The following is a 72,089-nucleotide window of genomic DNA, read 5'->3' as shown; positions in this document are numbered from 1 at the left end:
GGACTACAAGTACGATATACACAGATGTACGGAAGCCCTAAGCGGCCATGTATTATTATTATTATTTTTTCTGTTGTTTTCTCGTGATCTGGACGTAATTTTTCTGTGTGCTAGGCATCCATCCATGTCAATGTTTTTTTTATTTTATTTTATTTTATTTTATTTTTTTTTAGTTACATGTCTGAAATAAGGTCTGTGGTTAACACAAGCTCAAGATATGTTCACGTTTTATACTACGACATAAAACACATCAGTAATACCCCACTCAGGATTTTAGACGGTTGCTAACAAGTGGCTAAATGGGATTACAGAGGCTCTCGCGGACATTAAACGTCATCACGCCTCACAGAAAATCTCATCTACTACAGCCACGATGTGTTTATACTCAATGGCGATTGCATCTAGGCTTCAAAATCTCGGGGGGTGTGGGGGGACATCCTATCGGCATTTTGTCGAGGGAACCAGGGTGATGCTGACTTCCGGGGTGGCCTACAAAAATACAAAAATAATTTATGCAGGAACCCTGCCTTGGGCCCGATGACCCCTGGGACAGGCACCAGGTTTCCCTGTGACCCTGAAGGAAGGATAAGTGATATAGAAGGTGGATGGATGGATTCCTGCAGGACTGATAATTTCCACATTAGTGTCCGACACTTGAGAAGGGGACACACACCCCTCTCTCTTAATGCAGAGATAAATTATTACATTATGATGGAGAAGATGCCAATGTGCATGTAACTCCAGTCCCATTCACAAAGTGCCTGATTTTCTCAGGATAAAATTACATTGTGAGAAAACAGCTTTTGGTTATGTCAAGATCACGAGTAAATTAAGTCGTGATCACGAGAAAATAACTTTTGTTATGTTGAGATCACAAGAAAACAACAAAGAAAAAAATGAATAATGCATGGCAGCTTATGGCTTCGGTACAGATGCTAAGGGCTTTAAGTAAATACTCCCTGCGTGATAGTGTCATACTAAGAACACAGAGTATTGAGTTATAGCCGATGCTAAGCGTCACACTAGAAGCTCTTTTCATTAATGTTTGTTTATTAAACATCTCCTTACAGAAATGTTCACCATAAACAACACCTAGAAGTTATTTTGTCCTCCATACAAGTCCTTTGGAATGAGCTGTTAGTATAGAAATGTGTATTAATAATGTATTAATATACACATTTGATTTGAATTACAGAAGTATAGAATACAATAGAAGAGGTTAGAAGAGAACAGAAGAAAGGAGATCAGTACAGAATAGAGTAAAATAGAATAAAACAATAGACGAGAAGAGATTAGTATAGAATGGAATAGAAACAATAGTATAGATAAGGAGTGTATTAATATACACCTTTGATTTGAAAACGAGAATAGAAGAGGTTAGAATAGAAGAGAAGGGAGGACAGTAGTATAGAATAGAAGAGAAGAGAAGAAAATAGATTAGTATAGAATAGAATAAAATGGAATAGAAACAATAGCGTAGTAAATGAGTGCATTATTATACAACTTTCATTTTAATTACAGTAGGCATTACTGTTGTTACACCTCTGACTAACCAGATTCACAAATGTGAAATTTTTTTTTTGTGAATATTGCTGGGGCATAATGACCTATAACACACATTGTGTGAAATTCATATTGAGTCGTTAATTCCTCTTTAATAACTGCTTTATTCTGGTCAGGGTTGCAGTGAATCCGGTGCCTACTCTGGGAACACTGGGCACAAGGTGAGAAGATTCACCTTGGATGAGACATCAGTCCATTACAGGGGATCATGCACACACACATTTACACATATATTCACACCTAGGGACAATTTAGTGAAACCAATCTGTAACAAGGAGAACATGCTAAACTCTGCAGAGACAGAAAGAGATCGGGAACTGCGCCACCTAAAATTAATAATAGTTGTAAATATTTTTAGAATATAACCAGACTACAGTAAGGCAAAAATACAATAGAATAGAACAGAATAGAAAAGAAGAGATTATAACAGACTAGAATAGAATAAAATGGTACAGAACAGAATAGATTAATATGGAACAGAATAGAATAAATTAAAACTGAATAGAACAGAGGAAATGAGATTAGAACAGAATAGTATTTAATATAGCAGAATGGAATAAAATAAGACAAAATAAAAAGATGATAGAATAGAATAGTATAGAATGGAAGTAAATCGAATACAATGGAACAGAACAGAATAGAATAAAATAGAAAGAATATGTTAGAACAGTACAGTATAGAAATATAACAGAAGATAATAGAATAGAAAAGACTTTAGTATAGAATAGAATAGAACTGAGCAGAATAGAAGAGATTAGAATAGAATAGAATAGAATGGTATACAACAGAAGAGATTAGTCCATCCATCCATCCATCCATCTTCTACCGCTTACTCCTTTTCAGGGTCACGGGGAACCTGGAGCCTATCCCAGGGAGCAGAAGAGATTAGTATAGAATAGAATAAAGTTAAACAGAATAGAACAGAATAGATTAGTATAGATTTGAATAAAATAGAATAGAACTGAAGAGATAAACTAAAATGGAATAAAATAGAATAGAACTAAAGTGTCCTTGGGCAAGGCACTGAAACCCAAAGCAGCCTAGCACCTTGCATGTTGTGTGAGTGTGTGTGCGTGTGTGAATGGGTGAATAAAGCGCTTTGTAGACATGCTAAGGTTAAAATGTGCTATATCAGTGCAGACCATTAACCATTAGTCTAGAATTGAATAGAATAAATAGAATAGAACTGATTAGAATAGAACAAAAGAGATGAGTACAGAACAAAATAGAGTAGAGTAGCTGTTTTGCTATTTCTGCTGTGTTTGGTCAAGCGTGTGAAGGTGAGGTTTCATGATATGTTTGTAGAGCGTTCGCAGACTAGAGACAGTGTGAGAGTGGTGGATACACAGGCTGTGCTACAAGGCAGCTGTATCTCTGATCATGTTCCTTGCACTACCTGTGATGAGTGGAACAATCCTTCAGTTCTACACTGCTTCGCTCTATCCATGACACAGCAGTATAGTCTAATGTCTAAATGTTTTGTAATCCTGAGGTAATTATGAATGTGTATAATGCCAGTTTTAGTTGGCCTGGCTACTGGTTACTGGCAACCTGAAAATGCTGATCATGACATATGGATGACTCACTCTATGATGCAACATAGTTAAAGGGAGGGAGATTTACAGACTATCTCAGGTAGCATTTGATTCCAAATGTCTGTATGCAGCCACTTTAAAGGTTTTTGTGATATTTGCCATCAATGCAGATGTCACGTTTCAGTCTCGGGTCAAAAGTGGCCCAATTGTTCGGGTGCATATCATATGTGTGATGTGGAAAAAGTTGAGTGTGGACCAAGAATCATCTGCTATCTGATTCTGTTGTATTTTCAAGTAAATAAAATAACCCATGGGTAGCTCAATGCTGTGATGGAATGGCATCCCATTCTAGGTGTATTCCCACCTCGCTCCCAGTGTTCCTGGGATAGTCTCAGGAGCCACCTCAACCCTGAGCAGGAAAAACCGTTACTGAATATGAGTAAATAAGGGTGGCACGTTGGCGCTGTTGGTACACAGCTCCAGGATCTATGGCTGTATCCAGGTTTTGGGTGGAGATCTCTGACCGTCTATGTGGCGTTTCTCATGCGTTTCCTCCATGTTCTCTGGTTTTCCTCCCAGCATAATAATAATTGGATTGAATTGGCTATGGGTCTTCAATCTTATCCGCAAAGGTCCATTGTAGCTACGGGCTTCCATTCCATCCAAACAGATGGCACCAAGATGTACTGATTAAACCAGTGGAATCAGGTGTGAAGTCCTGCTTGGATGGAACGACAACCTGCAGCCACACCGGCCCTTTGCAGATAATATTGACGACCCCTAGACTAAACGGCCCCTGAGTGTCTGAATGTGTGTGATGGACTGGCATCCTATTCAGGGTGTGTCCCCATATTGGGCTTGGATTTGTATCCACCCTGACCATAGACCAGGATAACGCTGATATACTGAAGATAAATGAGTGATGAACAAACAACCTGTTTATCTTTGTCAGATACAAACTGATCTGTAATAAATATTATAGAGGTTTAAAAACAAAAAACAAAACAAAAACGAGGGGTCAAAAATATTTTAATTGGGCATAGAGCCAGCTTTCCATTCCGGGCATGCTGATTTACATCAGTCGGTGGCAACAGCAGGAAGGAAACATCTGTAAGATCATTTTTCTGAGCTGTGTAAGCTATTCGTTTAAACACCTCCCCCCCTTTTTTTTACGTAAAGTGGCAATGGCCAATCTGCTCTCGTGTGGAGATGCTGATCACTGAACCGCTCCCAGTGCTTATTAGTGCTCTCTCTCTGCCGGATCGCATTGTGCTCTGCTGATTCAGTGCCTTAAGCATCTCTCCTCCACCACCGGCACAAACCGCAACGCCTGAACACTTCACCCAAACCACGACAATGGACAAAATCGCTGTCGGTAAGTCTGCTCTTTCTACATCATATTCTGATTATATTCACGTTATTAAACCATCATTTGATTTGGATTCCAGTGGAAGGACAGAAACCCTGACAAATCTTATTCAACTAGCCTAGACAACAACAGCACGGATTTACACTGACATATTTAATGCAGTCGCCTTAATGTTGTTTTTAAAAGCCAGGGCAATGTGATTTAATACTTTTTTTTTTTATTATTTTATTAACGTATTATGTTCATGAACATCGTTAAGCTATTTTTTTCCCCCAAAAACAAACAAACAAACAAAATTTGTTTTGGGATAAAAGCCTAGATCAGATCTTTAACTGTAAAATGGCATTATCCTGAATATTCAGTTTTGATCCGTTCCTGCGTGTAGAATGGCGCACCTGCCACAGCTCCCTCCCCAGCATAATGCAGAAAGACCCCACCCAAGACACCCGGCATCTTCTCCTCTACAACTGCTCCTGCAAAATCCTGAACAAAACACAGCTTTATATCAAACATCCCAGCACGTTTTTAGATCCTTTTCACACTCTAACCGACCGCGCATCTTATTCTTTGTATATAGGCTATTCATAATGCGTTGTGACAGATTGAGTGCGTCTGTGGTATCCGCCTGGCATTGTGTATGCTCGATGGCCTTTCCTAGCTTTATGTCTTGCACACTGGGCAAAGGCTGTTAATCAGATCATACGCCCGACTAAGAGCATAGATACTGAGAAATATACAGAGGAGTTCTTCAATGAGGAGGCATGGATTCATAGATGAAAACAGATGTTGAACAGTTATTGGAATGCAGTAGATGTAGGAAATGGGTTTTATGTTTATGTGCTGTATATAGCCTACCTTTTTGGCTACTGAATTATTTCAAGACTAGCACACATTTGTGAATAACAACGGTTACATCTGTAATTATTGAAATTGACAACAGCATCATATCGGCGAAATATCATTATTTGTGTAAAGAAGCTCAGCCATCAATGGGCTGAGCATCAGGCTTTACTGAAAGATTGGCTGTAAATGGGTGTGACTGTTTTATGACCCAGACAGCAGCAGCACAGGCCCAAACACCAAAATATGTTGTCTTTCATCATTTTTAATATAGATTCAGGTCTGATATATATATTTAATATATAATATCTAAATATTATATATATATATATATATATATATATATATATATATATATATATATATATATAGACTTGGGAATATCAGGACTGTCTGTATTGTACACTGAGGAAAATTGTCAAGGAGTAGCAGCAGGCCAAGCGGACCACAGATTGGGAGGCTGGCCAGCCCTGCAGCAATGGAACACTGCACATGGTGGCCTTTGCTACTCCATGCAAATCATTATCTACGCTCTGTGAACACTAGTGGACATCCATGCACAGGGGACCATGTGTCTGCTCCTTGTTGGCCTTGTCTGCTGGGATTGGTCATAAAGGAAAAGACCAGCTTTAGGGTGGGATGGCTGAAGTCAGATAAGAAACCACAGACTATCTCCACCTAACTCTTGTCTAGTGTTTTAGCTTTGTTCAGTTCCCCTAGATAATGGAGTTTGGAGGATGTGCCTGCAATCTGTAAAACTCCACAGATGACAGGAAATGACCATCATCATTAGTCTCTCTTGCATATTTCATGAGACTGTGAGCTCCGGCCTCAAAATGTTCATAATCCGTTTGTAGCCAAGTCACCTGTGCTTTAAGGCTTTGGAAAGACTTAATGTGCACTTGGTAAAGGAATACCCACTTTGTGCTTGGTAAAAGTTTCACATTTCATTTTGAAATTAACCGAATTAACTGGACTAACTGGAAGGTATCAGGTGGTGTGTGGGAACATCACTGAAATAGTGCTGTATTAAACTAAACGCTGTACTTTTAGCAAATTTTAATATACAAGTTATAGTTGTAACGATGAACACCTCCTGACAAATAAACTCATTAATATAAAATTAACGTTATTTAATAATCCAAAATTGGTGCTCAGAATCACACACATGAGTAAAACACTTGTTTGATATATATATATATATATATATATATATATATATATATATATATATATATATATATATGTATACATATAATTTTGACACTTTGCGCTTATGGATGCTTATTTAATTGCTCTTTTCTCACAGCATACAAAGAAAAGATGAAGGAGCTATCCATGTTCTCACTCATATGCTCCTGTTTTAACCCAAGGCTACAGAAAAACCTGGACGCCAAGACAGACTGTAAGATATACTTTAGTCTTATGTATATTGGCTTACATGCTTAGATTTATATTCACTCATTTACAGTACTTAACTTAATTTGAATTACATAATTCATATTTAATCATACTTAATTGATTTTAACTGGATGCCTGGATGAAGAGGAATTCAGTGGGGCTTTATTATTATTATTATTATTATTATTATTATTATTATTATTATTATTATTATTATTACTTCTGGAAACCAGTTAAGACACAATTAAGACTTTAAACCACAGAGAGTTTCAGTCGTTTCACATGTGATTGTCATGCAGTCATGGAGGTGAAGCCCATAAACAAACGGGCCTCGGGTCAGGCTTTCGAGGTGATCCTGAAGCCCCCTTCTCCAGTGTCAGATGTGGCTCACAGTATCGCATCCCCTCCCAAGAAGAGGGACATCTCTCTGGAAGACATTCAGAAGAAACTGGAGGCCGCTGAAGACCGCAGGAAAGTGAGTGTTTGCGTGCGGTATTAATACTGACATGTTAGCATTTATTTCTTGACATGAATATTGATAGAGAGATTAGAGAGATTACTTGAGAGATTAGTTTATGCTGTGCATTCTGGTGTGGAATCAGGACCCAGATTGCTTTGTGATGTTAAACAAATACATATAGAAGGAAGTGCGATAAATTAGCTAAACCTTATGTTATTTATTAATTTCATGTTCTCACTAGCTTATCGCCTGTTTGCATTGCTTATAGCTTGCTTGCTTACAGTTGGCTTTTCTCCCCAGTCTCAAGAGGCCCAGGTGCTGAGAGCTCTGGCTGAGAAACGAGAGCACGAGCGAGACGTGCTCTTCAAAGCCATGGAAGAGAACAACAACTTCAGCAGGATGGCCGAGGAGAAGCTCATTTTTAAAATGGAGCAAAACTCCGAGAACCGCAGGGCTCACATGGCGGCCATGTTGGAGCGCCTGCATGAGAAGGTAGAACATGACATTGACACCATGTGACCAGTTAGCCAGGGTTTTGCTCTTTTAGTTCCAAATAGTTGAACATGTTGGCTTGATGCTTCACTCTTCTCAGAATATACATACTGTTATATTTTGAAGTCACTGATTGACATGTTACTCTAAATTGCCCTAAGGTGTGGAAGAGTGTGTGAACGTGTTAAATGTAGAAAGCTGTTACTCATGTGTGTGAATCAAGGAATGCCAAGGACATAAAATGATTAAATTTGTAGTCTTGGGATCATATGCATACGGGTACATTATTTGGAATGAGCAGATAATGTGTTTGAAATGGACAAAAATATTGAAAGAAAAAAAAGGGTGTACTATTTATTTATTTATTTATTTATTTATTTATTAGAAAGCTTGCCAGTAAGATTCACATCTGGTTGAGACTAGAGGTGTGCATCAGGACCCGCAAAACGAAACTAAAAAGTCAAGCGAGCGGGAGGTTTTCTATTGCCATGTAGCCAAGCGGACAGATATGAAGCTCCCAGGAGAAAGAAAGCCCACATTCTTTTTAAACGAACATTTACAGCATTCATTCATCCTTAGTAACATGGTCGGGGTCATGGTGATTTAAATGAGTAGCTAGTACTTAGTGTATATTTTAGGAAATAGAACAAACTAAATTTGTTATGGAGGAGCCTCTCCCAGGGAACTTGGGGCACAAAGCAGGGGTACAGGGTACCAACCCATCGCAGGGCACAATTGCACACACATTCAGACACTATGGACAATCAGCCTACAACGCATGTCTTTGGACTGGGGAGGAAACCAGAGTACCCGGAGGAAACCCCCGAAGCATGCGAACTCCATGCACACAGGGTGGAGGCGGAATTCGAACCCCCAACCCTGGACATGTGAGGCAAACATGCTAACCACTTAGCCACTGTCCCATGCACACCTCTAGTTAAAAACAAACAAACAAATGAACAAACAAGCAAAACATATTTGGTGTAGGACACGCCCACTTCAGATTTAAATCCCAATACAGATACAGATATTTGGATCACTAAACAGATATAAATACAGATATTATAGAATGTACCATTGGTGTGATATTTTTTTGCTCTCATGACGTGATTTTGTTCTTCTCTCAGGAGCAACGTGCTGCTGTGGTCCGCAGAAACAAGGAGCTGAGAGAAGAGCTCACAGCGTGAAGGCATCTTTTCCTCACTTTTCCTCACTCCGCTCATCAGCTCACTTATCCTCCTCTTACACACACACCCACACACACCCACACCCACACACAGTCAGTACTATCTAGCAAGTAACATTCTCCTTTACCGTTTAAATGGTCTTGCTTGATTTCATAGATTATGACAAATTATTTTGTAAATACATCATATAACTTTTAGATGAAACAAAAACACACGTCAAATGTATCCAACTTATCATGACAGTGTTAATTTATTTATCTAATTATGTTTGATTAGAGATATCATTTTTTTATTCATTTGGACGATTCGGGAATTCTGGACTAAATGATGTTTAGTCTCATTGTGAAGAATGCAAACAGAGACACACTGGGACACTCCCAGCATACACACACACACACACACACACACACACACTCACACACACACACGAAAAAATATACAACAAACCGTACAGTGTATTTACGCTTATATACAATATATTCATGAAATTACACTTCTTCCATCTACTGAATGACACAACCTTGTTCAAGCTTAACACACTGTCCATCTGCAGCATCACATCGACACTCTCCAACTTCTGGACTTAATATAAAAGTGCAAAATGTTTAGTCTCTTTACATGCCCTTTTTTATATTACTCATAAGAGCATGTTTTTCTCACTCTGACTTCTCCAGCTAACGTTGGCACTGGCTATCATTTTCTGAACATGAACGCACTCAACTGAGCTTTTTTTTTTTCCAGCAGAACAAATGTCATCATTATTGCGCCATATATTCTGCTATTAATGTAAAACCTTTGCTGGTTGAATTTCATCCTCCTAACTTCAGCCATTGAGGAGGAATCATTTGTGTGAATCTGATTGAGTGTTTGTGTGTTTGTTTGTGTGTGTGTGTGTGTGTGTGTGTGTGTGTGTCCATATTATGGTGGCTAAGCGTCTGTGACCGTTTTTTTTGGAAGCAACATGTGAGATGGAAACAGAATATGCATAGAATTTTTTTCCTTGTTTTTTTTTTTTAAAAACTTATTTATTTATTTGATTATTTATTTATTTATTTATTTTCATGGTTTCCTCTCAAAATATGCCTGCCTGCATCTTCTGCTGCGTAAACTGTGTTTTCCCCTCATTTCTCTGTGTGCAAAATTTGGTGAATAAAGATTTGGGGTTCTGTGAACATGCTGTGAAATGTCATCTCTGTGGGTAGAACTTTGGCAGGCAGTAAACACAATCTAGTTGACTTATGCATTCAAAATATCAGCTGTTATGTACAGATATGAGCAAAATCTGCTCCTGAAGTATATGTTGACTTGAATGAATGAGTCTTTATTTGTCACATATACAGTAGAGCACAGTGAAATTGTTTTCTTCGCACACCCCAGCCAGTCAGGAAGCTGGGGTCAAAGCACAGGGTCGGCCATGATGCGGCACCCCTGGAGCAGAGAGGGCTAAGGGCCTTGCTCAAGGGCCCAACAGTGGCAGCTTGGTAGTGCTGGGGCTTGAACCCCTGACCTTCCGATCAGTAACCCAGAGCCTTAACCACCAAGCCCCCTCTTGAGCCCTGTGAGGCATATCATTTAAAATAATAAAGTATTGGAACACGGCAGCACGGATTGCATTCAGTACAGTAGCACACACTGACACTGTGTTATATAATCGCTACAGTTGTTAATCCCTGAAGTTTACAGAACCTGCTGGTGAGTCCAGTCCTCACTCTAATAAGTACTTCACTATTAGTGCCATTCTAATATTGAATAATTAATTACATTAAGAGGAATAGGGGGCTTAGTACTTTTGCCTCGCTCCTCCAGCATTGGGGTTTCAATCCCCGCCTCCATCCTGTATACATGGAGTTTGCATATTCTCCCTGTGCTTTGGGGGTTTCTCCCGGTACTCCGGTTTCGTCCCTGAGTTCAAAGACATGCACCGTAGGCTGATTGTCATCTCTAAAATTGTTCATATTGTGTGATTGTGCTCAGCGATGGGTTGGCACCCCGTCCATGGTGTTCCCTGGCTTGTGCCCCCATCCAGAAAGTGGATGGACGGATGTACTTCCACAATCAAACAACAGATTGTGGCCTGGGCCGGATTATCCAATGGGCATTTTGGGCATGGGGCCAGGGGCCCATGTGCACTTGGGGTCCAAGCGAGGGTAAGAAAAACATTTAAAAAATTTTTTTTTTTCTTTTCTTTTTTCTTACATTGCCGAAAACGCAGGACAATGTCTGGTTGGGCCACACATGATTAAAAAAGACATTGTGCCCAGGGGCCTCTGAATTAATCTGGGTCTGATTGTGGCAATAACTGTAATCTCTAAGACCATGTATACCGACCACTGTTCAGTTCTCGATTCTGATAGGTCAGAAGGTGTTGATTAATTTTCTATAACAGCAGGTATATAACGAAGGTTTATATTAATACTCTTGTTCTAATATGTTGTTTCTGTGGTAACAATTTACACAAGGACTTTATGACAGAGATATGTGTTAATTGTTAATATGGTGAAGTTTTCTGTGAGGACTTGTTAGCATTTTTGGAAGGAACCTCCAATGTTAGTGCTTTGGAATGAGTTTTTGTTGCGATTGTTGTGGCCAAAAATACTTGATTTTGCTGCGACTTTTTTTCAAAATTTGTGATACAACTTGTGGACGTTTTGTGTTTTTTTGTGGAAAACTACTTTAATTGGGGAAATTGCAATTGCACAATTTTTTTTTGCATGATCTTTCGCGGTGATGTTTGTTGGTAAATGAGACCTTTTAGCTGTACTAAAGACGGCTTTGACTGAATGTGCGTTGTGATGACGTCACATGATCTGCGGAAAATCTGCGGTAATTTAGAAAAATATTGAAGAATATTGCGGAGTTTCCATGATTTTGTGCTCATTTCTGCAATCGCAAAATCGATGATCAGAACTAAAGCTGTAACTTTCATTTTTAAACTTTGCATTTACCTGACAAGCTACAATTTTTATCAATAGAGACAAAAAAAAAAGAAGAAAGGCCAGTGAGGACACGACTCCTATAAAGTTTATAGTTGCTATTATGTAAGTGATAACAGAAACTTTTTTTCATGGCTGTTCCACAACGTTAAATTATAACTGAATAAAATGTATTGTCAAGGTGTACTTTAATTAATGAAAAATTGTAATAGTTGTCAGATTTGTTGGTATAATAAGAGGAATAAGAGGAATAAAACATTTTGGGACAAAATTAACTACTGGCAGCTTTAAATAGAACACCACCAAAGTGCTGAAATAATAATGGCTGAGTGTCTAATAATGAAATCATAAAGCAGAAAATAGATTTTAGGTGGCCCTTTTGCAGTATTTGTTGAAACAAATGAACCCTAGTTCATCACTGATGGCCACAGGCAGGTTCACTTCAGGAAGAATCGGAATGCTGTTTATTTCACCTACAATAAAATGTACCAGATATGTTAACATGCTGCTGTTTTATTCAATTAGTGTGTTTTATATTAAATTATCTGTAGTTAAGCATTAACGTTGTAAATAGTCAGCATTTTCAAGGAGCAAGTTTTTGAATTGTAATGTAACATAATCTTTCATTAAACATGAGCCTTGTTTCTACACCATCCTTTTTGAAAACAAGCAAGAAGGGTAGAAATGTTAGTCTCCCGCATGCCCGTATACTTCTATAGCCAGCCAGCTATGACAGAACAAGAAAGATTCTTAGCACCAAACCCCTTTCTCTATTTGCTACAGTTACTTTACACTTCTGCAAGGTTGTGGAGGATTTGGAGAGGCCTCACCTCACTTGAGCCTGAACTCTGTTGCATGCAATCTATCTATTATGCTGGACAATGAGCCAGCTAATGGTGACCATTTGTTTACAGCTGATGCCTGTGTCACGTCGCAGCTGCATTCACACGACAGAGACAGTACTATAGTCAGTAGACATTCAGGGCTTAATACCTGTAAGACCACACCTATACCAAATCAAGTACAGGGCTGCAAAAAAGTATTTCTTCTGCTTTTTGTGTATATCTCATACCAAAATAGTTTCAGAAATTAAAACAAAATCCAATATAAAACAAAGGCAACCTGAGTAAACACAAAATACAGGTTTTATATGATAATATTACTTATTGAAGCAAAAGGTTATCCAATACCCATACTGGGCCTGTGGGAAAATGTAACCCCCCCCCCCCCCCCCCCCCCGTACTTACTTATTAATTAAAAAAAAAACTATGAAACTGCATTCATAATGGGGTTCAGCTGGACTAGCCACAACCAGGCCTGATTACTGCAAACCCTGTTCAATCAAATCAACACTTAAATAGAACTTTTTCAACAGCATGAAGTTGGTTAAAAGGTCTTACGCAGTAACACACTATGCCTAAGTTGAAAGAAATTCCAGGAATGATGAGCAAGAAGCTGATTGAAATACATCAGTCTGGGAAGGGTTACAAAGCCATTTTTCATGTTTGGAAGACAGGGGTCCCGTTATATTTGGCATAAACCAAACACAAAATTCCACAAAAAACAACATCATACCTACGGTCAAGCATGGTGGTGCAACTTGCAATAATTGAGGGAAACATGAATTCTGCTCTCTACCAGAAAATCCTAAAGGGGAATACCTGGTCTTCAGTCCGTAAATTGAAACTCAAGCGCAACTGGATTATGCAGCAAGACAATGATCCAAAGCATAGGAGTAAGTCCTAATCCTAGAATTAAGTGAAAGACTGATCTCCAGTTATTGGAAGCGTTTGGTTTCAGTTATTACTGCTAAAGGTATTAGGTGTTGGATAACTTTTTTTGCATTAATAAATAAATAAATAAATAAATAAATAAATAAATAAATAAATAAAGTATAGTGTGTTTATTCAGGTTGCCTTTGTTTCATGTTGTATTTCGTTTGAAGATCTAAAACTATTTACTATGAGATATACACAAAAACAGACGAAATCAGGATACTTTTTCACAGCACTGCATGTATAATAATACACACTTGTGATACAAAAGTATTTTCAGTTAAAGTAAATAAAGATACCTGGTACTGGGCTGACTGGGATTTAACTTAACAGACCAGAACCGACATACTTTGCAAACATTGTTCATGTGTAATTAGGAACATGTGTGTTAATGAATAAATGAACAGAGCTGTGACATTTACTCAGAGGTGCAGCTCCCCCACCATTGGTTTATATGATGCAAATTGAAATCACATCATGGCATAATGGTGATATTAATAAAGATGGTGTAACACAGTTTTACATCAGTTTTACATTTTACATTTTATAGCAAAATGTGTTCGGTCAAAGCTGTTTTCCTTCATTCAAGTTGCAGTGGTTATACATTTAGTTGTTAAACTAAACGTGTTCCTTGTGCTAGTTTAAAGGCTTGTTAAAGGCTAGTTTAAACTGTCTCATGTTTCTCTGCCAGAAAATAATCAGACAATATGTTGTTACCATTTTCATTATTGTGATATATAATTATCATATCATTTCAATACTGACAAAAAGGAAAACTGACAGCTTTAGGTTAGACAGAAACAAATGTATTGTAAATGTTTTTCTTTTTTACAATGACATTATATTAGTTTCAATACACGCATAATACAATGTAACCGTTTATTACTGTACCCACATTGATGGTACCAATGAAAGACGTAGAACAACCTTAACACTCACATTGCATATGCTGTTACTAACCATCCCAAACACTCTTGATGATAAAGTTGCTCATATCACCCCGCTTGAGTGAGCCTGAAGAGCAATCCTTGCTGTGTATTCACCCCTATGCCATTGTTCAGACTGGATGGTGGGCCGTTCAGTCATCAGACCAACTGTTCCTCTGCCATGAGGAAAGCCACAGGGGGTTTCCTTCCTTTTTCCAAACAGAGCTTGCCCGTCCGCATGGTAGACATCATCACCATGGGCTATACATGTTGGACACCCAGTCTATAATGTGACTTTCTACTCTACGAGGTGCATCTCCTCATCATGGATCTTATTAAGAGCCTTTGTACTCCAGGATGTGTGATCTGTTGGTCTCCATGTTCTACATGAAGGTTTATATCACTCCTCCCAGTGGTGTTAATGCAGCATCATCTCTAAGCACCTTTCTGGGTAGTCCAAATGTCCTAAATGTCCTGTTTCCCTTGAAATATTTGGTATTCATTATTCACTTGCTTCATATCAGCCCAGGCAGTTAGGAGGACTGAGATAGGACACTAGCAACAGTAGTTCTATGAATCCTGGATAACCGCCAGGGTTTCTTGTCATTTGGATCCAGTGCCCGCTCGATGAGATGGTTCCAGGAACAGATGGCTGCTTGATGATGGTGTTTATTCCAAATACTGCTTCATGCAATGCATGACTTTGATTTAAGATCTCGGCAGGCATTTCTTCTATTCTTGTATCCAACAGCCACACTGTCACACACACTTTGTGTGTGTGTCAGACACAACACTAAATGATCTGATTGGTTTAGGATGTTATCTGAGGCTAACAGTTGCATGCTCTGATCCTGCTTATGCTTATATTCAGTGAATGTCCTTCAGCGTATGTGTGTATTTGTGTAATAGATGATTTCAGGTTGCTGTACAGAATTTATTTCAGTCTGCTTGTGTGTATATAAGGACGTGTGCGTGTAGGGTGAGGTGGGGTTCTGACATGTGTCTGCAGTTGTGTTGTGCAGATAATGCTTCATTTTTGATCCTCCTGCACAAAGCAATTTTTCTCCTTTGGCCTGAGAGGGATTGCAGAAGCTTGTTAACAGAAGCATGAAAAACGGTGAATCCAATCTACAGTTTACACTTCTGCAGATGTCTCAGAGAGCCTCGTACGAGCTGGTGATTCATGCCTAACAAATATTTAGGCAATATATCAGTGCCATTAATGTGAAAGCCGGAAGCTGAATGTGTAGTTGTCAGATTGAGACAGACTAAGCTTAGATGTGTTTAAAAACAAAAACAAAAAACAGAGCAAAATGAGAGGCAGACCATGAAAACCATGAGAACCCCAGACCATTCTTGTCCTTACTAAGAGTTAACATAGAGGCTCCCCTTTATCATCAACACTCAAGCTATAAAAAGAAAACAAAGCTTCATAGACCATAAGCTAATAAGTTGAATGAGAGGAATCCCATCACATAATGTTACCAGTGAAAGCAGTGGTTCTCTAGAGGTGGAGGTTGTGGGGTGACTTGATACTAAAATATTATGGAATTCGCAAACACCCATACATCTAACTTAATTTACCTTAGTCTGACACTAACACTTATACACTGATCAGCCATAACATTATAACCACCTGCCTTATATTGAGTAGGTCCTCCTTGTGCCACCAAAACAGCTCTGACCCATCAAGGCATGGACTACACAAGACCTCTGAAGGTGTGCTGTGGTATCTGGCACCAAGACGGTAGCAGCAGATCCTTTAAGACCTGTAAGTTGTGATCTGGGGCCTCCATGGATCGTACTAGCTTGTCCAACATATTTCACAGATGCTCAATCAGATTGAACTCTGGGGAATTTGGAGTCAAGTCAACACCTTGAAGTTTTTGTCATGTTCCTCAAACAGTTCGTGAACAATTTTTGCTGTGTGGAAGGGTGCATTATCCTGTTGAAAGAGGTCACTGCTATGCTTAAGTAGGAGGTACGTGTCAAAGTAACATCGAGATGAATGCAAGGACTCAAGGTTTCCCAGCATAACTTTGCCCAGAGCATCACACCGCTTCTGCTGGCTTGCCTTCTTCCCATAGTGCATCCTGGTGCCACTTCCTCAGGTAAGCGACGTACACTCACCCGGCCGTCCACATGATGTAAAAGAAAACATGATTCATCAGACAAGGCCACCTTCTTCCATTGCTCCATGGTCCAGTTCTAATGTTCACGTGCCAACTGTAGTTGCCTTTGGTGGTGGACAGGGGTCAGCATGGTCACTCTGACCGGACTGCGGCTACACAATGGTGTATGTCTTGTAGGCTAAATTGTTAAGGACATGCAAGGGTACCAATCCTTTAATCAGAGTGAAAATAGACAATTTAAAGTGCAAACATTTCCAGGTGATATTAAAATACAGCAAAAGATATACTGTGTCACAGATATTCTGAGGCTGAATCTAAAATGGTTATCTGTTGGGTGCTTTACATACTGTACATCACCATTACGTTATCCCATATTTAAGAAGCAAACAAAATGAAAACTTAAAAATGGCGATTTTTATATGACTCATCGGTAAGAAATGTGTAAGTCTAGTTAAATATGAGCACCAAAAATACTATTGGGTAAAAAAAAAAATTGTCACCATGAATCAGGCCACTGAACTGGTTTGAGGAATGAAAACAAAACCCAGAAATAAACAGCATTTTGCTAGGAACAGAAATGTAATCATCCTTAGCTTTTCCAGAACAAAAATACTCATTCGAATCTCTAATACCAGTTAATAACTTATTTTTTTCCCTTTCATGTGGTCCACTAGCTTATTATTCATATTTCACCCCCATCTCTACATTTCATCAGACTGCTTTATGAGACTTGCTACAAAGCCTTTTGGCACAAAGCCCACCATCTGCACATGGACAAGTTTCATGTACATCCACATGCCCACCACCTCATGCACAGTTAATATAACTATAAATATAGAGCATCATAAAATGTAGTCTACCATTTTGTTTATCATAAAATATTAAGCATTATTACTACTTGGATACTGAGGTCAGATTGTATACAATAGTTTTACCATTATGTTTTGCATTATTAATTAGGTTTAAATGTTTGAGCAGTCCACTTAATCAGTCCACTTAATGCTGTAATATCTGCAACTCTCAGCATGTTTCTGCCTGCCTGATGGGACTGAGTTCAAAGTTTGTTTACTTTTCATACAACAGGAAGGATACTGTATGTTCAATATTCATGCATGCATGTGTACAAAAATCTGCCCTGAATATGAAATGGGTCTAAAGGACTCTAGGGTGTAATAGGATGTAAACGAGAGAGAGAGAAAGAGAGAGAGAGAGAGAGAGAGAGAGAGAGAAAGAGAGAGAGAGAGAGAGAGAGAGAGAGATAGAGAGAGAGAGAGAGAGAGAGAGACTGTCCACTGTATATTATACATAATAAAGGACTCTAGGGTGTGCAACTATTAAAAAATAATCAACTCTATGGTGATATGATAACAGCCACATCACACCACCCCATGTTGACTATTTTCCTATAACTGCACACCCTGAAGGGCTTTGTTCTAGAAACTTGCTAGTATAATATACAGTTGAAGTCACTCAGTACGTTTACATGGACAACAATATTCCGATATTAACCTGATTAAGACAATACTCGGATTAAGAAACTAGCATGTAAACAGCGATTATTGATGACCTTAATCTGACTAAAGTCATACTCGAAGTAAACACATATCGAATTAAGACGTGGAGTATTCCTGTTTTAGTCGCATTATAGAAGTGTATTACAAACATATAAACACCTTAAATCACACTATTAACATCGTGTGGGAGTTTTCACCGCATTTCGCGACAGGACACGTTCACACATGGCAGTGCTCAACCTTTTGACGGCAAACACGGCTGTGTCCGAAACCACATACTTACCTGCTATATAGTAGGAGAAATACATGTATCTGAGCTGCTAGATAGTAGGCAAGTATGCGGTTTCAGACGCAGCCCATGGCTTCAAGCAGTCGTCTATTCGCACGTACAGCATGACAAATAATTAACTGCACTTGAAGCTTTCATAAAATTAAAAATAAAAACACCCAAAACTGTATACGGTACCATAACGAAGACGAACTGTATGTTGATACGTGAAATTCTGGAGGGAATGTTGGACGGTGTGGTGGGGGACGTAATGACGTGTGCCGTTAAACGAACTATGTTCTATATCATGTAAAACAGGAACATGAAAGGAATGTTCTATTTATTATTTAGTATTTAAAAAAAGCAACTCACGTAAACACCTTAATCACGATATTGTCTTATTCAGAATGTCACTAATTAGATTATTGCTGTCCATGTAAATGTAGTCACTATCAACGTTATTCCTTACACTTTAAAGGCCATGGATTCATATTCTGACAGTCATCAAGCAGGTGAATTGTATTTTCCCTGTAAGCGAGCATGGAAGTGCAAGACCACTGTAGCTCCTTTTAGTACCTCCAAATAATCCTATTGACTTCATAAACCATCCACTGCCCACAAGTCCTGCATATCTGCCCATCACCTGTATAACTCAACTTCCTGTGTGCTTCAGCATATGGATAAATGTGTGTATTTAATGTATAAGATCCTGATGATGCTGGGTTCAGAGCTTTCTTATTCCACCACAAGGAGCAACAGTATGAAGTATGTTTACAGTACCGGGTGCATGTGTTCAAAATGCTGTCGTCCATATAGCATAAACCATATATCGTGTAAAAGAATTGAACACCAAAGCATACATGTCAGGATGGAAAATTCATATCGCAGTGTACTATTTAGTAATGTTAACGTTAGAGTTTTAAATCCCTTGATTGTCAGCAGTTTGGTTTGCTCCTATCTCCAGTTAAGGAATGAGGATGTTTATCAGACATAAGATGAGCCTCAGCTTCCTCATACAGGACAGGGATGCTCTGGCCAGGTGTGTTTAAAAATAAGTGAGAGCAAAGAAATTGTGAAATAGAGGAAGGAAAGGATGTTTCTTGTGTAGAAATAGTGCCTCCTGCTGGACACACACCAATTGTGCAGTTTTCACAACCCATCAAATATCACAAATCACATTGATGGAATACTACTGAATGTGTCTGTATTTTAAATCATAAATAACCTTACTCTAATTTTAATATTCAGATGCTGCAGGATGTATCAAAGATGTACCATTTGCCTGACTTGTCTTGTGTGGATTCTGTTTAATTCATGGAGATCCATGACCTTTACATTTACTTTTATTCATTTAGCTTTTATCCAAAGCAACTTACAAATGAGGAAATACAAGCAAAGCAATATATCAAGCAGAGAACAACACAAGTAGTGCTACTATACAAGATTTATAATTGAGTTCTAGATAAGCAAAGTGCGCAGAGTAGAGGTGTAAGAGCCAGAGTACGTTTTTATTTTATTTATTATTATTTTTTAAAGGATAATGTGGGGTTGGAATTTTAGGGGTTAGTTAGATGGTCACGGAAGAGGTGGGTCTTTAGTTGTTTTTTGAAGATAGTGACAGAGTCTGCGGTCCAGATTGAGGTTGGAAGTTTATTCCACCACTGAGGAACAGATAGTGTGAAGGTTCTGGAAAGGGATCTCATGCCTTGCTGAGTAGGAACTACTAAGCATTGGTCGTTGATTGATCACAGATTGTGTGAGGGAACGTAAACCTTCAAGAGAGTGTTGAGGTAGGAGGGTGCTGTTCCAGACAAGGTCTTGTACGTGAGCATCAAGGCCTTGAATTTGATACGGGTGGCTATAGGAAGCCTGTGGAGGGAGATAAAGAGTACATTTAAGGACTACCATTAACACAGTAGGCCAAATTGTAACCTAAACTAAAGGTGTTTTCACACCTAGTTAGTTTGAGCCCTCCAAACACTCTCGGAGTGGTTCAGCGTGTATATGTGAACGAACCAAGTGAACTCAGACCCCCCTAAAAGAACCCAAAAGCGACCAGTACGGTTTGAAGGAATTGAAGGATTCCGTCCCTTCTATGATGACTTGGATGAAGTTTTGGGTGCAAGCTGGGGTCTGAGTTCTTATGAAGTTGTGGTGTGAACAAGAAAGGGTCTGAGATCACTTCATTGCTGAAGAGGACCAAAAAAAGAAGTGGGTTCTCTTTTGAGTCCACTATATTTTGAACACCAAAAGGACAGAGGTCACTTTCGGCTGGTCGCCAGGTTGCCATGTTGCCTGCTACAGTCTCAACTAGGGTGAATTCTCCTGCCTTGTGCCCAGTGTTCCAGAGAAAGACTCTGGATCCACCACACAACTGACCAGAATAAAAGGTGAGGGTGAGGACTGCGAATTTGATAGCCAGACACTCCTTTTCTATCGTGCATGCGGCTGATGTACAGCATGGGGCGCTCCTCTCCCTACACCACCTGGGCCAGCATGACCCCCAACCCCCTGTCCGATGCATCCATTTCAAAACAAAAGGGAGAGAGAAGTCAGGACATTGTAAGAGTGGTCAGCCACACAATGCAGCTTTTACCTGAGTGAAAGCCTGCTGGCATGGCTCCGTCCACTGGACCAGATATGGTGCTCCCTTTTTAGTGAGATTAATCAGCGGGCTAATGACATCTGAATAATTAGGCACAAACCTACAATAATAGCCAGCCAGCCCCAGAAACTGTCTTACCTCCTTTTTGGTCTTGGGTCCTGGGCAGGCTGCAATCACTGCTGTCTTATCAATTTGGGGATGCACCTGCCCAAGGCCTAAGTGGAATCACACAACCGTCCAACCGCGACAACACTTAACACACCAGTGTGTTATATTGGTACACTCGTACAACACTCACAATACAAACAATTGCTGTTTCTGTCTCCACATTAAATGCTCACAGTCAGAGAATCACATCCTCCACTTTCTATCTATTCTTATCATCTATAAAAGCACTTGAGCATTATTGGCTTGCAAATAGACATGGCTAATCTCTAAAGTTTAATTGAATATAGGGTACATGCATATTGCTACAAATTTTTTTATATTGTTACTAATCTATTTGTGGATTATTTTTTTTTTATATTGTTTTATTATTTGTTTGTTTTATTACATTTAGTAACCTTATGAGAGTATGCAACCTAGCCAGAAATGCTAATCCAGCATGCTTGGTAAAATTCCTATAATCCGGATTAGAGCTGGCTATATTCTCACAGCATGACAGCTGTACGTTGTATGAGATATGCAGTGTGTCCGTCTACTTTAAATCTGACATGGCCACCGTATGTCATAAATCAACCCATAATGTTAATACTGTATTGTTAAGTGCTCAGTAGTTCTAACCCCAGAACTGATACCAATTTTAAAATTAAAAACATGCAGCCTTACTAGCCAAACATAAAGGTTTTTGTCATTTGCTAAAGGTTTTGCTTAAAGATTTAAAGACACTTAAGCCTTATCAAATGCCTGTATTCAAGTTGATTCTTGATTGTTGAATCAATGGTTCTGAGCGATGCATTTGACAATAACTGTGAACTCGGGGCATTTCTGTACATGTTTTCCACATGTCTAACTGGGCTTCTTCTGCGTTTTTTTGTTTCCCCACACCTTCCAAAAACATGCCGATGAGCAGATTGGCTTAGATGAATGCGTGTACGTGCATACAACTGTGTGTATTTCACTTCTTTGAGAGAGTATGTAATATATCTTGGATTCCTTTGAAATGTAGTTTCATAATATGACGTGGCTAGTGATTTTTGTTCCTTTTTCTGCACACACACACACACACACACACACACACACACACACACACACACACACACACACACACACATGCACGCACACACCCCACCCTTCTTAAAAACCTCTAGCCAATGAAATTTTTCTGGGCATTGGCCAGCACATTCTTCTGTCTTTAATTCCTTTAATATAAGCTCCCTAGTGTTCAAATCAGTATTAGAATTTTAGAGTACACCACACAGTATTGTTTCACAATTTTTATAAAGTACTGTGAAAATGGAACAGTTCATGGGTACATGGAAATTAACTGCAAGTGAGAATTTTGATGAATACATGAAGGCTGTAGGTAAGACTTTTTTTTATTTATTACTACATACTAAAATAAACAGATGGGGGTTTAGCCCATTTTCCACTATAATCACATATCTAAGCATCTAAGCAAGTGTGCGCTTGTTTGCATTGTCTATGTTTTAGTGTTTTTTTCTGCTATTGCGCCTGTCCTATCCTGATTCCCATTACCATTTTCTAATGATTAATTAATATAATCTTTGGATTTACAGGAATTAGTTTTGCGTCTAGGCAAATCGCCAATTTGGCCAAGCCAAGTCTGTTATTCAGCATCAATGATCAGGGGCTCATATCGATGAAATCCTCAACCACCTTCAAGACAGTGGAAATAAAATTCCGGTTGGATGAGGAATTTGATGAGATCACTGCAGATGACAGGCAGGCGAAAGTATGTTCGACAAACTTGGGAAGACTTTTAGAAACTGCAGGTTTTTACTGTATATTCTTCTAATATGCCTCTTGTTTCAGACTGTTATGAAACTGGTGGATGGTAAACTAATTCAAGTACAGACCTGGGAAGGCAAGAGCACAACAATTGAAAGAGAAGTTCAGAGTGGGAAATTGATAGTGGTGAGTAGGACTGTTGCCTAATTTGAGGTTGGTGCTTCCTTTTTGGTCACAATTCTGTTTTCTGTGTAGGAGTGCAGAAGTGTGTGTGTGTGTGTGTGTGTGTGTGTGTGTGTGTGTGTGTTTTCTTTAGAAATGCATCATGAATGACGTGGTCTCTATGAGGACATATCAGAGAGAAGAGTGACCCACTATTACAGACCTGCTGAAAAGACAATAGCTGGATCCTACATAGCTACATAATCCAAATTAATGTATGCATAAAGTATGATATAATGGTTTCTACACTCCATGCTGAGCATTCAGTGTCCAGGAGGGAGCCAACTGGATTTCAGCAAAATTTCAAGAGCTTGTTTTTTTTTTTTTTTTTTAATGTTGCCAATTAAAACAGTGATCTCTGTGTTATAAAACCAAGCAAGATGTCAATAAAATGTACAATAAAATGTAATAAAATATGCATGATGCTTGATTTTATTGAGGTAATCCATACACACCCAGCAAATACTAATTTGTTTAAAATGCACATTTAATTTGTGGCTAAAAAAATAAAGTTCATATAAGGTCAAATGAAACTGGAATGTTACTTATCATATTATTACACATTAAAACCAATGATGTAAATTATATATCACATTATCTATGTTTAACGCTTTGCAACATATAACACTATTAAAGTCATTTAAACACTATAAAAGTAATTACTGAGAAAATGACTCAAATATACAGGGTGTCTGAAAAGTCTCCATACATAGGGGACTATGTTTGCCAGCACCATGTCAGTTGTGTCTTCATCAGTGGATGGACGTGGACGTCCACTTCTCGGTCGGTCTTGTTGGTCTTCCAGTCTTGTTGAATTTGTTAATAAGTTTGGCAGCAGTGTCATGTGTGTGATGTGCTCACCATGTTTCCTGTTAAAGTCCATCACAGCCTTGCGACAGCTTCCTGATGACACCATGACTATGATTTCAATACGTTCTTCTTTTGTCAAAGTCATTCTTAAGGGCTACCTGAAAAACAAACAAACAAATAAAATAATAATAAAAGCAAAATATGAAAGATTTTGGAAGACATTTTGCTAAAAAGTGTTCATTTCTCTTATGTATTCAGACTTTTGGGACACCCTGTAGTATAGTACATGTAAAGAATAAAACACTTCAGGACCATTACTACACAAAATTGATAGTTTAAAAATAAAAAGTTGTATTTTAAAATAAGAGCGCATCCCAAAATGTTTAATCTCTTTTACATTGTAGCAATTTGACAAGTATTAAAAGTTTTGTTATATTAATAAAGAACACAGTGTTTTTTAACCTTGCATAGTTACAATTAACCTTGTAGAACGTCTGCAAGACAAGTTAGTTCCTGTTATCACTTACTTACATTTTCTCTGCAGTTGATTAAAAAATGTTTCTGAGAAACCAGAATGTATAAAGATGATTATACATTTTTTACATTCATTAAATGACAACACATTAATCCACTTATTATTATTATTATTATTATTATTATTATTATTATTATTATACTTAAATTTTGCAGATATCCTACCACATAAGCACCTGTGAATGATCTGTTACAACAGAAATGATAACACATTAGGATGAGCACATTAATATAAACCTGGGATTTGATGTACAGCCAGAGCTATTGTCAGAGTTTTTTAAAAAAAAAATAGAAAACGAATATAATAAATCTTCTGACCAATTAGGATTGAAGATTCAACTATCCTGAAATATAAATAGAAAAAAATAAAATATTACATGCAATATAGGTGAAAATTACTAAACACGATTATTATTAAATATTTTTTGTGTACTTTCCTCCTGGAATCAGATATTAGTTTATTAAAACATTTCCCAAATTCTCCTGATTGTTGGAAATATTTTCGGCAAAACTATATACCATTTGACTTTCATTTTGAGGCTGGGACGTTTCAGTAGCAAGATTTTTGCAGTCCAATCAACACAAAAGGATGTCATCTGACCACTAAGTACCCCTTGCCAACTAAGCATGTGATGTCTTAATCTTAAGCAGTCTTTTTCAGAATGGCCCATTGAATTGAAAATCCTTAATACCTCTGGATTATGATTGAATTGACCGACTTAAGGGTAGGTAACTGGGCATGCTTTGTACAACCAAAATTCCAAAATAGTTGGGGCACTGTGTAAAATGTACATAACTATAAATAAAAACAGAATGCAATCATCATCATGCAATCAAATGTTTAAACTGAATAAATGGCAACAAAAGGCTGGAAAAGTAAATGTTCAGGGTTACAGTATTTCTGGAGCCTATCCTGGGAACACTGGGAGTGAGGTGGGGTATAGACATTGGGTGGGATACCAGTCCATCACAAGGCACAATGCACACACACACTCACACATCATTCATAACTAGGGCCAATTTAAGGTTGGAAGTTCACCTACTGGTATGCATTGGGAGATGTGAGATTGAGAGAAAATTGGGAGATGGGGTTGTGAGCAGGCAAAACTGCCCGCTATCCCAGTTAAAATAGGTGTAGACAATAAACTATTTGATTGCACACACCTCAACATTATGTTCTTGAAGTTTGCTGACTTTCTTTATGCAGTGTGCTGACTGCTTAAAAGATGAAACAAATCACAGTTTAGCCACGCAGTATATTATCGGTCATTGTTGAACTGTTTAGAATATTATTATTTTATTTGGTAGCTTGGTAATTTTACATTATGGTTCATAGCAGATGAATTATCCCTATAACATGGTTTAGTTAACAAAATAAAATATTTCTAAAGAAAATATTTCCAAAGTAAAAAATAAAGTAGAAATTCCATTCTTCTCTCAAAATCAATGCCTTTCACTCTTGGCCTGCTTGTGACAGTTTGTATACTGTTTGTATAATGTCTGGGTGCATTGAGTGTAGCTATAACCCTAACCCATACACATCCTAATTCACTTAACACCCTAATACCTATCTAACATTACTGTTTCAACATTTTGGACACACGTAACGAATAGCAGCGAAGGTGAACAAGAGCCAGTGACTATTATAAACACTGTGTAAACAGACTGTCCTGCAAATACAAACATAACTTTAACTCTGAGAGTAATGATATGAACTGTCAGAACTGTCTTTGAAGTACAGCAGTAGAAATTGGCACTGAAATTAAGGTGTATTTGGGATTGTTTTTAAACATTAACACAGCACTGCCCTCTTGTGTGTCCTTTATGCATGTTCTCACTGTTCAACTTGCTGATTTTTACAGTCATTTAAATGTTTTGCATTATTGAAATTAAAACTTGTGGAAACATTCAAAGCTTGGTTTTTCCAATCTGAAATTGGATTTGTAATGATAACTGGGCTATTGAAAAACATGGCCACCATCAGCCAATCAGTTTTAAGCAAGCATTTCACAAGCTTTTAAACAGTATATTGTCTATGGTCTCTTTATTGTTCTATGTACAATGGCAAGAACTGACCACAGGAGGCACTATTTGTGAAGAGTCAGTCTTGGATCCTGAAGATTGAAGTGTTGAAACTCAATGATCACATGTTAAATGCCTTGGTAAACTGTAGCAATAGATTTTGTTGTGGCAGGACAATATTATTAATGACAATGAGACTATCACACAATACTAATGTTACTATGTAGCGAATTTTTAGAGTAACCCCATAATAAGAAGTTGATAATCGACAACATGCAGTCATCCAACAAACAGTCTAGCAGCGCATTTTGAGCAGTACATTTGTTCAGCTGTGTTCGATACAGCAGGTGTGTTTTCACTGTCAAAATGTGTGAAGCGCACATATGAGTACTAATATCATTAACCAGGATTGATAAGTTTCAGCAAAATTTCCAGTCCAACTACATACAAAAGACCTGAAACTAGCCCAAAGAATCCAGGCACTGGAAAATGGAAAAAGCTTTTCCTCCCCTTTTCAGCCTTTGCATGGGAAACAAAGTGACCATGGCGCACACATATTTCTAATGTACAAGCATTATCCACTCCATAATCCACCTTGACTTCTCTCAACCTTTGAAACATATTTTGAAATAGAAATGGTTCACACTGTCTGCACTTAGACTTTGTGTGTGTGTATATACAGTTGCAGTCAGAAGTAAACATTCACTCATCATGGACATAAATGTCATGGTAATATAGGGCTTTTCTTTTTCTGAAGCAGAATGATTGTACAGCATACATCTGTAATCAACACAGGACCAAAATTATACATACAGGTCAAAAATATACATACAAACACTTAGATTATTAATTCAATGGTGCTGCAAGCTCCAAAATATCCTTTAACTTGCCAAGATCAAGGACTCTTAATTTCCTGTTAGTGATCATGATTGACTACAGCTGGCAGCTTCTCTGTGACAACATAAAAAGGGCTTGTTTAACAGCACTCATAGGATTGACCAACACACAGTACTATGGGAAAGTCCAAGGAGCACAGTGCAGATCTGAAAAAGAGGAAGCTAAATTTACACAAGACAGGAATGTCTCTTGGAGCAATTTCTAAACAATTGCAGATTCCAAGTTCATCAGTTCAAACAATTGTACATGTTATTGGGAAATGTAGCCACTTTGCCAAGGTCTGGAAGAAGACCCAAACGGTCACCCTTAACTGAGAGGAACTTGGTTCGGATGGTCAGGAAAACCAAGGAACCACCAAGGCACAGGCCTGCCATGAACTGGAAGCTCATACCACTGTGGGTTGATCAGGCGGACATCATCCTCTGGAAATTCACGTGAAACCTTGACCCAGTCCGTGCCACGTTTTGCCATGAACAGTCGTCGTAGTTCATGAGTGGTGGGTCTGAATTCTCTGCAGAATATCTGAAGTTCATCCCCAATTTTTCGTCCTCCTACTTTGCGGAGTGCCGGCAGATGCGTTACGCTGCTCTTGATGTCTTCCAATGTCCAGGGTCTGTGAACTAGCATAGGGACTCCTTCTCTGGCCACTTCTGGCATTGGGGCATTTACCGCGGCGTGCATTGTCCCTTCTCTGTCCGATTTTGTTGGTCTGAAGCACTCAGGCAACAATGTTGTTAGTCCCTTCACTTGCACTCTCGTGTGTAGCGCCACTGGTGAAGCTAGGATGGCTGGAGAATAGTTCGGTGGGGGTTGGTGGCTCAGTTCTGACAGGTTCGGAGAGTGGCGTAGGCTGGGCCGCTTCATTGTGAGGAGGTGTCCCTAAAACTGCAGATTCCTCCCGCCTTACTGGCTGTGGGCGTCGCGGTGGGGCGGAGTCCAGGTCGGGATCGGCTTTCTGCAATTTAGCACACTGAGAAACAGATGAGGGCCCTGACTGACATTTTTTTCTCTATTTTATGTGCCTCACTCTGCCATTCAGCAAATGCCTTCCAGTCAGCCAAAAACTGCACTTCGCTCTTTGTTTTAGGGGTCTCTCTCTACTTTGTCTCTAAATTAAGTTTCAGTTGTTCTAACTGTCTGAGGCTAAAGCTACCTTTTTCAGGGAAAGAACATTCTTTAACCCATACATCATATTGGTTCAAACATCCTTCCCCATAATTCACACGCATAAATATGATATTAGGATCAACATATGAAAACCCTGTACATACCATAGGATGTGTTTTGCTACATGTTTTCCCAATATTTTATTTATTTTTTCTATTTTTATTTCTTTACAGCTTCTCTATCTTTCAAAGTTTTAAGCTATTTAACGTGCTATGAAAATCAAGTGAATATGCATTCTTGTGCACAGACAGAAAACGTTCAAAATGTGTGCCAAATCTCTAGACATTCATTTAATCATATAACTTATAGGATCAATAGAGCAAAGCTTAAGAATGTAAAAGAGTTTACCTGTGCGTGCGAGTCCACATACAGCAATTTGGTAGGGCTTACAGTTTTCTCTTCCCTGCTTTTTTTTTTTTTATATATTTTTTTAAATTATTATTTTTTTATCTGAGTAACATTTACTTGTGTGTTAAAATTGACAAATGTATCATGTACCGCTGATATGATGGAATGAGTCAATGGGGCATGAAACTTCATAATAACTTGTGCTTCTTACTAAGTACTTTCTTTAATTATTTATTGCTCGAACTGGACTCATTCCGTTAGCAAATATTTTTACCGTTATTATATCTCTCTCTGTATATATACAGTATCTCACAAAAGTGAGTACACCCCTCACATTTTTGTAAATATTTGATTATATCTTTTCATGTGACAACACTGAAGAAATGACACTTTGCTGCAATGTAAAGTAGTGAGTGTACAGCTTGTGTAACAGTGTAAATTTGCTGTCCCCTCAAAATAACTCAACACACAGCCATTAATGTCTAATCAAAGATATAAATCAAAATATAATCAAATATTTACAAAAATGTGAGGGGTGTACTCACTTTTGTGAAACTGTCTGTACCTGTAGGTATATATCTTAGTTTTGAAGCTGTGATCTAAGAAACACCAATATCTCTGCCGTCACAGAGGCGGAGTTCCTGGAACTTCTTATGAGAAATCGCTCCATGTAATACTTCTCTCAATGTAATACACGCATTTCTTTTATCACTGACTCCCTTCCATACAGACAGAAATACACAATGACTTCATAAAATTCTAATTCTAATTCTAAATCATTGACTCCCTTCCACACAGACAGCAATACACAATGACTTCATAAAATTCTAATTCTAAATTCTTGAAGATTCCTACCAGTCAGTGGTAACACTGCATCGGTCTTTCAGTCTGCACACAAAGGGCAAACCGCCTGGGTGAAACTTTTCTGCGGGCGTCCTCCGGTTTGCTTGTTGTCCAGAAAAGCTGAAAAGACTCGGGCAGCCCAGCTAGGAGATGCCAAATTGTTGTAGAAATTAGACAACGCTCGCAGACTCGTCCGTTGAAGGTAAATAGGTTTATTACAGAAAGATGGTTAATACAGGATAGAATAATGAGAGCGCTCTGAAGCGCTTGTGCTGAACACTACTATAAATATGAAACGCAGAGCATGACACACTTCTGTGTACCGATAACAAGCAGGTTGAGGCAGTTCAAACAGGCTTTGTTTTAGGGTCTCGGAAGATGTGCAGACGAACCTTGAACAGAAGAACATGTTGTCTCTGTATAGCAGATAAACATTCTGTACTGATCTCAGTGACATGACATGGCCTTCTTAGACGTTATCCTCAGATGAACAGAAATAGAACAAATAGAACTAAACTATTCCAAAGTAAAAATGAGTAATTTCCCTCACACTGGAAATATATTTACTGAAATAAAATAATGAGTCCTTATTGGTCACATATACAGTAGAGCACAGTGAAATTGTCTTCTTCACATATCTCAGCCTATCAGGAAGCTGGGGTCAGGGCACAGGGTCACTACTAAGCCACTAAGCCACTATGGCCCCTGGTGTGCATGCATGCATGCAAATGTTGATGCATCCAATACTTATTTCCCCAACTGTATAAATATATACATCTCCATTTTACTAGGAACACCTGTAAGTACAGTTATATAATCAGCATGGCAGCAGTGCAATATAAAATAACATCATGCAGATACATGTCAGTTAATATTCAATATTCACATCCAACATCTGAATGTGGTAAAATTGTGATGTCTGTGACTTCGATCATGGCATGTTGGTACCAGAAGGGCTGGTTTGAGTATTTCATAAACTACTTATCTCTTAGGAACTTCACACACAATAGTCACAACACAGAGTTTATACAAAATGGTGTGAAAAAAAAAATATATATTGAGTGACAGTTCTGTGGGTTGAAACACCTTGTTGATAAGAGAGGTCAGAGGAAAATATCCAGATTGGTTCCAGCTACCAGGAAGGATATAATAACTCAAATAATCACTCTTTACAACCAATATTCTGGTGAGCAGAACAATATTGCAGCATGCACATAACGTTGAACGTGGAGGTGGATGGGTTACAACAGCAGTAGACCACTTCAGGTTCCACTCCTGTCAGCCACGAACAGGAATCTGAGGCTACCATGGGCACAGGCTCACTCAAACTGGACAGTTTAAGAGTCCGTGCCCATGAAGGTTCGACTTGTTCTGCGTTCTGAGATGCTTTTCTGCTCACCACAATTGTACTGATTTGAGTGGTTATCTGAGTTACTGTAGCCCCCCCCCAGCGGTTGATGTGAACATGACCTGAAGCTGCTGGATTTTATGCGGTGCACTGCTGCCATGCGATTGGCTGATTATTCAATTCAGTTCAATTCAATTTTTTTTGCATGGCGATTTTAACAATGGACATTGTCTCAAAGCAGCTTTACAGAAATATATAAACACAGGTTACAGATTTTAAGTGTGTGAATTTATCCCTATTGAGCAAGCCGGAGGCGATGGTGACAAGGGAAAACTCCCTAAGGTGATATAAGGAAGAAACTTTGAGAGGAGCCAGACTCAGAAGGGAACCAATCCTCATCTGGGTAACAACGAATAGTGTGAAAGTAAAAGATAGTTCATTATGGTTTTAACATGAAGTCTGTTTGTTGAACTGGTCCACTGTTCACCAAAGGAGACCTGAGTGCAAAACTGCATGTGGTAACTGCAGTCCAAATCCTAAGCAATCTCCAGGCTGTAGCCTCCAGTTGATGAGAGCTCCATCCAGAGGTAGGACGGATCAGGCAGGTCCGGAGAGTAGAAAGAAAGAGAGTAGAAAGAGTCAAGGATCACTGGCATATCCATAAAAAATCATGTGTGGCTGGACAGAAGGAGAGAGGGAGAGGGCGGTAAAGAGAGGAGATAATTAGATAATTGCATGTACGTGTACAGGTGTTCCTAATAAAGTGTTCAGTGAGTGTAGGGACCCTGATTTGATCCTGGGATCAGGTTGCTGTGTATGGAGTTTCCTCTGAAAAAAACAACAAACTTTTAATCTCTCACTCTCTCACACTCACACTCACACACAGGGACTTATATTTTGGTGGTAGGTTAAACAGAGAGGGAAGCTCTAGGCTTGATTACTGCTTCACGCTCACTTGAGCTCGTTTACAACAAAGAGCCAAGAAGGGAGGCGATTTTCTGGAGTGAAAGTAACCCAGATCGGATTGATGACTGAAACACCACCGGAGTTGTTTTTCTTTCTTTCCAGTTCAGCAGGACGAGTGGACTCGCAGCTATTGTTCCTGATAATCCGGTAAACACATTTCAGATTCTCCTCTATCATGTTACCAGCTTTCCATTCTCGGTGTTAAGCTGATCAGTTTCATACATGATCAGTGTGCATTTCTGACACAACAACAAAGTTAACCTACATAACACAACGCAAATGAGCGTTACTGCTTCTTCCATTAACACTCGTTAATGTTAGTAAACAAGCCGCCTAGCTAGCTAACACCGTGGCACATTAGCTTAGCCAGGTATAGTGTCCAAGCTGCTTGTTTTTGCTGTTCGTTATCACTAGCTAACCTAATTCTTTTATTGTCTGTTTTTATCTGGAGAGCCAAGTCCTTGCTGTAAATTAAGACTAACGAGCGGGTTTTTATTTTATTTTTTTTTAATTAATCCTACAGACAGGTCCCTGACTCCTTTGTATAAAGCGGTGAAAATGTCTGGAGCAAGTTAGTGTTTATGTTCCTGCCAAGCGTGTTTTGCTTAGTAACGCTAGCTAGCTGCTGTGCAGACAGGCCGGTATCAGGGGCACGTTAACTAGCAGTCTTTTCCAACACGACTGGTCGGTATTTGTTTGTTAGACGGCTAGTTAACTGTAAATGGATGCATCTCGCCAGCAGTTCTTCGAGTAAATAAACTGGAGATAGCTAAATACGAGTGACACGACGCTGACAATTCGTGCTACGTTGATACGGATGAAAGAAATAGTCTGAAAAGTATAGGACTCGTCCTTTTTTTTTTTTTTTTTTTGACTCCTCTTCTTTCTGATATGAGAAAAAAAATGGTCACGTTGTTGTGTAATAATTCGTGTGTAATATGTTAAGGTCTTTTGTCCGTAGTGAAGCTCTGTTCAGTTTTGTCTTGGTGAATAAGGTGTGGTTGGTGAACAAGGTGTTCTCCCCTGGCCTGTCTTGTGGTAGAAAGCCTGTGTACACACACACACACACACACACACACACACACACAGAGACAACTCTTCCAAGAAATATTAGGCAGTTTATCTCTAAACAGTGGTGAGGAGCTGCAGGACAGCTGGAAGATACCACACCACCACAGGGCCTCCATTCCACACGTTTCAGCAGAGACATGCTTCACACACCAAGCTGAAGCACTCTCCAGTTTTAGACATTTTAGGATTTGCTTCAGCTCTGTTATTTGCAGTTATATGTAGGGAACCCTGCTGAAAAAATCCACCTTCCAGCTGCCAAAACACAAGCCGAGCTGGCCGACTGGTGGTCTTTTGCCAGGTGGTGGATGGAAACAGTTTCTGAACTCCTGCAAGAAATGCATCATCACTGACAAGTTGTCTTTAAGAAAAGAGCACAAGAGTAAGGGACTTAGAAAATCGGTAACATTTATTGATGTGTTTAGTCAAGGAAGAAGGAAAATAATTTACCAGCTGGTTGAAATGGTCTATCCGCTCGGTGTGTTTTGGCTGGTCCGAGCGAGCTGCGTTTTTCAGCAGGAGGTGTTGATTTGAAATTTTCACACTATGATAACCTAGTCTAAACATACCGTGTGAAACATGCACACAAGCTGTTCTTTTTGTTTAGAAAGATATTTCTGAGAACAATTTCCTGCTTGAAAGTCTCTTGCACTGTCAGTATTTATAATGTTGAGAATGTCTGTGAGGAAAGTTGGTGTGCTGAGCCCCCCCAAAAAGCACATCCACCTAGCATGCCAGTGCTGTCTAACTAAAAATAGCTGGTTATGGTCAGTGCCTTGCACCTCTGGGTTTGGGAGTTCGAGTCCTGCCTCTGCCCTTTTGCACGTTCTCCCCGTGCTTCAGGGTTCTCCTCCAGGTACTCCAGTCCAAAGACGTGTCGTAGGCTGATTGGCGTTGCCAGATGCATGTGCGGTTGTGCCCTGTGATGTGTTGGGCGTGTCCCGCCTTGTGCCCTAAGTCTACTGGGATAGCCTTCAGGCTCCCGACGACCCTGTGCATGGAAAACGGATGGATGGTCAGCGATGGCATGTTTATCCGTATCTGCGCAAGTAGCAAAGTAACCTGTTTCAAACAGTAGAGGATTGCACAGCCAAACTGTTTTCAGTGTATTCTGCATCCCCTGCATGGAGAAATGGAGGTTGCTGGAGTATGATTTTGACGGAGTCACAGCCAGACACGAAAGGAATGAGAAAAGTAGACCGTGATAGACAGAAATGCATTTTCATTTTATCAGTATTTTGGAAAAGTCAGAAATGAAGTTACCACCTAATCATGCACTATTACTAATCATGACATCATAGCGGCTCTAGTTATGTGTTTTATTTGGCACTACTGCTAGTTGGCCTTGTCTGACTTGTAAGGTTGTTTCCTAACAGTCCTGTAAAATTCCTGATTACTGACACTCTATCCACTCCTCATATTTAGCAGCCTCTCTCTTTCTCACAGTGTTTCATTTTGGCTGACATTGAAACCGTGTGTGTGTGTGTGTGTGTGTGTTTGCTCTGCCTTTTTTGCTCTGTGTCTGATCAGTGATGATTGTACTACTATCTGCTTCTCTAACACTGCTAAGCCTGGCTTGCTAATAATTTGCTTTGGATAAACAAGGGAATCTATATATATTTCTTTATCTATTTTTTTTTTTTGTGATTGTTGTCTGCTGATTATGTTGCTCTGTGACAAAGTGGCATATTAACTCGGATTGCATGCAGAAAGAAAATGAAGGAATGTACAGGATGCATCCTTTGTGTTTCTATGAACAACTCTACCCTGGCCATTTGTGCAAAACTCAATCACAGAATCACTGCTGGCCAGATGTGATTTAGATTTCTGACCATTTTCAGCACAGCAGTGACACAATCGGTGACCTAATAATGTGTGTCTGTATCAGGAGTGGCGGTTGTTAAGGTTTTAAAATACCATTGCTGGGTTGAAAAAAGTTCACCAGACAAAAGCAGTCATGTGGTCACAAATCTGGCACTGGTGAAAGATGAACGTACTGAACTACAGTCTCTAACTACATACCTACATTTAAGGCCTATTAAAGTGGTCACTAAGTGCACTGTGTTTAATAATCACAGCAACGCTCCTGAACCTGATGCACTGGTATGGTATCAGTATTACTATATTCACCGTTCAGATAATATCTGCTCAATGCTGCTCCCTTTCCTGACAAGTTGTATTGAGGATGTTGTAAATGTACACACTTAGTGATTAGCATGTTTGCCTCGCATCTCCGGGGTTGGGGATTTGAATCCTGTCTCCATCCTGTGTGTGTGTGTGTGTGTGTGTGTGTGTGTGAAGTTTGCATGCTGTCCCTGTGCTTTGGGGGTTTCCTCCACCGGTCATACATTGTAGGCAGATTGGCATCTCTTAATTGTCTGTAGTGTGTGAATGGGTGTGTGCTTGTGCCCTGTGATGGTTTGACAACCCATCCAGGTTGTCCTTGTGCCCCAAGTTCCCTGGGGTAGGCTCCAGGCTCCCCCACAGCCCCGTGTCGTCATATAAGCAGTATGGAAAATGGATGGATGTTTTAACTGTTGTGTATAGGCTAAATCACTTTCTTTTATAAATGTCTTGTAAATAAATTATAAGTATTAGTAAAGTAGTTATAGTGTGGTGTTCCAGTCAGTACATTTCACTCTGCTTCCCTGTAGAGGCAATGTTTTGAAAATCATTTACTTGCAAATGCTGTTTGTGACATGAAAGGCACTCAAGTTGTTAATCATGAGTTCATGACTGATGAGCTAAAACATGAAGACCTTCACATCAATATTGAATCAACAACCTATTGAAAAGATAGTATGAACAAATTATATAACAGAAAATAAAATAAACAAAATAAAGATATAGTGACTACTAGTGTATTTCCTAAAATTGGAAATAAAAATATTAATGTCTATTTGCCTTATTTATCTGTTTGTATAGATAAAGGGTGAACACGATGGTGAGGTAGCAGTAGGTGGTGATTTGTAGCTCTTTATAGTCTTCATTTATTGGTTTAAAAACTTCTTCAATTTTTTTTTTTTTACAATACATTTGTTTTACATGACTGTCTAATGATTTGTAACCTGTTTCAAACCCACTCACCGCCATAATGCTTTTTAGTCTTCACACTATATTAACTGAAATACAAATATCAAAGTTTTTAGGTTAAGACAAGTTGCATTTTAGATGTGTATGTTAATCTTTCTGATTCTGACTCCAAGTTTCACAGCTTATTGAAAGTATGTTCACTCTCTAGAATGTTCGTTTCTATTCACGTCCATAATGGAATTTAATTTGCTGCCATCTCTGTTAAGTGAAAACATGTGTTTTTGGGCCTGTGTTCCTTTTAAATACAAGCAAAATGATTTGCTAAATGCTTAATCAGTGTGATTTGTAAGCTGTTTAGTTCCACTTTACGATGCAAATCTTACAGCTGTAAATCTGGAATTTCCTTTTTGAAAAAACAGCAAGGAAGCAGAGAGGGTAAGTTTTACATTTATCCATATTTAAAAATGGTCTTGGTCTCGGTATGTGAGTTTTAACCTCTCGGGCTAAAAGCAGACTTGAGCATCAGCTGACTGGTCACTTCGGGTGCCTGTGTGGACAGATGGTATGAGTAGGGGTATAACTGTAGCCATGTTGAATCCAGCCCCTCTAACAGAACCTGCTCTCAGTGGGTTCAGGGCAGTTGGCCGAGCGAGCCGGAAGCCCCTGGTGCTCCTGAAGGAAAAGTGTGTCTCGTCTCCCTGGCTCCTGTGGAGCATGAATCACTAGGCCAGTGGAGGTTGCACTACCTTTTGTTGCTGAAACACTTGGTCTTAAATTGTAATCCTAGGTCTTTGTTGGCTTAAGCAAAACACACACTATGACTTTCAGAATCTCTGACCTGTTCATAATACAATACTTGTGATCAGTTGTTTTGGTGGATGTTTGGGAATACATACTAATCAACCTTTCACCTGGGGAGATCCCTACCGAAGCATGCCTGAACCCTAAATCCTGCATTCTCGCAAAAGTTGTGCCTCATGCGACTTTGTGCAGAAACACGACAATATTAATGGACTATCCTGTGCTTAACAATACTAGGTTAACACTTTTTTACTCAGAAAATACGTATTTAGAAGTCTTCCAAAACGTTTCACCAGGATAAATCCTAGAATTCTTATTAAATATTAAATTGGTGGACCTTATATAACTGCTGTTGTTGACACTGAGTACATTTACATGGACAGCAGTAATCTAATTATTGACCTTATTCTGAATAAGACAATATTGTGATTAAGGTGTTTACATGAGTTGTTTTAGAATATTCCATTCATGTTCCTGTTTTACATGATCTAGAATATTGATCGATTAACGGCACACGTCATTACGTCCTCACGTCACGCCGTCCGACGTTCCATCCAGAATTTCATGCATCAACATACAGTTCGTCTTTGTTATGGTACCGTATACAGTTTGGGTGTTTTTATTAAAAATTTTTTACAATCGCTTCAAGTGTAGTTAATTATTTGTCATGCTATACGTACAAATAGACGACTGCTTGAAGCCAATGGGCTGTGTCTCAAACCGCGTACTTGCCTACTATATAGCAGCCGGGATACATGTATTTCGCCTATAGTAGGTAAGTACGTGGTTTCGGACGCAGCCCTGCTCTCTTGTTTGCCGTCAAACGGTTGAGCACTGCCGTGTGTGTGTGTGTCCTGTTGCAAAATGCGGTCAAAACTCACACGACGTTAATAGTGTGACTTAAGGTGTTTACATGTCTGTAATGCACTTTGATAATGCGACTAAAAACAGGAATACTCTACGTGTCTTAATTCCATTTGTGTTTACTTCGAGTATGACTTTAATCTGATTGAGGTAATAAAAAATTTCTGTTTACATGGTAGTTTCTTATTCGAAGTATTGTGTTAATCGGGTTAATATTGGATTATTGTCGTCCATGTAAACAGTCGTTGTGCGGGAGTGCAGCGAGTAATCCCAAAACAGAGTTGTTAAATTAGTTGGACATTGGAGCTAAAGTCATGTAGTGTGTGTGTGTGTATGTGTGTGTGTACTAGGCTTTGTGAGGCAATATGCAGTTTTAAATTGCAGCAACTGTATTCATACAGCTTTATCACTACAGGTAGTTTGATTGCAGTAGAACTTACCAGGTTTACTGCATTAAGTTACATTACCAGGCCTTCAGTTATTAAACACCACTAATATGAAATGATAGTTTGCAAAGACAAAGATCTTTTTCATGTCTAATCCTTTGGAGCCTGATGTTTATCCATCAGTTTTTATTCTTTTCATACAAGTGCCTTCCTAATTGTTACATACAGTTAACCGTCGAGCACAGCAGGGAAAACCGGTTTACTGGTTGTTCTGAATCATTTCCATAGGCTCTGTACTTTGTTCCTTTGGCATCCTGCTCTGTCAGTGGGGTGCTAGCATGGTGTCATGTAAGTCAATTATTATTTTCTTAACACAAAAAGAACTGTCGGTAGCAAATAATGAAACGCAATGCTTTATACTCTCCGTAATCTCCCGGCGCCTAACGTATTCAGCTTTAATAAGAATTTAATGATCTGGAAGTGCGGATGAATTTTTTATGGTTGTTGTGCTGTTACAAATATTTAATTAGCGTAAACAGTTAAAGTATCCTGGTGCGGCTAACGTTGGTACATGTGTAAAATAGCTCACCGTTAAAGGCACTTCTGTCCTGCAAGTAGAGAAAAATGGATCAAGTAGGACATGCTCAGCATCTGCTCCTGTCAGGCCCCTCATGTGGCTGAGCATGTGACTTTGTTTTTGTGAATACTGCTGGGCCTCGGCAGGGAGAACCAACTCTTCATTCTCTAGCAGATCGAGAGAAAGACAATGTCTGCGTGGACACATTAGGCCTTGTTTGCTCTGACAGTTCAGTGAACTATACTAAGTGTTTAGTAGAAACTGAAAAGGAAATCTTGAGTTGAATTTGACTTAAGTGTCTGGCAGATAATAATTTGGCTTGTGAGCGTTTGAAAATGTGGGCTAGTAAAAACTGGATAATGGACTGTACTGCTGTTTCCATTCTCAACATGTATGTGTAATAGGATCATTTCTGTCTTTCTGATGTTACCAGGAGACACGCGATGCCAGATCCACAGCCTAAGTAGTGCTGAGTGCAGAGAGCTGGGAGCTGAACGATGGGGAATATAGCGACCAAGTTTCGAAAGGCTCTGATTAACGGAGATGAGGTGCTCGCCTACCAGCTGTACGAGGGCAACCCGCAGTTTAAAGAGTCACTGGACCCAAACACCTCATATGGGGAGCCTTATCAACATAACACCCCACTCCACTATGCTGCTAGGCATGCAATGACACGGATACTCAGGTAAAACACGATATTGCTTCATCTCAAGATTGTTTTTTCTTACTTGGTAAGTTGGTACTATTACTGTTTTTGGGTGGGATGTTTTTGTTATTTTTTTTTATTTATTTATTTATTTATTTATTTATTTTGCTGGAGAGTAGGGGAGGTCCATATGACAGTTTATATCATTATAATACAACCCCATTTCTGAAAAAGTTGGTACAGTATGGAAAATGCTAATAAAAACGATGAGGAGTGATTTGTAAAGGTACTTTGACTTTTTTTTATTTTATTATTTGATGTTTTACCTAATCAACTACATAGTGTTTTGAAGGTAAATGTTTATTTTAAAATTGATGCATGCAACACGTTCCAAAAAATTTGGGAAGGGACAATTTAGGACTAATATCTACGTGGCAAGTTGAAATAAAAAGGTGATCTGAAACAGGTTAGGCAATCGTCTAATCATAGTATGTAAGGAGCCTTCAAAAAAAGGCCTAGTCCTTCAAGAGCAAGGATGGGTCGAGGCTCGCCAGTCTGCCAACAGATGCGTCAGTGAATATTCCAACACTCTGGGAACAACATTCCCCAAAGACAAATCAGTAGGATTTTGGGCATTTCACCTTCTACAGTGCACAATATTATTAAAAGGTTCAAGGAATCCGGTCAAATCACAGCGCTTAAAGGACAAGGCCGAAAACCACTTCTGAATGTGCGTGATTTCCGATCCCTCAGATGTCAGCGTCTTAAAAACCATCGTGAGTCTGTAATGGATATCCTGACATGGGCTCAGGAATACTTTGGTAAACCTTTTCAGTCAACACCATTCGCTGCTGCATCCACAGATGCAGGTTAAGGCTTTACTATGCAAAGCAGAAGCCATACATCAACACTGTCCAGACGCGCCACTGACTTCTCTGGGCTCGGTCTCATATGAGATGGACAGTAACACAGTGGAATCGTGTTTGGGGGTCCAACGAGTCAACATTTCAAATAGTTTTTGGACAAAACAGCCTTCATTTTCTCTGGGCCAAAGAGGAAAAGGACCATCCAAGTTGTTGTCAGCGTCAGGTCCAAAAGCCAGCGTATGTCATGATATGGGGGTGTGTTGGTGCCCATGGCATGGGTAACATGCACATCTGTGCGGGCACCATTAATGCAAAAAGATATGTGCACATTTTGGAGCAATATGCAGTATGTTGCCATCCAGAGCAGGACAGCGGCAAACCACATTCTGCCTGGATTACAACCGAATGGTTGCGTAAGCAGAGAGTGCGGGAACAGTTGTACAGCTGAAGAAATGCATAATGAATGAATGTGTGGGAAAATTACGCTTGATAAACTTAACTAACAGGTGTCTTCAGCGCCCAAACATCTATCCATCTTCTACCGCTTACTCCTTTTCAGGGTCACAGGAAACCTGGAGCCTATCCCAGGCAGCATCGGCACAAGGCGGGGTACACCCTGGATAGGGTGCCAATCCATCGCAGGGCACAATCACATACACACTCACACAGACGTAGAGAAGCTACGTCCTACTAGATCAGCCAAACTGTCATCAGTCCTCATCCTCCTCGACCGTTCGACAGTCAGCGACAAGACTCTATTGTCCACCCTCATGAGTCTAGGAATTAGTGGTGCAGCATGGTAGTGGTTTGCTTCCTACCTGGATGGTTGCTCATACCAGGTGTTGTGGAAGGGGCTATATATCTACTCCCCACAGACTCTGCACTGGTGTCCCACAAGGCTCAGTACTTGGTCCTCTTCTGTTCTCCCTCTGTACACAATCTCTTGGTGAGGTCATATTCCAAATTGTAAATGGCGTGCTTATATAGCACCTTTTATCCAAAGCGCTTCACACTGTGTCTCATTCACACGCACACTCACAAACCAATGGTAGCAGAGCTGCTATGCAAGGCGCTAACTTGCCATCGGGAGCAACTCGGGGTTCAATGTCTTGCCCAAGGACAATTCGGCATGTGGAGTCACGTGGGCCGGGAATCGAACCGCCAACCCTACGATCTTGGCAAAACTGAACTGCTGTTCCTCCCAGGTGATTCATCACCATGTCAGGATCTTGTGATCTCCCTGGACAACTTTCTGATCCCACCTTCGGTTACTGCATGCTAGAGTTGGGGTACTTGATCTTGGGTCGGGACTCCAGTCCAATTATGAACGAGCTTGGACTTTTCACACACTCTGGTAAAATTGTACTCTAACTTGACACGGACTCTGAGATTTTGGAGTACAGTTGAGTCTGCCTCATGTGTAACATGAAAAGAGATGAAGAAATAAATAACATAAAGTTAACATAAGAAATGAATGAATGTCTCCCTGCCTGACCAGGGGCTTTCTGTGCGCACACACCTGAAGCGGGTACAGAGAAAGCCCTCTCATTGTGCGAGTACCGAATTGAGTTCTCTTTAGTGGCTTATTACACTTGGATGGTCAAATACACACCTAAAATGTAGATCTGTCCGAGTGTTCTTAAAAGCACACTCGTGTACGTCTTAAGTGAATGTAAACAGTTGGGAAAGAACTGTTGTGTCGATACAGTATATTAGATATGTGCATTAGGTCTTAAAGTGACAGAAATCTAATAAACCTGCTGCTGTCTGTGTCATTAATATTAATCAAACAACAAAAGACAAAGAGAAAATCACTCACTCACTTATTTGGCTGAATAACTTCAGCTAATTTAATAAGAATCACTGTGTCATACAGTAAAGTCTATTTTATTTTACATTTAATTGCTTTATTCAATTTCCGTAGTATTTCTTGCTTGAATACTACTGATAAGACCTGAGAAAACATATCGTTATCATCAAATAAGATTGTAGTTATATCACCCACCCCTAAACATTAGCATTTGGTGATTCTGGTCTTGAATTGCATCTAAAATGTGAAATGTACTTCTTAATGTGGTAAATATCATAAATGCTGCTGATAGGGATTTTTTTTTTTTCTCTTCCCATTTTAAAATGGACTCAGACACAACACTGCACGCAACCTTGGGGTGATGCCAAATACCCGTAAGGCCGATATAGCGGCTTTACAGTGTAAACGTTATCCCACTAAGGCCGGTGTACCGGCATTACTCTGCTGTGATTCCTTACTTATTATTTTTTAACCCGGAAGGTTGATGATGTCATGATGTGATTACGTTATTACGTCGTCATTACGATGAAGATCCAAGCGTGAATATTGGTGTAATAGTAGAAGTGAACTAAAAATGCCAAAGTGAAAAGCTAATTGTGTTCCAGCTAAAGTTACATGTACAGTGAACTCGGGTACATCTAAAACAGTGGGCGGGGGGGAAGAAAAAAAAAAGAAAACCTGCACAGTTACACAGGCGAAAGCGAGGATTCTAGATAGTGACAGCAGTGAAAAGTTCAGGCGATGTTGAAACCGAAACTGACAGAGACGCAAACCCTCCTGATTCAGACCCTGATCCGTCTTCATCTTCAGCATCAACCAGTGCGACTGACACTGCAGGGGTCTGGAGTCATAACGGGACCATTTCTGTGCATTCGTGAAAACACTACCTGCTGGTCTGATTATCACCAGAAACTTGACTTTTGGCGCTAAAATGCATTTATTTATTTGTTTTATTTATTTATTATTTGCTTGAATTTATTCCCAGGCATTGACCACGCTGATGCTCGTATGGTACTTCTAAATGAATATAAGGATTTTAGTGAGCATTTTTCGTCATTTCTCTAGTTAAGAATTGTGCTCTAAGTGGAGTAAAAACACTGAACTGCTTCATTTTCGAAGTAATATTACACAAATACATTATAAATTGTTTCAAGGCCTAAAAATGTTAAAATTAAAATGTTGATTTTGGGGCCAATTTTGGCCTGGGAACTCAGGGTTGGTGTGCTGTTTCTATGGGGAATATAGGGTTGTGGGACATAATACTGTGGGAACTAAGGGGTAAGAGGGTTAAGACTGATGGTATTCTTAGTCTGTGACCTAGTAAACAAGTATTGGGATGTATTTATTTATAGAAACTTCATAGCACTTCTGCAAGTCGCTCTATATAAGGGCGTCTGCCAAATGCCGTAAATGTAATGTAATTATATAGAAGTCTCAGTTGTTAAAGAGATGTCTGCTTTTTCACAACCAAATTCCTCACAGCATTTTTGTACAGAACCTCATCAGACTAGGGGGCGGGAGGAAGGGAAGAGTTCTTGACAGACCAGCTACCTCAGTTAGTCCAAGTAGCAGGATATAATGCTGAACGCAGTACATGCCTGACTTGGCATCAGCAGCAGGGATACGTCGATGTCTGTGTCACCGGATGTTTTCCCAATACAAAATATGCATATCCTGTTGAACTGACAGAGTATCATCTGTCCAAATGGTTTCACCTAAATTGGTCATGCAGCAGCCCATACAGGATTTCCTTTCTTTGTGATTGGTTATGGACAAATACTTTGTTTTGCTGCATCTTTTTTTCAAAATTTGCGATGCAACTTGCAGAGTTTATTGTGCATTTTTTTCAGAAAACTACTTGAAGTAGCGAAACTGCAGTTGGAAAAACAAGAAATTGTTTTGCACAGGCTTTCGCAGCGATATTTGTTGGTAATGGAGGCCTTTTAGCTGTACTCATCTTCAACGCACGTGAATCAAAGAGGGCTTTGGCTGAATGAGCGTTGTGATGACATCACATGACGTGTCTTGGCCCGAATTTGCCAAAAAAAAAATTACAAGCTCCTGTGAATAGTGTGGAGTTTGCTTGATTTTGCGATAATTTCTGTGGGGGACTGATGTAGGAAACATTCTGTAATTTAGAAATGCACTTTTATTCCAAGCAGACCATCCATTTCTTAAATCTGATTTTAAAGCTGCATTTTGATCTTGGTAGTTGCTCATATCTGAAGTACGGAGCCAAAGCAACAACTTTTTGAGTGCTTTTGGAGTTTACGCTCTGTTTACACAGTTCTGGTGTATCTGATATCCATTGATGCTAGTGTCAAGCCCAGTTTTTGACCACACAGCCAAAGATGGTAGATAACGTTACTAAAGATCATAAAGTACAAAGTTTGTACTTTGCAGCTCATCGCAGATGCTTCTCTGGTCATCGGAAAGGAACTCGGAGCTTATTGTCTTTTTATGGTGGACAGTTTGAGTGAAGGTCTGGGACGTTTCACTTGGGTTGTTTTTGTCTGCTGGATGTGAAATAAAATTAAACTAAACCCCATACATCAAATTCACGCAGGATGTGACCCATAAGCAAAAGGTCTGCTTCGTGTAAGCGACCTTCTGTCCAGTCCAGAACAACTGTGGTGTCTGTGCTATTGGTGCCGTTTGTCCCATGAGGAACGGGACAAAGTTGAGCAAGCTGTAATTACTGTTGAATAGTAAACAAAGCTGCATATATGTTTTAATCTACTTGGGATTATAAGTAGCAATATAAGTGCATCTCAACATCTGGATGGAAGGATTTGTATTTCTATGCGAGTGCTACGTCTTCTATGGATTTATGTTGGGCGAAACGGAAGTGAATCTGTTTTGCGATGCGTGTGTAAGACACATGGTTAAATGATGTTTCCGAAAAACATTTTTCTAGCAATGTTTTTCAGCAATTACAGGATAAATATAAAATCGCATCATTACATTATCTTCTGTTATTTGCAAATTTGTCCTCTATTATATCTCGGTCTGAAATGAAACCTCGTCGTCATATCATGGACAAGATTTCGTCAATAAGCCCTGACACCAAGCGGACGGTCTTATATTTTTTATTTTTTTATTTTTTTTATTTTTTTATTTATTTTTTTTTTTTTTGGCATATTATACTTGCTCAGGCTAATGCAGAGACTAATTCTTACAAATGTGCACAGGCAGAGGAGATTGCTGTGGGGATTTCTGATGAGCTGTGGAACAGTTGAGAACACTAATAATGTGCAGTTAACCCAAGGAATCAATTTTGATACTGTTTAAAATGTGCATATGCCCCAAGTTGCATAAAATGTTGGCAGAAATGCTCATCACATCCACTGTGTGCAAACTGTCAAATACTATAAGCTAATATAATACATGTATTTTTGGACGTGCGCAAAACTCCCATCAGTTTTGGGAATGTGTCTTTAGATGCTCGACAGAGTTTGCTGTCCTGATCATGAAGATATAATTGTACTTAACTTTCATATGTTATATCCCGGTTGTTGGTTTCTGGAGTTTTCTTTTGTCTCTTTTAATTAATTAATTAAATCATTTATTTGTTTGTTTGTTTTTGTTTGTTCTTTCTTTTCTTATGCTAAGAGGCTTAGGCTTTTTTTCTTACCTTATCATTACATGTTTATTATCCTCATTATATTTGACAAAAGTTGAATTAAAAATATTAATTAAAACTGGTCTTTAGCTAGTGAAATGGGTGTAAGTTAAGCTGGCTGTGCCTTGTATGATTTTTGACCCTATTTTAATGTAGCGCATACATATATATATATATATATATAATATTTTTTTTTAATGGTCATTGTTAAAGTATTCTCTGCTTGTGAGTTGAGGTTAGCAGACCAAATTAGTGCAATTAAGTCCTTTTTTATTTATTTATTTTTTTGCAGAAGACTATTTGAATTGGTGCAATTGCATGAAATTGCATTGTATTGCATGAATACACATTGACTTCACATTGAAGTCTGCTGTGATTTTGAAAAATGGCAAGCTCCTCCGAATATTGCAGAGTTTACTTGATTTTGCCTTCATTTCTGTGATTGCAAAATCACCAAATCCTGCAGCGACTGAATCGTGACCATCTGACAACCAAGTTTTGTCAGTGTAAGAGTTTTTGATCTCAGAATGTGATCGCTGCAGAGACACCACTAAGAGTAAGGTATGGGAGTATGTGAAACACACAGGACAGCTACAAAATATTGTAGTGGCAATGGTAAAAGGTGAACAAAACATGTTAATGGGCAGGCGGAAAAAAAATCCTTATTAACTGAAGTTCACCTTGAAGAATACTTCTGTTTGTGACCCCATTTTCTGCACAAGCCCGGATTGTTCGGATTGATTCCGTAAGCAGAACGTAGTCATTTTCTTTATTCAGGGACTAAACATAATTAGAGGAACTTCATCATATAAAATGACATGGATATAAAATTGGGTTATAAAATCGGACCAAGATTTTATTGGGATAATTTCATACATTGTGGAAAGTAATAATGTTAAAAGCTTGCTGTGATCACACAATACAAAACAAGCTTTAGTTAAAAGTTTGAATTATTCCACTTATAATGTAACCAGGCAATCATAAATTATACAGCTGTTCTCATTAGTTGGGGAAATGATCTTAAGTAGGTTAATTTCTTCCATCCAGTTACCTTGATCTCCTTCTCTCCATTCTTTCCTCCACAGGTCCTTCCTCTTCAGCAAGGATGGCAACCCCAACAAGCGCAATGTGCACAATGAGACTGCGCTGCATGTGCTGTGCATGGGCCCACACATCCTGCTGGCAGAGGGGACGCTGCAGCCGCGCCTGGCACGGCCCTATGAGGATGAGAGGCGTCGTTCTGACTGCCTCCAGATGATCCTCAAGTGGACCGGTGCCAAGCTGGACCGTGGCGAATACGAGAATGCCGACGTCAACGCCACTGACAACAAGAAAAACACGCCACTGCACTATGCCGCCGCCTCAGGGATGAAGACGTGTGTGGAGGTGGGCAAGTTCTTCAAACAACTTGCAGGTTTTTAGTGTTTCTAATGTCGTTACTAATCTGCGTTTATGCACAATTTCTTTCCTCACAGTTTCTCGTAAAGCGTGACGCAGACCTGTTTGCTGAGAACGACAATAAGGAGACACCATGCGACTGTGCAGAGAAGCAGCATCATAAGGAGTTGGCACTAAGTCTGGAGTCTCAGATGGTTTTCTCAACAGACCCCAATGCTGAGGACATCGAGGCTGAGTACGCTGCACTTGACCGCAGGGAGGTGAGCGGCATAATAGACCTTTGTGACATGTCCAGACTTTTCATTTCTTTTTGACATAAAGTACACTTCAGATTAGAAAGCTGTAATTGGTGGAGGTGCTGATTTAGGATGAAGAACTCCCAGCTGAATGATTAATCCGTCTCTGATTATGTCTCAGTTTTACGAGGGCTTGCGGGTCCAAGACCTGAGGAGGCTGAAGGACATGTTGATAGTGGAGACCGCAGACATGCTGCAGGCTCCTCTCTTCACTGCAGAGGCTCTCCTCAGGGCACATGGTACGCATGCCATAGGCACACTAAGATATCTCTTGGGATCTTCACTTGGACAGGTTCAGTCTTTGGGGGTTGGGAAACATCAGACTATTTAAACACGGGTGGATATTGGATATGTTAAATTGGCCTGTTCTACTAATCTCAATAGCATTTGATGGAATTTGAAACCTGATATCCCCTGAAAACCGGATTTTGTGTGTGTGTGTGTGTGTGTGTGTGTGTGTGTGTGTGTGTGTGTGTGTGTGGCACTGGTCCATCTCATGCATTTGCTTTTGTATGTTATAATAAATGGAATTAAATGTTAGAAGTTAAAGACTCTGGTGCTAGCCACACAGCTGCATCTGTGTGTTCTTTTATTATCTTCAATTATGTGATCAGGCCTTGTTCTAGTTGAGTTGTGCCCATGGGGAAAACGGGCAGAGTTCTGCTCCACCATATTTGCTATTATTACAAGTCTATCCTCTTTGGATTTTTCTAGTATAGGTTAAAATATGGGGTCTTGCCTCCTTAGAACGTAAATTTAAAAAAAAAAAAAAAAAAAAAAAAAAAACATTTTTTAAAATAAATTCTGTGAATGCAAAAGGGTAGACGGTGTTTATAATTACAGGTTATACATGAACAGTCTTTCGCAAAAACTCAACTGAAGACATAATTGTTCTCCGTAACAGATTCGGTCATTTGAAATCTTTTACTGGTTAGCATTACTTTTTTGTTCCTCGTCACCCATTGACTTCTAATTTGTCTTACCACCAAACTTAAACGTACACCTATATTTAACAAAGATTTTATATATATATATATATATATATATATATATATATATATATATATATATATATATATATATGTGTGTGTGTGTGTGTGTGTGTGTGTGTGTGTGTGTGTGTGTGTGTGTGTGTGTGTGTGTGTGTGTATTATTTATTTTAAAGTACAGGTCTACCAAAATTTGGAGAATAGTGAGGCTAGATTGTAACTGCATTGTATTGACGTATATTTCTAAATGCTCACTTAAATAATGGGTCCTCTAGTGGCTCAGCTAACAACCTGCATTTTGGCTTAGAAGTTTTCAAATGTGCTGTAATTTAGTGTTTGGGATTCCCTTATGGGGAAGTAGTGCAGGGGTCAAGGTTTAAAGCAGTTTTTGACATGGTACTCTGACTTGAGTACTACACTACAGTGCTGTATGAGTTGTTGAGCTTGAGCAGGATAACTGAGCATGTTTTACATAACAGCACAGTCAAGGTGTTATATGACTGGACTTTGTGCTTCCTGAGTTTAAACTTGTGCATTAAGCAAATCCTCATAAATTGTGACATGTGTGACCAGCTTTAGGACCTGTTTGGGCCCTGTAAAATGCTCTTATTTTAATATCCTGTGCTTAATCTTTGGACTAAGGAGAGATGGGGATTCCCATAGGCTGAATTTCAAGGATATTATTCTTTTCACATAAGATTAGAAGACTAAGTAATTAGACAATGAATTCTGAAGTGAGGTCTTTATTTATATATCTATATAAAATATAATATTTTAGTATGATCTATCGGACAGTTCGGCAATATGATACACTTATTATACGCTATACCTCTTCTACACAGACTGGGACAGAGAGAAGCTTCTAGAGGCGTGGATGTCCAATGCTGAGGACTGCTGTCAGCGCTCTGGGGTTCAGATGCCCACTCCTCCACCCAAAGGCTACAATGCCTGGGATACACTACCCTCACCACGAACGCCACGCACCACCCGCTCCTCAATTACGTCACCTGACGAAATTAGCCTCTCGCCCGCTGATGACGACCGCTCCCTGGTGAGATTCCAGAAACATAAACCGTTTTTTAAAAAAAATATATATGGTTATTATTTTAATGCTGTTTAGCTCCGTCTCAGTGAGTCATGTTGTAGGACATTTTACAGTTTAGGTCTTTATATGTATACTAACTAGTCTGCATTCAGATTTAGCACATACACTATTTCCCAATTTGTCCCCATGGAGGATGTTTTGTGAGAAATTCGTAGTGTGCGTTAGAATGTGTGATTGTAACTGTATTTTGCTTAATTTTTTGCAATATCTGCTGATCAGTTTTCAGGACCAACATGTACACTTCGATCTACTGAGCCTTTTCTATTCGAGAGACAGTAGCTTGAGGACAGGCAGTCTATGAATGTATCAATACAGTTACTGTAGTCAAACAATGACTTTTTCACAGTGGCCACTTGTAGACTCTACAGTAAAACCACAGTCTTCAGAATAGAGGAGCTTTATAGTGGATCACTGAATGGACAAGATGATGTTTAAAGTGACAAATGCACTGTTTCATCCGAGTGTAAGGCACAGAAAGCAGAGTGCACACTACACGACTTTCTCACCCATACAGCTAGATGGATGAAATCTGGATTCAGGGATCTGCTGTGCTTGACAATAGATACATTTTTCCTCTCCAAGTCATTGGTGCTCACACTCCATAAAACATTGTCAAGAATCTGAAATTTGCTTGAAATATCAGTATCTGTGACAGCTTGCAGGCTGAGAAACTCGCATCATTGGATCTCTCGCGCTACATGAGCCGTCACCACGGGTCCGTGCACCGAGGTGTCCACAAGCTGGGGGTGGTGGAGGAGGGGCGGTGGCTGTGAAATCAAGGCTAAACTCGTGTAATGTGCACTTGGTTTCAGCTCCTCTGATACTTGAGACATGAATATATTCTTATCCGCAGCACTTTTTAGATTTCTTATGATTTTGGTTTTCCCATTTGGCCTGCTCCTGGTATGCATGTGTATCACCTCAAACCTCTTGAAAGCCTCTCACTCTTGTTTGTTTAATTTTTTTTTTGCTTTGTGTTTTTTCTTTCAGTGTGGTATATGTATGTGTGCTGCCTCCATGTTTGAAGAGCCTGTTGATATCCCGTGTGGGCATGAGTTCTGCAGATCATGCTGGGAAAGGTGAGAGTTGTTTTTACCCCCATTGTTCCACAGGCTGTTTGCTGCCAGTAAAATTAAACTGATTAGATGCAAAATGCATGCCATATGCTCCCTTATGACAGATGTGCTATTTTCATCCCACACTTGGACTTTAATATGTCCACCAAAGACATGATTCATTTGTTTAGTTAAGTGTCTCCTCTGGCAGCTTTTTGAATATGAAGATACAGGAGGGAGAAGCTCATAACATCTTCTGCCCAGCCTATGACTGCTTCCAGCTGGTTCCTGTGGAGGTTATAGAAAGTGTTGTGTCCAGGGAGATGGACAAGCGGTACCTGCAGTTTGACATTAAGGTATAACCTTGACATGGACAACACTGATGGGTGCTGCATTTTATAATCTGCTGTCATGCAGTTTTCCCTTTAAGAACCTGATGTGATGCCTTGTGAGGTCAAGCCTAATGTAAGGAAATCAATTTATTTATTTATAATTTGTGGGTTTTTTCTTTCTTTTTTTTATTTTTAATTTTTTTATAAATGTACACTTGCTGTTTTTGTTTCAATGTAAATTTGTACTCAAGATACAGATTTTACTGTCTACTGACCTAACTTTTTAATTTAATCGCCAGCTGTTAATTCCAGTCACGTTTTCTTGAAGGAACTTCGACGCGTAATGTGACTTCTGGCTAAGACCGCTAACTTTAACCTGAAATGTGAGCTATAGGAGGAAACAACAGTAATGATCCGCTCCCCCTGCAATCTGAACATGCCTTGGAATGACGTGTCTCATGCTGTGTGCCCAATAACTATTCATTATGTTGCCATAACAACTCTGAATCTTTTTGCTGGGATGCTTTAGTTCTGTTGTAATGCTGGTCAGGGTAGAGGTTACTAACGGACATGATGGCTGTCTCGATCTGCTAGTAAAAAAAATTATCATAATGCAGTTAGGCTTGAAATTAAAGACTCCCGTTAGTGATCACTTGCTTTGTGCTGTACAATGTTTTACGGCCTATATATTTATTTAGATTCGGTGACGCATTACTACGTCTTGTAACATACAGTTGCTAAGCTCGTGTGAAAGGATGAGGATGCAACGATTTAAAAAAAAAAAAAGAAAAAAAAAAAAAAAAAGATTGTGCTTGTTTTGATTCTTAAAAATGTACTAGGTTTACTGGGTCCATCTCTCTGACTTGTTTGTCTGTATTTCTTTTAAACTTTTTCTTTCCCCTCCTGTTCCCCCTTCTTGCTACCTCTCTCCGGTGTTCTCTGCCAGGCCTTTGTGGAGAACAACCCAGCCATCCGGTGGTGCCCGCGGGCAGGCTGTGAGAGAGCGGTACGCTTGGCGAGGCAGGGGCCTGGTGCCAGCTCCTCTGACCCGCTCAGCTTTTCTCTGCTCCAGGCCCCGGCTGTGGACTGCGGAAAAGGCCATCTCTTCTGCTGGTCAGTGCTGATTCCCACCACAGCGCCATAATTACCATCCGCTGGCAGGTTCTAATTTTGAGAGCAGAGTTAAAATATTCTCTTTTTTTTATGGCTTTGGACAAGAAAATCATTGGCTTAAATGTTAGATTTTTGCTCTTGTGAAAACTATTTGTGTGTTTGTATTTTGTGATTTGTGGCGTACATGTGTATTTTGCCTCCTGGCATGGCAAATCGCTGATCATCCCTTCCCTGCAGCTCGGTCCCTTCTGTTCAAACTGCACACATACACAGTCTTCAGTTATGTGTCTAGTACTGATTGTGCCAGGCCTCATTACACTTACCTCAGTGCACTTTTGTCTCCATTCCTCCATATGCCATGTGGACATTTGCTCATAGCTCTATCTAAGCAAGTATGGCAGGAACAGAGCTCTGCTGTTGCACTGATATAACTCCATTTTCTTAACCATCCCTCTCACTAACGATAAATGACCACTCTTCACTTAAGAGGCCAGCTTTTTGCATTGATATACTGAGAATCACTAGTCTGCCAATTCAGCAAAATTATTGTTGTTTTTGTGGCGGCTTTCCAAACGTTGATGTCCGTTTCAATTTTATGGTGGTTTTATTTATTTATTTGTTTATTATATTTTGTGGACAGCATGTGATTAAGTGAAATAATGACACATGCCTTCCTTATTTAGCTATTGCAATGCTGAAGTGCTCAATGGACAGAATACAAACGTGAAATTAAGCACATTTACAGGATATGTGTTTTAGATTTTCTGTACGTTCCTGTATACACACCCTTCACCCTGAGCTTCAGCGTCTGTGCGCTTATATGTGAATATGCAGGGAGTGCCAGGGGGAGGCTCATGAACCCTGTGACTGCCAAACATGGAAAATGTGGCTGCAGAAGGTCACTGACATGAAGCCAGAAGAACGTGAGTATGGATTTGCTATACATCTGAACAACAAATATATAACTGGTACTAAGGCTGGGCGATATGACAAAAATATCGTATCACGATACTTGAGGACACTTCTGCGATACACGATGCGTATCACAATATATAATTTAGCTAACAACTGTCCGCAAAACTGCAGTAAAATAAACAAAAAAGGTTAAACTAAGTTTGACGATACTTAAAAAAATGAAAAAATGCCTACAAAGACAAATAAGATCAAGTCAAATCAATGGCATATATTCAGTACCATTTAATTTGTAATTATAAAAAACATTTTAAAGAATAAATATAAAATACATCACTATGCCATCGATATCTCAGAAAAGTGTATCGCATAATCATTTATAACAATATTGAAATAATGCCCAGGCCTAGTACTAACCGTTGTCAGTGTTAGGGTTTTAATGTATTGGAGCTCCAAGAAAATGATTTTTTATTTTTTTTAAATTGGCACATCATTGCTTTCATGTCAGGATTGTATTTCAGACTTGTAGAAGAGATGTTTGCGAGGCAGCACTACACATGACATTTGACCTATAGTGATCTACTTTGATCTATAGTGTTCGCAGATTGGTGTTAATGACTGTAATTTTCTTGAATGGGATGAAATATAACCGAGTGCATTGCCAGAGTGTCACCTATGTGTGGAAACCATTTTACATGTCTAGAAGTTTTGTAAGGAACAATTGTGTAAAAAAAATTTTCCATTTGCATATTAAGGGTTTTGTCCTAAGCTACCCCTGCAGTGAAAACATAAGTATCTTAGTTTGGTTTCTAATCATGTTTATTGTATAATCATATGAAAATTTGCCTTGTGTGGTTGTCTGTGCTTGAAACAAGACGACAATCTATTTTTGTCCTTTTCCCCTGCAGTGGCAGGTGTGAGTGAGGCGTATGAAGATGCTGCCAACTGTCTGTGGTTACTCACCAACTCCAAACCCTGCGCCAACTGCAAGTCTCCCATTCAGAAGAATGAAGGCTGCAACCACATGCAGTGTGCCAAGGTGCTCTTTTTGTTTCTACTCTGAGATGCAAGGCATAAATATTGAACTTCGGTCATGACCTTAATGTTTTCCTTAATATTATTTTCTTTCTCTCTCTCTCTCTCTCTCTCTCTACCTGCCAGCTACTTGTTTGTTGAGGTGCTGCAGAATAAAGCAGTTATTTTTAGGCTGAAGCAATAAATATCAAGGCAGCGATGTCCTTATATAAATCAGTGATATGTACTCTGATATTGGACATGAACATACATTAATCTAGAAATAAATATTCCAGTCCACCATGATGCGCATTGTTTATTTGGTCAAGATATTTATACTTGTCACATGACATTCTTTTGTATTTGTGTTGTTTTTCCTTATTATTTCATTTAAAGGTTATTAGAGATTTGTCTTATTAGTCTGTATAGGAGTCTTTTTTTGTGATTATTGTGTTCAGAAGTGTGTGATTTCTTCTGCGGCTTTTAAAAAAAAAAAAAAAAAAAGCTCTGATGCAACCTTGCATTTTATTAAAAAAAATTTTTTTTTGAATAGCCGAAATTGCAATTACTGCGTTGCACCCAAAAATGTATCATTTTTACTGCAACTTTTTGGGCTTTTTTTTGGTGGAAAGCTTATCTTTCCTTCAGGGTCACGGGGAAACCTGGAGAGCATTGGGCACAAGGCGGGGTACACCCTGGACAGGGTGCCAGTCCATCGCAGGGCACACACTCACATGCACATTCCCACACCCATTCATACACTATGGACTCTTTGGACATGCCAGTCAGCCTACCATGCATGTCTTTGGACTGGGGGAGGAAACCGGAGTACCCGGAGGAAACCCCCACAGCACGGGGAGAACATGCAAACTCCGCACACACGGGGCTTCCGTGGGAATCGAACCCCCGGACCTTGGAGGTGTGAGGCGAACGTGCTAACCACTAAGCCACCTTGCGCCCCAGTATTAAACTTTCGTTGATTATTTTCCTACAGCAGCATGTCTTGTTGCAATGTTGGTCACAATCTCGATCCTCTGCACTACTGATACAACATTTCACTTATTGTCACCAGTTTCATCTCAGGTTCCCTAGCTTGTTTTGTAATCGCAAAATGTAGTAAACAGAATTGAATGGTTATTAAATCATCACAGTAGGCTTTTGCAACGTTTTTAATAAGCATAGTCACAGTGTACTCTCGTGATCATATGTTTGCCTTGTGTCTCTACAGTGTAAGTATGATTTTTGCTGGATCTGTCTAGAGGAGTGGAAGAAGCACAGCTCTTCTACAGGAGGCTATTACCGCTGCACTCGCTATGAGGTCATTCAACAGGTGGAAGAGCAGTCTAAAGAAATGACCGTGGAGGTACACATACATTTTTATTCATTATGCTCACTTTGTGTATGTACAAAAATAGTGATTTTTATTCTCTAGGGAAGAATAGTAATAAAAACTTTTCTTGATTCTGCAGTCATCTGCACTGATTAAAGTAAAAGTTCATTTCTGCTTTTATTGAAATATGCAGGCTGAGAAGAAGCACAAGAGCTACCAGGAACTCGATCGCTTTATGCACTACTACACACGCTTCAAAAATCATGAGCACAGCTACCAGGTGATGGATTGTTTTGTTTTAGCAGTTTTCTCACTGTAGTAGGGTTACACTCAGTCCTAATGTCCCCTCTTACTGTTTCATAAAGCTGGAAGACCGTCTCCTCAAAACGGCCAAAGACAAGATGGAGCAGCTGAGCAAAGTCCTGAGTGGAAGTAAGGCTGTATTTCTGCACTCGTCTCACACAAACGCCTCTTGTCAGAGCAGCAAGTCTCTGCTATTAGATACAAAATGAAAACTCTTTGCCTTGCTATTGCAGGGGAAGGAGGTGCTCCAGACACTACTTTCATTGAAGATGCAGTCCATGAACTTCTTAAGACTCGCCGTATCCTCAAGTGCTCTTACCCTTATGGTTTCTTTCTGGAGCCCAAAAGCACCAAGAAAGAGATCTTTGAACTTATGCAGGTAACACTGTCTGTTTCCACTTACCTTAACTTGGTGCTACTAAAACCTACTGCAAAAAAGACAAACAAAAAAAGCATCTGCCACACCAAATGCAGAGTCATTACCAGTTAGTCATCATTTTGCTAGAGTACAGTCTTTGTGAATACAATCTAGCTCTTCACTTCCGTTGCTCTCCTCAGACTGATCTGGAGATGGTAACGGAGGATCTTGCCCAGAAAGTGAACAGGCCCTACCTCCGTACCCCTCGCCATAAGATAATCCGTGCAGCCTGCCTGGTGCAACAGAAGAGGCAGGAGTTCCTCGCCTCTGTGGCTCGAGGCGTGGCACCCAACGACTCCCCAGAAGCCCCACGACGCAGGTTTTACCACCTGTCTATATTTATTATTTTATCCGCACTGTAGTGTGTGTGTGTGTGTGTGTGTGTGTGTGTGTGTGCGGTTTTGTTTTGTTTTCTTTTATTTATTTATTTATTTATTTTTATTTTTAAAAAAACAAAAACAAACATTTTTATGCATGTTGCCCAGATTTTTGCCTTGCAGGTTGGCTTAGGAGAGGCAGCCATTGTTCAGTCAGCAATTTATCAGGAAGCTTAAGGAAGAATAGTAATAAAGATCTCCATTACTGCGTGTTATTTTCCACATCCATATCTGACCAATTTCAGATGCGACTCCAGTTATTTCTGCCACAATATTGGGAGAAGCTTGCAGTTTTTCAAAATTACCGCAGATTTTCCGCAGATTTGATCAAAGACATGTCATGTGACATCATCACAGCAAGGATTGAGCAAAAAGCCTCTTCGATTCATGTGCATCAAACACGGTACAGCTAAAAGGTCTCATTTACCAACAAATATCACTGCGAAAGACCATGCAAAGCTATTTGGTACGATTGCGTTTTTGCCAATTCAAGTAGTTTCAAACAAAAAAGCCCAAAAAGTTGCAGCAAAATCACATGTTTTTGGCCGCAATGATCACAAAAAACTCCACGAAATCCCGTACAGACTGATGTTAGACTTGATATGGTTTCATCTTGGAGCTGAACCACGTCTTGACTCTTTGATTAGTGAATTGCTATTCAGAAAACAAAACATGCTTGTATTGTTGTATATGACTTCGATATGGAGATTGGGGGATACCGTGCGACTCTACGTTTTATTTACATACAACATCCGGTCATATAGGTTGTAGGGTTGCATGGTATACCAGAACAACAGTAGTATCACGATACTAAAGCTTCAAAATAACGCCGATGCCACAGTATTTATTTTTAATTTTTTAAAATGGTGGTATCATCAATACGGTAGTACTGTCAGTAAGGTTGTATGCTGCACATACAACATTACTTACAACTACACATCCCACTGCTTTTGCAGAATACACAAAGGTTAGGAACACCTTAATTTAACCTACATTCTTTACCTTAATCTTGAAAGATTTCCTGTTTGCTACCAAGCGAGCTAATGTTATGCTAACGTCTGTGTGTAAATAATAAAATCAGGGTTTTTACAAGGTGCTTGAATTTGGCTTTTTGAACTTTTAAGTACAGTAAAACCTTGAAAATAGCCATTTTCTATCTGATGGTGCTTAAGTGCTTGAATTATCGTTAAAAAGTCAATAAATACAAAATCGCTAAATAACTTTAGTGTTTATTTTCGATAGAATACGAATACAATCCTTTCACTCAATTTCCCCACTGCACCCCCTCTCCATTCTCCCGCTATTCACTCACTCATTTTAACAAAGACCGCTCCGGTCCACTACTTGGGCTCCTTTTTTCCCTCAAAAAAGCACCTAGTGACAAATCTAGTGACTTTTTGGGCAAACCTTGGTTACTTTCTGAAGAAAAGAGACTAGCCAGTACTGCCCCGTGAGGGTGAGGTCCTGCTTTTCCGCTGCAGACACACCTCTCTGCAGCTTCTCTGTTCAGTGAGTGGTAGAGAGGAGCAGCACATTCCTTCACTTTTAACTTTCTGTCCAAGTGTTCATTTTACATATGGCCGAAATCACAGCACCCCTGTTGTCAAACAAAAGGGCTGACACTTGGCAGAATGCAAGAGACATGCTCGACGTGATGAGATAATGATTGTTAATTAGCGCATGACATCATCTAGTGACGTTTTAGCAATTTTCCACTGAAAGTTGTTGGCAACAGTGCTCCTGTCACTCACCTTGATGTTGTGCTGAAGACAAATTTTAAAAAGAAGAAATAAAGAATATGTATGACATCTCTTCTATAGTCCTTGGGGGGGAAAAATAGTGCTTGAAAAGTCCTCGAAAGTCCTGGAATTTCATGATCAAGCATCTGTACGAACCTTACAAATTAGCCGTGTTTGATCATAAGCGAGTTCATTTTCAAATTCAGTTATTTATTCCTAATGTTGTGTTAATTCTTAGTACTCTGAGGACAATTTCCATTTGCATGATTTCATTGCTGTAGGGAACAACAGATGAAATATATGGCACATTGAATTAGTTGCTTGCCTGTTGTATGATTTTGTTCGAGTTTTTCCAATAGCCAGGTTTGTCTGTTTTCATTGATCTCTATGTATTTCTGTAAATTTGGTTCGGTTTGTAGATTTGAATTCTGAAATAACACGATATTGCGTGATCACTTGATACTTCAGCTGGTATAGTATCGTAAGATATGTTTGATATCGTGACAACCCTAATAGGTTGTAGTATTGGATGTTGATCATGTTTCTGTGCTTTTACAGTTTTGCTGGGGGCACATGGGACTGGGAGTACCTGGGTTTCGCATCTCCAGAGGTAATTTTTCTTCTGTTGACTCTTGTTTAAATAAAAAGGCTTTTGCACATTGGCCTAGTAAAAATAATGTCTAATGGGAAATTTCTTGACTCAGCCTTAACTATGTGAATACCTTAACATTTGTTACATTACGATTTTGAATTTACATTGCCTAATTTGCATCACAATGGCAGTGCATGTATAAAGCTTAGTGATATTATTATTATTATTATTATTATTATTATTATTATTAGTAGTAGTAGTAGTAGTAGTAGTAGTAGTAGTAGTATTTGAGAAGCCTGCTTAGTTGTTTTAAGCAGACTTGCACCAGTAAAAGTATCTCTAATTAAACTAGTTTTGGAAGAAGTTCTCATTTCCTTATCTTGGTCAGAAAAAGTCAAGATTCTTATATCACCAAGAAAGGACAATTTACTCCATCATCATGGGAGTTTATGATTGATTTCATTAGAGGTTCTCTTAGGCTGAAGCCTTTTTGGGGGGGGGCGTCACTTGTAGCAGACAGTAAGAGACCGTGAGAGAGAGAGAGAGAGAGAGAGAAGTCCTTATATTGAATATAATAACTGATTTATGTACCAATATTCATAGTATAAATTGTTGAAGTACAAACAAATATTATGACAATACAGAACTAAAGTAATAGTATTTATTTTATGTGCATGTGCATGTTTCCCTTCTTTCTCTTAGTATTTTTATTGAATTCCTCCACTTGTTTATATTTGATGCATGTTTTAGTATGGTCAATAAAACTGTAGGCTTTGCAAGATATTCTCTAATGAGAAAATCTTTTATATTGCCAGACTGTGGGAAGGAGTGCTAGACATGTCTACCACAAAGTATTTAGAATAACTCTTCCCTTTGTGTATGATTTGTGTATAACCTGCTTTTGATTGTGGATAAGTGATTTAAGCCAGATTTAGAGTTCTTGGTAATGAAAAAATGGCTGTGTCAGAATGAATTCTTCTGATTTTATTTCTTTACCTGTATTTATTTGGATAAAGCTTTAATGGTGCATACTGGCCAAAAACAAGCATGCTGAGATTTGAGGTGCAACACTATTGGATGTCTGAGTATGTTCATGTATAGCTGAACGGTATTCCACTGCTATTCTGTTCTAATCTAAAGATCCAGGGGAATCAGGCAATTCTCAGAGGAATTGATCCGAGAGTCCACATTCAAAATGCAGGAGGCCAGCGGCAGGTATTACTGAAACTCCCCCCTTCCCCCCCAATATTCTTCCATTTTAGGGATGGCAGCATCAACAACGGAATGGCACCAGTCATCTGCACTCCATCACTTTTTTCATTGTTCCCTCTTTTATTTGGCAGCATGCTTCTTTTTTTTTCTTTTTTTGGTTGCGTACTCTGCACAAAAAACAACTCATGTCTGGGAGAATATTACCTTTTTGTTTGTTGTGGAGTTGCATCTCTTAGTGAGCCCCTTCTTAAAAAAAAAAAGAAAAAAAAAAGTTTGGTATCATTGAAAATCTGCTCCATTCCTTTGCAAGCATGTACATGAAAAAGCCATGTACATACTTTTTTTTATTTATTTTTTTTTTTTGTACAGAATATTGTAGCACCCAGAATATAACCTGGTGAGATTTATACCAAGGTGTGATGGTTCAGGTGACTTGCCATTTATTTATGTTTTGTGCACCGAAAATTAGATTAATGCAGTAAGAAAGGAATAAAATAAAAGAAGAAAGGACTACTGCTTAATCATGATTTACTCTGATTACTGATGTAATGTTTCCTTTAGTATAACAATTATTTGACCTTAGACCTTTCTTTTGCATGCAGCTTTGAGTACATTCAGTTGTAGTCTAGTTTCACATAGTAAATATTTTGTTCAAAGATCAAATGTTTGCTATAATATATGTGAGGAATTTGTCAACTTGCTTGGCTTGTGTTTTCTTTAAATATATTTTAAAAAAAAAAAGAAAAGAAAGAGAGGGAAAAAAAAAAGAAACAATTTTCCTGAAAATAAGGTGCCTGGCCTCCTGATATACGTGACTATGTTTACATGCACATCAATATTCCAATATTAATCAGAATTTGTCAATGTTCTAATTAGTATTGAGTCATGTAAACTAGATTCAGATCAATACAATATTCTGATTCCCCAATTTCCATTCCCACCTTTGGAATATGCCTGTTTTAATCTGAAATCTGTTGCATGTATACACCACCTTCAGAAAAACTACTGAAAGGAGATCTATGCGCATGATCAGTTCGCAAGGAATTGTGGGTGCTAGCAGATGCTTAGCTGTAGACTAGGTATTTAGGAATGGCAATTCAGGCATACTTACTACACCCGTTTATGCAGGAATATTCCGATGCCTGTATGCATATAAACATCATATTTGGAATATGGCTTCAACCTGAATATAGACCTTAAACTGAATTTGATGTGCATGCAAACGTAGCCAATGAAACAACTGCCTTTTTCTGATTGCTTAAAGTTAATACCATTGTTCATGATTTTCTCACAAAACAAGTAATTGCCACATACTGTATGCTTTCCACAAGTCCAGTCCTGAATGGCCACTGTGTACAGTTTAGATTTTTTGTTGTTTGTTTGTTTTTTTTAAATATTTTATTTTATTTTTGTTAGCCTGCCAGATCTGCTATGGTCATACAGGTCTGGATTTGTGTCACAGTTTTGTGGAGGTTGTTTTGAGATTTCCCTTGAGCGTGTTTTTAACAGGCTCTTCTTCAGCAGGGTAGGGTGGAGTCTTCTGTGCATGGTCTCAACAGCTTCTCTGAAGTGGTTGAGTGCGTTGTGTTTTGTTGTGTTACACCGTAGGAGTATGCAGAGTTCCAGTACAGACGCAGACACAGACAGCGCAGGCGTGGAGACATGTCTAGCCTTCGCAGCAACACCCCAGACTCTGACGAGCCCAACCCCAGCAATTTAGGTAACTTTTATAACCATAAATGCTGCAGTATGCCTTTCATGCCAAGGTTCTTAAACTTCTGGAAAACGATTTGGAATCCTTAATAGGATTATTTGCTTTATAGTTACTCATGTTGCTCCTACATTGGTGATCAACAACCCTGTTCCTGAAGATCTACCTTCCTGAAGACTTTAGTTCCAACCATAATTGTACCCATCTGACCATTTAATAATTGCCTTAAGAAGTCTTTGATGAACTAAAACCTGTTAGATTTTGGTTGGAGAAGAAACCTGCAGGAAGTTAGATCTCGAGGAAGAGGGTTGGTGACCACTGCTCTACATACTGTAACTGTGGATAGGAGATGAAGTGTGTTAACATTTACATATGAAGTTTCATAAAAGTTTCTTGTTGATTTACATCTTTTTTTTTTCTTTTCTTTTTTTCTTTTCCCCTTCTTCTACCCCTGCCCATTCTCTCAGATACAGATCAAGTTGGTGGTAGTCAGAGGCAAGGATTACCTATGGTAAGTTGTTTTTTTTTTTTTGCAACACTTTTTAAATAATAGCTTCCACACTGAAAAATTACGTTGTAAGTAATTCCTCCCCTTCTGTCCTGTAGCCCCATAGCTCCTTGGATGAAGATGATCCTAACATCCTGCTGGCCATCCAGCTCTCTCTACAGGAGTCTGGGATGGCCATGAGTGATGGAGGTGCTGTAGACACACAGGAGCTGCTGGCTCACGAAGCATCTCTGGGGGCCATCGGCACTTCTCTGCCCTCCAGACTGGACCCATTGCTCCATGATGTCGATGTTCCTCGTGCTGCACTGAGCAGTTCTGAGCTCCTGGAGCTCGGAGACAGTCTAAAGAAGCTGGGTAACATGAGTGGCCAGAACGTCCCGCAACGCTTTAACATTGTTGGCAATCCCAGCTGCGAGCCCACTGGAAGCCCTTTTCCACTTCCCTCCGGACATGCGGACTCCGCTGAATTAGACTCCGCTGACAGTGCTAATCTCCTGGGCAACATCATGGCCTGGTTCCATGACATGAACCCTCAGAACATCAGTCTGGTTCCTTCAGCCACTTCTTCAGATCCAGAGTTTGGCGCTCAGCTCGGCTCCGAGCAAACGATGGAAAAGCCCTTCCAGCAGTGGACAGTAGAGGGCGAGCAAGAGGATTGTGAGTACAGCAGCACGCAAGAGAGGGAGCCTGTCAGACCCACTCAGCTGGACCTGGTGAGTGTAGACGTGCCGTCTGCAATCGCTCTTGTGCCCCAGATGAGTGAAACCATTGGCACCTCTCAGGCGAGCCACCACGGCGACACCCTGAAATGTGACTCGGACCCTGAACAGCCAAGCAGCAGCTCTTCTGAGTGGGAGAGTCAAGTGCATCTTGTATGAAATCACGCCTCCTCTTCCTCCTCCATAACCACTTTTGATGTGAATAAACTGACGAAGACATCAATCGTGAGAAGGGATTCATTCGTATACTGATATGATTAGAAATCGGCTGAAACCCTATTTTAAGAAGCCTGAAATTGTCTTGAAACTTGTCTGGTGTCTCTTGCTGCAGGCCTGTGTGTTTTTGTGCTTTGAGGACATGATGTGTAATTTTCTAATTAGAAGCAGACAGTGTTTCACAGTCTTGAAGAGGTGAACAATTATGAAAAGTCGAACCAGAACCTGCCAACAGAACAAAATATGCCTGTCTGGTCTCTGGCAGGGAATAATTAGGGTAGTGAGCTTCATTATAGAACTGTCTGATATCTTTCACAGGAAAAAAAGGTCTACTATATGGACCAGGACTGTTTCAGTCTGACAGAGTGGGTCACGTGAATGTTCTGTGCAACCTGAGCAGGTTCTCTTCTTTTTTTTTTTTTTTTTTCTTTTTTTTTCTTTCTTTTCTTTTTCTTTTCTTTCTTCCACTTCTCTTGAAAGACCTGCCATCTTAGTGATAGGTGTTACTGTAGGTGCCATAAACACTGGTCAGCACATTCAAAGTTCACACACAAAGTGAGTGGACAGTATGTTGACTGTGCCTGCTGCTGAGGGCTAAAAGAGCCCCTTTGTAAACACAACCCTTCCTTTAAACCCAGTGTATAGTATTGGAGAAATTAACTCTAGCAGCGTCCTTTGGAGAGCTGGGCTATTTTGAGATGTTGATCATGGTGAAGGAAAGCGTGGTTGTTCCAGTTGCAAACTCTCTTAATTTCTTTGGTCAAACCTGATCACTGTAATATGCTACTGGCTTTTTAAAATGGAAAGTAACGTTGAATTCGTCCTGTGCAGGAACACTGCAATGGTTTCACTACGCAACTTATTACAGTGCCTTGTCCCTGAAACTTCCCTCTTATTTATTGCCACATCTCTCGAGTGCTCAATGAATGACTTGTGCTACCTTAAACTACGCGTCACTCTAGTTTTCACTGGCAATGGAAGTAAAAGTCTCCCGATTTAGCATTTGTATTAACATTTTTCTATATTCTCGAACCACCCTTTAGTTAGTTAGTTTCTTTGCTCCACCTTCAGAGCTTTTTATAAAACAGTTATTAACACGGGCTTATGTGGGATCACTGCTGATATATTTAGTTTTTTCTGTATCTCTTATCCAGACCAGTTTTAGTGGTGATAAAATGAGTTGAGTGTTCGAGATGATGTGTGTACAGTATGTGATGCCATTGTGCTTCATCCATAATGTAAAGCGCCAGACCTAATATATTGTGAAATTGATTTTCTATTTATTTGAAATTGAATGTTTTTCATAAAAAAAATAATGGATAATGTACAACAAATGAATGAAAACCAATGTCTTTTGTCCATGTGTCAAACAAACAACAACAACAACAAAAAAACCCAGTCCTTTTACAGTGCCACTTTTTAAATAATGCGCTTTAAACTAATTAATTGTTACTACTGAGGTGATTTCTTTTTGTTAATACCCTTTTAAACAAACAAACAGCAAGCTTTTTTGGTATGGGCATATATTTCTAGAAACCCCCCTGGCCAAATTCTCAATCTAAGCTATTGTTTTATTAATCCTGAATAGCCGCATTCATTGATAATGTTTTGGAAGTGGAAAATCCGCACTTAATTTAAAAGAAATCCCCAAATTTTAAAGGTGCAGTTTTGCCTTACTGAAGAAAAAGTGCTGTAATATCAACCAAAATCCATAAGTCCATTGTGGTGGGGGGGAGAACCTGTCCTAGTCGGTGATGGTTGAAATACTGTACTTTACATGTGACGTCGTCTCATGTAGTTTGTATACTTGTAGTAAGTACAAAATGATTTGAAAGGGTCTTTCTTTTTCTTTTCATACCTAAATAGAATCAACTGAGTAACCTGCAGTATTTCTTCAGTAAGCAGTAATGTATGTTGCCAAAGTGATGGAGCTAACATAGTGAAGCACTCGGTAGGTTCTTTCCATCTGTTTAGACATGAAGTGATGCGTCCTTTGTGATGGTATGCTGTGCATTTAAATCAAAATACACAAGTTCTATTTTCTTGGAGGAAAAAAAGAAAGGAGATTTGAGTGTCAATGTAGGCAATTGGAGAGGGGGGGAAAAAAAAGGCAAGCACATTTTGTAACCCATTTTGAAACATTTATATTGTTAAGTGACTAATCCTTGAAATGTTATTTGCACTTTCATAGTCTATACTTGATACATTCCCACTTTATATGGAAAAAAAATAAATATATATATAATATATAAATGGTTGATGTTTGGCCAATACATTTGACTGAACCGAGTATGAAACTCAATAAAGTTATTAAGCCCCCCACAAAAGCTGGACTTTCCGCTTGAAATTACTGTAGTATGTATAACTGTAGTTCTCAGTCCAAGTGCTGGGTGCTCCGTGCTTTTGCTAATTTCTCTTATCAGCTGAAGTGTGATGGAACATGGGGGGGGGGGGCCCACCAAAATTTGGTGATCATGGTGTGGAATAGAGAAGCTGTGATGTGTAGAGTGATCGCAAGCCTCAGGCTTCTACATGATACAAAACATTTTGATTCTTAAGGCAATGATTCGATATTGGACAATACTACTGAATCTGCTTTGATCTGATCTGATGTGATGCGATTGGATTTAGTAGCCTCTTATCAATATGTGTCCAACTTCGTTCAGTATATGGGATGGGCCTACTGTAAATTTGCAAATGATTATGATGTAGAGAAGGACTATTGTATGTATCAGAGTTACAGGCAAATCACCTTGCTAACCTATTAAATAGTTTACACATCAGTTTACAAAAAAATCTCGATTATTATTACATAACAGTTCTCATTTGTAGTCCGTTATAACGGATAGATGATCAATTTATGATTCATGCCTTGGTTAATTTCCACCGTTGCCTTTTAAGTAGGTACATCGATCCAAATTGTCCGATTGTTACACCCCTAGTGACCAACAAGCATTAAGTTAATAGTAAAACAGATTTTATATTTTACTTTTTCATGTCCACTTGAAAACATTATAATTCTATACAGGGAGTTCAGTTGAGAACGTCCAAACGTTAGTGTACAAAACAAAACGCTACCCTATCTTAAACCAATTCCATGGTTGAGGGTGTGATGCTTTCCAGACGTTGCACTGCCCGAGCTCAAACATGATTCATTTGCATCATTAACTGGAAAATGTATGTGTTTGTGGTAAATACTTCTGATTTGTTATAGGCCAGGGATTTAACATTTAGCAGTGGTGTTGATTTAAGATATTAAACACGTCGGTCATTGGTCAAGGTGATTGAAATGCTGTCTTGACAGTCCCACAGCGACAATAGAAACACAAATATAGTAGTCTTTTTAACTCTGCAGGGATTAGGGAGGGAGCTTTATTATGGTTAAATGTCAGATTAAATTACATTATGGGGAAACTGTAATACGGTGGTTCTGAACTCTGGTGCCCCCTGCAAATTTTGTTCTCCAGCACACCTGACCAAACTAATCATCTGATTACTAACAGTCGATGTGGGGGTGTTTGAGCAGAGGAGCAAAGATCGTGCAGCACCAGCGATGGAAACCATTATTCACTTATTAGATGAAGTAAAGATTCTTATCGGGCTTGTCAAGGATTCCTTACTCTTAAACACTCGTTAAACACAGGGGGTTTCAAAAAAAAAAAAAAAAAAAATCTTGACACTGATTTCCTGTAATGTTTTGGTTTGATTTCTGAGAAAGCTTAAGTATATATTTGTGTACAAATACAGACTGTGACTGATGATGATGCAACCAATTGCAGATTGATCTCACTTAGGGGTGTATGAAAACAGGGTGATTTTTCTGTTATACTCCAAGAGTCCAGTAGAGTGTAGTAAGCTCCCACAGAAAGAGTTCCGTCTGTTCTGCTACTCAGTGTGTGTGTGTGTGTGTGTGTGTGTGTGTGTGTGTCTGGCAGACGCTCCTGGCACGCTCCACCCTAGACGTGATTTCGAGAGGAAGAACCAAAAGGTTCCTCTAGTGGCTATTAAAGTATGTACACATCCGGCTTGATATTCCCACAGTCTAGCCATCACAAGTTGCTTAAAGGAGATACTGTACATAGAGTATAGAAACATTTGTTTTCCAGAGGGAAAATGTTTTTGTTACAGTAGAATATACAGTACTGTGCAACAGTCTTAAGCATGTGTAAAGAACTGCTGTAAAGCAAAGATGCCATCAAAAATCATGAAATAAAGGAAGTTGGTATTTGGTGTGATAACGCAGTAGTCTCAGGTACACTTTGTGCAGTTTTATAAGGAAAAGAGCTGGTACATTTTTCTAAGCTTCTTGGAGAATCTGCCACAGGGTTATTTTTTTGTTCTGTGTGTGGGGTTTTATTTTTTTAAATTTTTTTTTTTTTTTTTTTTGGAGACTTTGACACCTCTTTCTGTAGGTAAATCCTGATCCCCTACAATATGTTTCTTGCCTGGAAAGGGGTCTATTATATAATATCATACTTCCTTTATTCACATACAAACATCTGAAATTAAGTAAAAACAGTAAATAAATAATCGGGTGCCTAAGACTTTTGCACAACGACGTATGTAAAGTGATGTGCTGATTTCATGAATATTACTTCAGACAAAATATGACTCGTAAGACATAATGGTTTTAATGTTGACTTGTAGGACAAAATGTTGCCACTATCATAACAATCAGGATTTATTTTCAGTATGTTCATAGACCACATAGAAAATGAAATTTGAATAGTAGGTGGGTGAAATAACTTTTACTGGTGCAACAGGAAGTATGTTTAGCAAGCTTGTTTGAACTGTTTTTTGTGTGTGGGTTTTTTTTTATTTTTTTTATTGAATTTCACTAGAACAGATTTACCAACTATGGAAAAATGTTTTAATTAAATAGTGATGTTTCAAACTTCATGTTAACACATTTTCTTTTTATTTTATGTGTTCCTATGTATCGCACACATTTTCGTCTTTTGTTACACCTCGATCCTTGAAGTACAATATTTCATCCCACTGTACTTGTCGATGTTGATGGATGACTTTAAAATCTACTTGTCTTGAATGGGCTCAGTCTAGGCTAGCTGAATCTACTGACATCTGAACAGTACACTTAGGCACATATACTGCAATTACATTCACAATTTGCTGAATTGTGTGCATTTGCAACTGCTTTTACAAACCACACATACAGTATGCATTTGCCAGGACTGCCTACTGTGTGAACAAGGCCCTTAAGTTGCCCAATTGGGTTTGCTGGAGCTTTATCTGCAAGATACTCCTCATAACATGGGCTTGTTGTACATCCAATTCCAGGCAGAGATCTGCTAGAGATCCAGTCCTTATGAAGTACCTGCTTAGTTTGCAAGAGATGTTCCCGCTGTATGTGGCAATGATGGAAAAATTCCATGTTGGAGCTGTCTGGTATTCATTTGTAGCCACACACAAACACACGGGTGGTTTTCATCCAAATACCAGGGCTTTGGTCATTAGTTTACTTTCCTTATTACTATAAATTGGCTTATGTGGTTTTACTACACACTTATAATTAGGTTCTTCCCTTTGTAGGGCACAGAACCTCGTTTACCTTCCTGTGAGCTTAGACTAAACAGATGCTGGTCAGTCCAAGTTCATTATTCACTATGTATCCTGACTGTAAGTTATCCTTTAGTGAATTTTGTTGTCAAAGTGAATTACTAAGCAAGTCTTCAAGTTAGTCAAAGCATTCTTCGATTTTAAAAATGAAAACCTAATTTTAATAGGATTTCCAACTTTCCCTTGAAAACAATTGAAATTTGTTTGGAAAGTATAACATGCTTCTAAATAAATACCACCATTTTCTTTTGAAACTAGAATTAAAATCTAGTCTCTTCATGTTTTCTGTTTGTGTGTGTGTGTGTGTGGGTGTGGGTGGGTGTGTGGGTGTGGGTGGGTGGGTGGGTGGTTTTACAGGTTGAGTAAACCCAACTGGTCATTCTTATAATCAGTTAAGAAAAACTGTAATATGCACTTGGTGGGGGGAAAAGCACAGGTGAAATCTAGAACCCTACTAAAGTGTTCTTCCAGATTGGGTCTGGGGAAATGCTTAAAGATTCTATGTTCTCTGTTCCCTTATAATAGAGGGCTCCAAGTATCTCTAAGATCTCTAAGTACTCTTAACTATACAAAGAATAAGAGAACAGGCAGATATGAAACTACTGAAGTGGTCATGTTCACAATTTTGTGTGTAATTAGCACCAGACACTATTGAATACAAGAACACACTAGTAAATGTTTGCATGTGCTATGAATGAAGTATGTTGTAAGAGAGATTTGTTAAAGTTGCTTAGTTTTCTTACAATCAGTAGGTCAGATTCCGTCATATTTTCCAAATCCTCATCAAGAAGGACTTCTGTCTGCAATTCATTATACCCACCTGTAGGTTCACCTTGTCTTAACTGAAGTGAATGGTTTATGAGGACTTCTGTTAGCCCCCTCCGCCCGCCCGCCCGCCCCCTTCTCTGGTGCTTAAATGCCACTTTGGTTCCCTGGCTCTTAAATTTCCCTGGGTACAAAAAAGTAATAGAAGTAATAAGTAATAGAGTTTGTGGGAACAAACAGCGCGCTCCTCTCAGACACAAACTGAGAGGCCCGCAGGTAATACTGAACCCCCGGAGATGTAGCCTCAGATGCCGGCCTGGATGAGGGCAAGTGTTGAATTACTGTTGCACAGTGACAACACGATTACAACACAATGAACGTGCTTGGGCACGGGAGCTCAAACGCCTTGTATGTAATGAACACCGGGCTCCGTTACAACGTGATACCTGGCTGCGGTGAAGAACAGACTGCACCCGTCTTCTTCCACTGCAGAACTTAGTCCTGTCTCACCAGGATTTAGATGTTAAATGATTCTCTGCTATATGTTTAAACAAACATGGAAGGATTCCTCTTCCGGAAATGGTCCTGCTTCAAAGGATAATGTCTTCTCACTGGAATAAATCCCATCGGGATTCCTCCTACTGCTACCAATAGATCATTCTTTGCAGGGAGAATCTAAATGGTGGATATAAACTAGCTGGGAGTCTTTGCTGCTTAACTCTGGTCATATTCAGCAGCTACAAGTCCATATGGTTGTGATAAAGGCACAGTGATAGCTTCTCTCCATGCTTTCTCACAGCCCTTACTACAGAGACGCACTGTGGGTTGGCAAAAGTAGGGCAGTCTTACTGACGACCACATGCAGTTATGAAGAACAAAAAGAAATCCCTGCACAGGTTTACTGCAATATGTAGGAGAACCAAGTGTATTAGATTAAGATTGTATGCTTTATAAGAGTTCCTGAGATTTTGGTCATGGTAGATAAAATCTCATCAACCCCCCAACCCCCCCCCCCCCCCCCCCCCCTTGTACTGAGATTGTTGGACTCTTAGAGCACTGGTCTAATGTCAGATTTAATCGGAAACCAAAGGCAGTGCTTCCAGCTTGTGCATAAGCATAAATTAATATCCTTTTTTTTTCTTCCTTTACAGAGAAATAAATATACCGTTAGATTGGTCCTGGTGTACAGTTTGGTGTTACTAAATGATTTAAGTACATATGGGACATGCATGATGTAATCTGTGTTTGCTAGCTGTACATAATGATTTGCTTTGTTTGAAATGGGTTTTACCTATCAATCAATTCTAATGACAGGCCGTGTCCAATTAGATACAGTGCATCTTGATACAAAGTGGTTCTGAATGCAATGAGGATGTCATGCCCATGCTTTTTCCAGTGTTTTCTCAATACTCTGGTCTCTATATGGTTCTGAACTACCCTATAATGTCGTCTTTTAATCTTCTTGCTTTAAGGCCGATGATGGTTATTCTGTTCCTCTTAAATCTGACTATAGTTTGTTTTCATTAAAGCAGCTCTACCCTATCTCCTTCATTCTGCAGCTATTCCTTCTCTTCACACCATTTTCATCTGCATGTTGGAACGAATCTCCGGAACAAATCGCCAAAACATTTGCAAACATCTGTACGTCAATGTATGAGTCAGTCATGTATTTGCAGAAATGAAATTCACTTTAGTTTGCCGAGGCCTTTCAAGGAAAGATGACTCCCTGGGTGTGCTGTTTGACTGTGGGTTTCCAAACAGCTGGGGGACATGAAGATCTGTTCAGTGTCGCTTACCGAGTGTACTTTGCGCTCCAGCTTCCGTCAGAGGGTTCTCAGAGGCACTGCTCTGACACACAATGTGGACAATAAGGACTCTGTGAGCTCCTCTCCATCTAGAGCTTTGAGCCAGCAAGGAGCATCATGTCTGCCGAAAACAAAACCGTAGTACTGAAGCAATCTATCTGAGAAAAATAGTGTTCGACATGAGTTGATGTCAATTGCATAGGTCGTTTGGCAGTATCCATATTTCTGTGCTTTGAAAAGGTGTTTGTTTTCAGGTCACTTACAAGATTAGTATATCATAACTGTACACAACCCATTAATAAACCATGTGTGGTCACCAATTATGCCAAAAAAAAAAAAAACAAACTTGTTTGTCTAGGAGGAAGGGTTTCTTCTGCCCGTAATGAACTCTTTGTCTTGGGAAGTTTTGCCACGTGATACTAACAGCTGGACAAACAACTGTAAAGCTGCTAAATTTCCACGTGTGTGCTCTATTGTAACACACACGAAGTTGTAAGACAGAACTTGTATTTGTTTTTCAATCACTGTACTTTAGATGTTGATCTAATAGTATTGTACAATATTTTAATAAGGCTCTGATGGGATCGAGTGCATCACTGTGAGTCACAGTGAAAACCAGTGGTTACTACCCTTGTTCCTGGTAATCCACTTTTCTGAAGACTTTGGCTCCAACCATAACCATGCCCACCTGAATATCTAATCATTGCCTCAAGAAGGTCTTGATCAACTAAAACAGGTGTTAGATTTTGGTTGGAGATGAAACCTGCAGGAAGGTAGATCTCACGGAAGAAGGTTGGTGACCACTGGTGTAAACTGTGAAAGCAACTTTTGTTATATAAATCTAAGAATGAATCTTTGGGGC

General features: G+C 39.3%; 3 protein-coding genes and 1 long non-coding RNA gene across 6 annotated transcripts; 3 read left to right on the top strand and 1 right to left on the bottom strand.

The window, feature by feature from the left end:
- Positions 1-4,297: 4,297 nt before the first annotated feature.
- Positions 4,298-10,019, top strand: stmn2a (stathmin 2a). Its single transcript, XM_017471148.3, has 5 exons — positions 4,298-4,473; positions 6,617-6,712; positions 7,008-7,183; positions 7,469-7,660; positions 8,788-10,019. Exons 1-5 carry the CDS (start codon positions 4,455-4,457, stop codon positions 8,845-8,847), a joined length of 543 nt encoding a protein of 180 aa, XP_017326637.1. The 5' UTR covers positions 4,298-4,454; the 3' UTR covers positions 8,848-10,019.
- A 12,278-nt stretch (positions 10,020-22,297) lies between these two features.
- Positions 22,298-23,551, top strand: fabp4b (fatty acid binding protein 4b). Its single transcript, XM_017471159.1, has 4 exons — positions 22,298-22,525; positions 22,740-22,915; positions 22,996-23,097; positions 23,228-23,551. Exons 1-4 carry the CDS (start codon positions 22,456-22,458, stop codon positions 23,279-23,281), a joined length of 402 nt encoding a protein of 133 aa, XP_017326648.1. The 5' UTR covers positions 22,298-22,455; the 3' UTR covers positions 23,282-23,551.
- A 6,255-nt stretch (positions 23,552-29,806) lies between these two features.
- Positions 29,807-63,276, top strand: ankib1b (ankyrin repeat and IBR domain containing 1b). 3 transcript variants are annotated; one of them, XM_017471130.3, is made up of 21 exons: positions 29,807-29,956; positions 39,231-39,482; positions 46,827-47,127; positions 47,217-47,399; positions 47,557-47,674; positions 49,267-49,475; positions 50,520-50,608; positions 50,796-50,940; positions 51,863-52,029; positions 52,864-52,952; positions 53,850-53,980; positions 55,184-55,318; positions 55,479-55,565; positions 55,651-55,717; positions 55,822-55,967; positions 56,147-56,325; positions 58,681-58,732; positions 59,855-59,929; positions 61,535-61,646; positions 62,105-62,148; positions 62,244-63,276. In XM_017471130.3, exons 2-21 carry the CDS (start codon positions 39,295-39,297, stop codon positions 63,021-63,023), a joined length of 3,297 nt encoding a protein of 1,098 aa, XP_017326619.1. In that variant the 5' UTR covers positions 29,807-29,956; positions 39,231-39,294; the 3' UTR covers positions 63,024-63,276. The 3 variants fall into 3 exon arrangements, with proteins under 3 accessions (XP_017326619.1, XP_017326610.1, XP_017326627.1); XM_017471121.3 differs by lacking the exon at positions 29,807-29,956 and adding an exon at positions 31,914-32,215; XM_017471138.3 differs by lacking the exons at positions 29,807-29,956; positions 59,855-59,929 and adding an exon at positions 31,916-32,215.
- Positions 32,081-34,963, bottom strand: LOC124628200 (uncharacterized). Its single transcript, XR_006982575.2, has 2 exons — positions 33,587-34,963; positions 32,081-33,465 (listed from the first exon to the last, which is right to left on the bottom strand). It is a non-coding gene; the product is annotated as an uncharacterized LOC124628200 (long non-coding RNA).
- Positions 63,277-72,089: the final 8,813 nt, after the last annotated feature.

The sequence above is a fragment of the Ictalurus punctatus genome, chromosome 1, assembly GCF_001660625.3.
Source record: "Ictalurus punctatus breed USDA103 chromosome 1, Coco_2.0, whole genome shotgun sequence".
Classification (NCBI taxonomy): Eukaryota; Metazoa; Chordata; class Actinopteri; order Siluriformes; family Ictaluridae; genus Ictalurus; species Ictalurus punctatus.
Note: the sequence above shows the minus strand (reverse complement) of the source record. Positions and strands in the feature narration are given on the sequence as shown.

Excerpts from the sequence above, each read along its gene's own strand:
- stmn2a (XM_017471148.3), top strand. Across the intron at positions 6,713-7,007 it reads CCTGGACGCCAAGACAGACT|TCATGGAGGTGAAGCCCATA; the intron begins GTAAGATATACT and ends ATTGTCATGCAG. Across the intron at positions 7,661-8,787 it reads TGGAGCGCCTGCATGAGAAG|GAGCAACGTGCTGCTGTGGT; the intron begins GTAGAACATGAC and ends TTCTTCTCTCAG.
- fabp4b (XM_017471159.1), top strand. The coding sequence starts at position 22,456 with ATGGAACAGTTCATGGGTACATGGAAATTAACTGCAAGTGAGAATTTT. Across the intron at positions 22,916-22,995 it reads CAGATGACAGGCAGGCGAAA|ACTGTTATGAAACTGGTGGA; the intron begins GTATGTTCGACA and ends CTCTTGTTTCAG. Across the intron at positions 23,098-23,227 it reads AGAGTGGGAAATTGATAGTG|AAATGCATCATGAATGACGT; the intron begins GTGAGTAGGACT and ends TGTTTTCTTTAG.
- ankib1b (XM_017471130.3), top strand. The coding sequence starts at position 39,295 with ATGGGGAATATAGCGACCAAGTTTCGAAAGGCTCTGATTAACGGAGAT. Across the intron at positions 47,400-47,556 it reads CTGCACTTGACCGCAGGGAG|TTTTACGAGGGCTTGCGGGT; the intron begins GTGAGCGGCATA and ends ATTATGTCTCAG. Across the intron at positions 55,319-55,478 it reads CTAAAGAAATGACCGTGGAG|GCTGAGAAGAAGCACAAGAG; the intron begins GTACACATACAT and ends TGAAATATGCAG.